This window comes from Lycium ferocissimum, chromosome 6 (genome assembly GCF_029784015.1).
Source record: "Lycium ferocissimum isolate CSIRO_LF1 chromosome 6, AGI_CSIRO_Lferr_CH_V1, whole genome shotgun sequence".
NCBI lineage: Eukaryota > Viridiplantae > Streptophyta > Magnoliopsida > Solanales > Solanaceae > Lycium > Lycium ferocissimum.
In genome coordinates this window covers 69,136,126-69,208,214 of record NC_081347.1, presented here as the reverse complement: position 1 = coordinate 69,208,214, position 72,089 = coordinate 69,136,126, and the positions used below count along the sequence as shown (strand labels likewise).

Below are 72,089 nucleotides of genomic sequence, written 5' to 3'. Positions count from 1 at the left end.
CTAAAATTTTCTAATGCGAATCCTAATTAATTGGGCCATGAAGCAAATACCGAAGACTGAATGGGTAACCCAAATAAATAAATAAATATTTATGGTCTTTGTACTTCAACTTTGAAAGTCTATTCTGCAAGGAAGTGTACTACATTGAAATGACTCTTGTTTTAACAAGTCACATGGCAAATGCAGAGGGAGAACAAAAGAACCAAGAAAAGTACACAACACAGTTTTGCCGATAACAAGGCAGGCTGAAAGGGCAAAATGCCATATGGGTCTTATACATGAAAATGGTAAGTTACTTTGACACTACTACTCAATACTCATCACTCTTATTAAAAGGAACATGTGAAGTTTGTCATGTTCCTCCCCTCCAAAATTCATCAATTTCTTCTCTTAGCTGTCACAAGTGTCAATTCAGTTCGAGCTTTGCATATTGTGAACGTCTAACTCCTCTTTTCTTTCAATTTTTGCCATTTAATTGGCACCCACTTCAATGAGGTACGACCCCTATGTTTGGACCCATATTCATAGTAATTTTGTGGGAAAAAAGTATTTGCCTCCAGTGGTAAAGAGGTGGATCTGTTAAAAGTTAAGTTTCACATTGTATATTAAGCACGATAATATATATATATATATATATATGTGTGTGTGTGTGTGTGTGTGTGTGTTTAAGTAAGAGTTATTGAATTTACGTGAACTCCTAACTAATATTGTAGTTCATTCTTGCCAGTGATCCTATTCAATAACATTATACATGTTTTTTACATAGATCTATTTCACTTGAGATTTCATTTGTATAATTTTATCTTAGCACTGTTTGATTAGACATATAGATCTATTTCACTTGAGATTTCATTTGTATAATTTTATCTTAGCACTGTTTGATTAGACACGAGTTCAACAAACGATTGACTAGGTACCGAAATAGAGAGAATATAGACTCAACAAGTTAAAGGATGTGCCTATGATTTCCCTTATACGTTAACTACTAAGATGTTTCAGTTAAATTTGAAAAATCCAAAGAGTTCAGATTAGCCACAAAGTGTGGATACAATTTCCTGATTGTAAATTTATGGATCACGAAGGGCATCTTGCCATGACCTTTCCCCTCTTAAACGTCCGTCCTTCTCAATGTCCTAGCATCTTGAACAAAACTAGCGGCTTGATGAGGTGAAGAGAAAATAGAGTTTAGCTATAAGGACAGAAAAATGATTGAAAATTGACTTATGAGTGAAAAGAACGAGCTTGTCAATTTGGTTTTAATAAACTTGTTAGCAAATCCAAAGATCTAATAAAAAAAATTAAGATAAGGAATGGACTGGAGTATGAATTTTTATAAGGCCAAACCCATCAACAGACATCCTAGTAGTTCCGTTCTTTTCACTAACACCCCTCAAGATCCTCGTTTCATTTAGACACTCGCTCGAAGTAGGATTAGACTGTGTCATTTAGATACTTTTTGTACAATCAGTCAAATATATAGAGTGAGTGTAACACACTCGCCGATGACGTGTCAAAACGGCGAATAAAATGAAGACATGTTGCATATATACCAAAAATAATTATTAAAAATAAACGATGAGTAGAAAAATCATTTTAAAACTATTTAGTTATAAAATAAAAAAAAAGCAGAAAAGAAAAAAAAAAACTAGTTCCTAAGCCCCTCTCACCCACCCACTCACCCTCCTCCTCCTCTTCTTCTTCCTAATAAATTCCCACCCCAACCCCTTCGACTCTTCCTCATCTCCATTGTCGAACCGAATTTGGCTAATTTGTTCTCCATCTCCTTCCTTAAATAATTTTTTTCCTCAAAATGCTGGGAGTAAATAACGAGATTGGTGAAAAGTTGGCCAAAATTAGTAAATGTACAAAGCGGGTCCCAAAGAACTAAAAATATAGTGGTCGTTTGGTACCCAGACAAAATTATCCCAGAATTATAATCTTGGGATTAATTTATCCCATCTAAGAGAGGTTACAAGGTATAAATTTATCTCAAGATAAATTTATACCTTCTACCAAACATGGTACAAAATTAATCTCACAATTAATGTTGGGATATCCCAACTAATATCGTGTACCAAACAACCCCTATTACAGGATCAAAGAATCTTATGTTCTTCTTTTTCTTGTTAATGGAGATTTTTTCTAGAAGGTGATGGTTTAAGGTGGATGAAAGGTTGGAAGGAGAGAGAAGGAAGAAGAAAAGATTAAAAAAATAAAAAATTGTAAAATTTAAAGTCTCTACGGGCTTGTTTACTGTGCAATTCACCCAAGTTATCAGGTGTATAAAAAGTGTCTACATGACACATCGCAGCCTACCTCGGGTGTCTAAATGGAGCAAATGGAAGCTTTTGCTCAAGTGAAAAAAGTAGACGACCATAGGTGTCTGTCGATAGGTTTGGCCTTTTTATAAATCTTATGAATGACTTTATACACCTGATGCAGGAGACATTACATTTTTCTAACAGTGGCAGAAGGGGAAAAGGCCATTCTAAGTAGAGCCAAACACGCCAGCTTCATTTGTACTCAGTATTTTCAACGTGAAAAATGAATTTATGCAATTAGAATAAATAACATATATGAACCAATAATTTTGAAAAAAATAATAGATACGACGCTAAGAATCTTAAAAAATTGAATCAACAAAATTTAAATTTCGAATCTATCTTTAATTCTGCAACTATTACTTGAATATTTTCTTGGGCAAAAGTACTAATATATCCCTCATAAAAAGTTTATATATAAGATTTTTACATAAATGACTAACATTTAGGGGTTTTAAATTAGGGCATATTTTAGCTATTTACATTTCGTAGGCTCGTTATAAAAGTGGTATATATATAATCGTTGTCGATTATTCAATTCAAATTGTGCAAATCGATGTATTCAACTAAAACATCAAAACACAAAAATTTGCACGTTATAAAATAGTACAAATATACCTTTTTCATTTGTATACGATGATTATTTGTATTAAAAAAAAACACATTTAGGTTATTTTTTAATTAAAAAAATGTCACATAACTTTAAAAAAAATCTACTCATTTTTTTAGTAGATATATTTTTCTAAAGTCACATAATAATTTTTTTCTGGTGGGTTTTCGGGTTTGATTAGTTTAAAAAAAATTATCTCCGTGACTTTAAAAAAATAGGTCTACCCATTTTTCTAAATGAACCAAATTTAAAAACCACCGAGAGAGAAAAAAGAGAAAAATTGGATACGGGGGGTTCTATGTGGCTTTAGAAAAATATGTACTTTTATTAAAAAAAAATAAAGGTAGATTTTTTTTTAAAATCCATGTGATTTCCCTAATTTTTTAATTAAAAAAATAACCTAAATGATTTTTTTTTCGATGAAATTCTATCATTTAGGAAAAAAAAAATATTTACACTATTTTATAACGTCAAGAATATATTTGTACTAATGATAAGAATATATATATATATATATCACTTTTATAATAAAAATATAACTATTTTACATATACAAAGTTAAAAAACTTTTATAATATATATATACACCTTTGCCCTATTTTCTTTTAGAACATGAGTTGCGCTTCAAGTCATTGAAAGAGAAAGATAGTGACGGATCTTCTGTTGGTCAAAGAAATTTTTATTTTCGATCAGTTGTTGTCACACTCTAACGAAAGGGAGTACTTTCTGAACATAAAAAAAAGGGCCAAGTGGGAAACTGGCATATTCTTGCAACAGGGAACCAAACACTGAGCAACAGTATTCATACCGAAAGAGTAATGATGTAGAAATAAATGAAGGGGGAAAAGGACATAAATAAATAATACTCCTATAGATCTCTTGAAATATTTCGAGTCCGCAGCTTAAATGGCCCAAAAAATAATTGGAGATACCAAAATAATTCATTAAAAAAAGTTGCCAAATTATAAATTTACAGTTAAGTGCTATTACGCACTAAATTAGTGCGTAATAGGTCTTTAATAAAAGTCCTCAACCCTTAGTTCATTAGCCAAAAGTTTTGAAATTTACGTTTTTTTTTTGTATTTTGATAAAAGATTAGTCATGTTTCAAAAACACCGGAATATCAATATTTTATATAAAACTTGATATCTTTTTCTGCGAACAATAATGTAGGCACAACATATCAAGTATATCTATAAGTTTGGATCGTCGTTTTAGGGGTTGTAAAGTACCCCGAAATAAGTTTTGTTTGTTTGAAAACTTGTTATCTTTAGGTTTAAGTATTTTATTTTAAAGGGTTTTAATTAATTTAGGACGCCGCACGAGTTATTATTAAACGACAATAAAAACTAAGATGATTAATTATCATTAAGAAAATAATACCAAAAAAATATAATATTTACATAAAATGTATATTTTATTTATAAATACACAATCTTCATCCCCCCTAGGTCCCTCATGTGGAAGCCTTTAGAATAACCCTAGGCCTAAGGTGAACCCCACCACCCTCATCATCATCTCCATCCCCTTTCTTCTTCTTAATCCGTACATGCTCTATGGCATGATCATCATGCCTTCCCTTCCTTGGGGGCTTGTTCAAAATATGCTTCATATGGGAGACGACGGTGGACGAAATGTCATCAGCTTCAGGAGATGACTCAATCTCCGCATGAGTCGGGTTCACAGGCGCAGAAGAATGAACCTGAAATAACATATAAATAATTTCTAAACTAAACATGAAATAACATATAAACAATTAATTAATACATTATTTTATTGTAAAAAATCAAACTTATGTGTCGATAGGCTCTGAGATGAGTGGTGAGAGGGCTCCTCGGAGGGCTCGTAGCCGGCTCCCTCGGCGATCTCCCGAGCGAACCCCAGTGCGAGATGTAGATAGCGCGGGCGGAGCTGAAAACTAAGAAATGAAAAATTATATAATAATTAGTATAAATATTTTAATTTGTTAAAATAATTATTTTAAACACTTACGTCTCGGCTCAAACATGTTGAAGTCCTCGGAATAAGGAGTCGATGTTTAGCTCCGTGCCACCACAGTAGATCACGAATCGGCGCTCGTCACCGTGACGTGACGAATCGGCGGCCCCAATGCGAACGATGGCCAGAACATGTGATCTGAAAATAAATCCGACGTATATAAAGGTGTCGACGGTCGCCCTGAAGTCGGCGGATGCTCTGAAGTCGACGGGATCTCTGAAGTCGACGGAGGCTATTGGGCTAGAGCTGGAACTGGAGCATGCTCGTCAAGTTCATCTACTAGACCACCAACCCCTCTGGCCCTACCCCCTTAGTGACTAGCCTCTCTGTCCCTACCACGGCCGCCGCCCGATGCGCCCACCTTCTCCGGCCACCGCCCTCTCGTCACCCTCCTTCGCCACCACCACCTCTGGTATGACCTCGACCACCCGTTGTCTGATACGGGACCTTTGGAACATGCTCGTGGAGACGGCCGAGCTCCTGTGCCTGTAGCATACCACCCTCGGCTAGTTGAACTATCCGTGCTGCATATCCCGCTTTCTCGAGGGCCTTCATATGGTTCAAACTCTCACAACACATCCTCTGTACGGTCTGTATGCATTTGTTTGCAAATATTAATGATTGAATAAATTTATAACGTAATACATAAGACGATTAATTAAGTTTAAGACTATAAAACTTACCGACGCCTCATACTGTCTTGCGAGTGCTGCATATACTCGGCCGTCTGTACGAGGCCTGCGGTGTTGCCAACCAAGCTGGGAGTGATTCACGTGTACCACTCCATATACCTCTGGATAGGATTCGTATGTCCGACCACCACTAGCATCCCCATCCTCTGATCCCAACGCTGGACTTGGAGCTACATAAAGGCCCGCCATGCATCAGTGATGGCCACACGCTTGTCCTGCAAATAATGGTCGTGCTCCTAAGTAACTACACATGGACGAACTGTCGTAAGACGTGGTTGGGCGCGTGATCCTCAACGATATCCATATGTATCAACGGACACGCGACCTCCACTCGGGCTCACCAGCCCTACAAAACGCCGACAGCTGATCTAAAATCTGATCATACGGCGTCCATATAAAAGCATGTAAAAAGAATTGATCTAGTTAAAAATAAAAGACTAAAATAGTAAAAAAAAAAAAAAATACAAATATTAAATAAAAAAAAACTTACCTTGTCCACCGTCATACGATCTAGCTGATCCCTGAAAGGGAGAATTATGTGGTGCGTATCCACATCTCGGATTATGCCTCCCGTCCATCTCTGCGCGTATGGCACCATATCAACAATATAGTTAAGCAGAGGATGAGCAGCTATGGGCTTAAAAGGTCTCATTCTAGTCCACACCCATATCTGAAAGGGCCATTAAAAAAAATGTTTAATTAGTCGTCATTTCAGAAAGCTATATTTAGAATAAAATTACACACTCTTAAATATATTACCTGGAGGAGCGGGCAAAATGCAGCGACATCGGTCCTCGAGTCCATAGCCGCTCGACAAAATTCTCGATACATGTAAGCCAGAACAGCAGCGCCCTAACTGTAACATCCCAACTCGCCCAGATGCTCCAGAAACGCAGATACCTTAAGTTCACATGGGAACCCGATGTGTTCGGGAACAAGATGCCCCCGAATATGAAGAGAAGGTACAAACGAGCACGTCGGTCAACATCCACCCAAGGTGTGTCCTCTGCAATCAGATGCTTCATGTCGACGAGGCGCAAGTGAGTAGAGAGGGAATGTATCGACACCCTACTCTGTCCCTATATATCACCCTCCTGAGGCGCGAAACCAGTGAGCCTAGTCAACTCCTCCCGATACGACGACATCTGCTGAGGCTCCTCAATATACAATGCGCGTCCATCTACCTGTGGACCGTAAATGACTCCACATCCTGAAGGGTGATGGTGGTCTCACCAGTGCTGAGATGAAATGTATGGGTCTCCGGTCGACATCGCTCAATCATGACCGTCACAAAAGACCTATCATGTTGTACCCGACCAGCATCGACACAACGGTAGATACCGCCCTGATATAGTATATCTAAGACGCGACGATGTGGGGGACGAGCATCTAAAAGATTCCATGCTTGTTCCATCAACCGGGGACGGAACAAGCGGTACGGGTGGCACATCCGCATCCCATACTAGGCTGACTGTGATGCTACTGTAGATGAAGTACCTCTGGCTCGAAGGGCCCTGGATGAACGGGGTCGGGATCCATAGAGGTGTCGTATCTGTTTTACGCATTTTTAATTAATCATTAACATATAATATTAATTATGTAATCTTTTATCGAAAAATTATACTAAGATGTTCAATTCTAAACTAAAGATGTTCAATCCTAAACTAAAGATTTGTAAGGATGTTCAAACCTAAACTAAGGATGTTCAATCCAAAACTAAGGATGTTCAATTATACTAACTAACTAATCCTTTAATGGGAAATTATATTAACTATCTAAATTTGCGAATTAATAATTGTTAATTGATTATGCTACTAACTACAATTAACTAACTAATATTATATTAATGCTATTTTTAATCTTAAACTAAGGATGTTCAATCCTAAATTAAGGATTAACTACAATAACTAACAAGTATAATATTAAGGATATTAAGGTTTAACTATTTCTAATTAACAATTGATAATTAATTAGAACACTAATTAGCACATTAACACATAATTTAGATAACTAATTAGCACATAAAATTAGATAACTAATTAGCAAATAAAATTCGATTACCACATAAAAGTAGATAACTAATTAGCACATAATTAACATGGATTAATTTTTTTTACAATTAAATAAATTAACAAATAAATAAATTATTAGGAGATTAGTGTATTTTCCTACAATCAAACAATTAACAAAAAATTAAAGATTAACATATCATTATCAAATAATTAACAAGTAGCTAATCAAACAATTAATAAATAATTAAAGATTAACATATCATTAACAAATAATTAACAATTAGCTAATCAAACAATTAACAAAATAAATTAAAAAAGAAAAGAAAAAAGGGGCTGATCGCACACTGGACAGCCCCCATTTCACTTTTTTTTTTTCAATATCCACATTAGTCATGCTTAGGATAATAATCAAACAATTAACAAATAATTAATCAAAAATAAAAAATAAAATTAAAAAAACGAAAAAAGGGGCTGATAGCGCACTGGACATCCCCTATTGCGCTATTTATTTTTGGCGTAATTCATTTTTTTTTTTGAAACCCACATTAATCATGCTTAGGATAATAATATATTTAACAATGTAATAGAAAATTCATAGTAAAATACCTAGATTGAAGGTTGTTTTTGAGTTTTTGAAATTGAGTTCTACGCTGCTTTATTCCGAAATTCAAGCTTTGAAACTTGTTCCTTGCCCTGAATATACCAAGAATATTGACTTTCTGATTAAAAAATAACATGAAAATGATGGAGGGACTGTCGGGGTGGAGAAGATGGAGGGACTGTCGGGGTGGAGAAGATGGAGGGACTTTTATTAAAGACCTATTGCGCACTAATTTAGTACGCAATAGGACTTAATTGTGAATTTATAGTTTGGTCCTATTGCGCACTAAATTAGTGCGCAAAGGTTAGTTTGGTAACTTTCTTTTTTAATGGGTTATTTGTACCTCCGACCACTTTTTGGGTCATTTAAGTTGCAGACTTGAAATACTTCTACAATGTATGCAGTAACTTCTCGATCGGACCAATGAATTTCAAACATTAGTTCCATTGATAAATTTTACGTTGACTGTCACCTTATTGGAGCCGTCCTTTTTTATCCAAGTTTGCGACCAAGCTCATATAAGCAAAATTAATATCAAATAGAAGATGATTGAAACAAAAGAGTCACGTTGGTGAAGAGAAAGGCACATCAATTACTAGTGTAATCTTGATGTTAGGAGACATGGGACTAACAAACCGAGTTTCTACATTAGTTGTAACTTGTCAGCTTACCGCAATCACACTTCTTTATTTGATTTGAGACTAATAATATAAACAAGTTCAGAGTCAGCGTTAATTTAGAATATCAATTGATTGAAATAAAAGTGTGCACATAGAGGAACAGCAAGAAACCCTAACAACTATTCTAATCTTGATGTTAGGAGAGATGAGACCGATAATGTAACAAGTTTTTATGCTACCCGCCAGCTTAACACAACCTTCCTCCTTTATTTGAGATTCTGATCGACAATGTGAGCATGGTCACACTAGTGGCAGAATTGATTTTGAATATCACATGGCCGTTAAAAATAAAACATACACAAAGCTGAAGAGAAAGACACCTTAACTACTATTCCAATCTTGATGTTAGGAGAGACGTGACCGATAATATGAGCAAGTTTTATATTGGCAGCAAGCTACTTTCATTCTTCTCTATTATTCGAGTTTGAAATCAACAATGTAAGCAAACAAACACGGACAAAGTTAATTTCGAATATGAGATGATTGAAATAAAAGAGTACACATAGATGATGAAGAGAAAGGCTCCCCAACCACTATGCTAATCTTGATGTTGGGAGAGAAGGGAGCATCAACATTATCCCCTTTACATTCTTTGGTAATTGATTCGAATACAGTATATATAGACCCTACATAGATACCCATCACTGGCGTGGAAAACACAGAGAGATATGTTGGTAGAATGCAAACAAAGGTCCTCTCATCAAGGCAAGCCCCAATACTACCACCTAACACCCAACAAGCTCATGTATTCATCTGTTGACAGTACTACCATTCTTTTGACCAAGTGATATCATCAAGAACTCCAATATATGTAGGTTAGTAGTGGGATTATGTTATATATATTTTTGGTACATTGGAAAAGTTAGAAAAAACTTTAAATTGTTCATAAGCTAAGTTACTTAAATCTGCCAAGAGAAGAAATTTTATATTATTGATTGTATATCTTTCAAGGTAGCCAATTTTCTTCATGTTAGCGCCTTTCGTTTGCCAGAAAGTCCACACAGTAGTTTATCTCCCTCCATATATGTTTAATCGTAGCCTTGTTAACTTCCAACTGAAATTTGCAATCTGCAACAATTGCCCTCAAGGAATGACATTATCCTCCTCAGTGATATTTTTGATGGCAAGTGTAGGCAGTCTGTTTCTACTTCTATGTCCTTGTATCCTATTTCTTTTGCTAATGTTAACCCTTTTTTTAGCTCCATAATTTTGTAACGAGGCTTGATGTAGGTTTTACTTTTCCTAAATATCCCAACATCAACTTCTCTTGATCATTTCTGATTTGCAGCTCGACACTATCATCAGTGTTTAGTTTATCTTTTCGAATTTTATTATATGTATAATACTGTCGTCACTCACTTGACAAAATGATCTGAAGTTATAAAAGGGCAGAAAGGACTGTTTGTAAGAGTGCCAATAGTACTTGAAGAGATGAGCGTTGAGCTAGTACTCGCTCTCAATATATGTGGTGTAAGTTGACTAATCATAAGTTTAAAAAAGAAATAAATATTTTTAAAATTTGTAATTATGATCATATACCTTTCTATAACAAATATTCTTTATAATAACATTTCATTATAATCGAGTATTGTGATTGGCGCCGGATGAGCCAACCCTCATCAAGTGAGTCACTTATTACTTATTAGAGTGTGTGGCCTAAATAAAGAGTAGCCATCTTACTATATATACTTAAAATAACCATACAATGCATAAGGGCGAAGGCCAGTCAACTTCATACATAATTGCGTAACAAAGCTTATGTAGGACCAAACTATGTACATAGAGCAAAATTTCCAAAACACCTGTCTTAACAGTTAACATCAACCTCTAAACAAAAATAAAACATAAAATTGGCCCCAACGGGTTTTGGGGGCTCACTAGAAGTCTGTCCTGGTCTTTCTAATTAATTTAGCTACTAAAATTTCTAGCTAATCCCAAAAAAGGAATTTTTTTTAGTGCCAAAAGAAATTAAGGAGACGAGAAAAATCCTAAGATGCCTGTCCGAGTGTGTTTGGTATGAAAGAAAAATATTCAAGAAATAACTAGTATTCAAATATATATGATTTTTAAATGTTTTTGATGTCTAGTTAGAAAATGAAAATTATGTTAAAAAAATATTTATTAAAATTGATAATATTATTATTATAAGATGTCTAATGGAAAAAAATATAGAATGACAATGGGAGGATTTTCCCCCCAAATGATAAACATTAGACATGGTAAGAGCCAAAAGGAGTAAAGATAGTAAATTGATCAATTATGATTGGTAAAACTTCACTATTCGAAACTAACTTTTCACGGTCAAAAACAAATATTTTAAGTAATATATTCCTCCACTAACTTTTTTATCATTATTGTTCGAACCAGTAAGCGCACACCTCAATTAATTTTACGGAATATATGTCACCTCCAACTTCAACTTACTCTGTTCACTTTTATTTAATTAATGTATGAAAAATAAGCTTTTAGTTGTCTACTTTAACATATTGAAAGAAAGCTATTTTCTATTTATTTTTAACATTAACTGCTGATTCGTCAAAGTCATTTTCAAAGTTCATTAAGACTATATATTACTAATTAATAAGAATATTATAGTATAAAATGTGTTTTATTTAGTCCCTCCAATTCAAAATAAGTGTTCACTTAATTTATTTCATATACTCCTTCAGAAAATACGATTACTAGAAAAAATAGGTATTTTGACATAGGTATTTTGACTAAACTATCATTAATTAATAAGCCTCTTGCTTATTTATTGCCTTGAGTAAATAGAGTCAAATCTTTAAAATAAAGTTAATTTCTTGATTTTGTAAGTTGACAGTTATTTTGAACCAAAGTAAAAAAGTTAAATGGACACCTATTTTAAATCGGAGGGAGTTTTATTTGTAAGGGGAGTTCAAAGGACAAGTAAACTGAACAAAAATAGTACTCTCATATCAAATTATCTGCCGTGATTACTAAAAAGAGCTGTGTCGGATTATTTGTCATTTAGAAGTTCAAGAGGCAATTGATTTTTTTCCCTTCATTTAACCTAGTAAAATTTTATCATTAATTGAGATAACATAGAGTAAATATTTAATAAAGAGATATTATAATTTAGACATAAATTAAAAAGTAAAATAATCACAAATACTCCTTCTAATTAATGTCTTTCACAACGGGCGTATAAAATAAAAAGTCAACAGTTAATTTGAGACACAAGAAGCATATTATCAGTGTAAATAAATAATTTTTATAGCTTCAATTTTTTTTTTTCACTTGTCATTGTAGGTAACATAAAACTTTGGAGATTTCAAATCTCATGTCCTAAAGAAAATTTACTATACTACTTGGATTAATACTGACGATGTGTAAAATTTAAATTCTTATAAAATCCTTGTATTGCATGTTGCAAGACGAGAATTTCTTGAAGATTTCAAAGGGATGACGTAATGGGGGGTAATAAAAGGTAAAGGGGGGAGTAACCAATGGTAGAGTTTGGACTGGAGTGCCCAAAGCCCAAGGTAGAAAGGAGCAATTGTCTGCCTGGTTAATCGTGTACAAACCCTTTTCTTTATCATCATCTGTCACGTGACCTACCTTTTGTCAAAGACTTTTTAAACCCCATGGTGGGGGTGGGGTGGGGTGGGGTGGTGTTTCGTGTGGCGGGGGGGTGGGGTTTATATATATGACAGTGTACCTTCAACAAGCGTAGCTTAGCTATCAAACTTGTATTTTTACAGTTTTCACTACCGTTAAAAAATTTATCCTCGTTTGATATGGGAGATAAGGATAAATAATTTCGAGATTATATTTGAATTGAGTTTATCTCATATTTAATTGAGGTAAAATCGCAATATAACTAATCCCGAAATTAGTTGTCATGAAATTGTAATGTTATTTTATTCCTACAGGATGAAATAATTAATTTCGAGATAATTAATTCAGTATAAGTTATCCTGAGATAACTTATTTCCAACCCTTAATTGAGAGGAGCTTTGAAACTATAACAAGCATTAAATTTGTTCATTTAATTAAGAATGTGTCACTGGTAAATTTGAAAAAAGAATAAAATACCCTTTTTGATAGATTAAAACCTCAATTGTTTTGGATCAACTTTTAAAGGCTAAATCTTCAATTATCCAAGTAGCTGAGTCGACGTGATAAAATTTATAAACTTACGAGTCGTTTGGTAGTTGGTTCGAGTTATGTAATTATATAAATTAGTAATACATGAATTAGTTGTGGGAGAATCTATCTATTATTTTATACAGAATTTAAGTATTCATGCAATAGTTATTCCACTTTCAATTTTAATATAAAATAATATATAAATTTTTTCATATTTATTAATTATGCGTGTTCCTAAATTACAAATCAAACGTTATATTAATTTTAGATGTATATAACTTATTCCATCAGCTGTCAAACGTACTACTACTTGCTATATTAAATTCATATCTCACAAACCAACTACTAAACGGTCCCTTAGGTGTCAAAGTAACTTTTTCATACTATAGGCGACAGAATCACATAAAATCAAGAAAGTACTGCCGCAATAAATAAAATTAATGGTGATGATAAGGTTAAAAAGAAATGGTCCAAACCCCAAAGCAGGTAAAACATTTTACTAGTCTTCCCTACAGGCTTATAATGGCTTCTTTCCCACAATAATCCAGATTCTTTTTCTCACTCTACACACAGTCAGTACAAAAACTGAGTCCTGTTTCTTTTCTTTGCTATGTACTGTCTATGTCCCATTAATTGCCATTGTTGTGTTATTTATTTGAGTGTCACTATTCAAGTCAAGTGAGGTTTTGAACAGAACAATATAGAGGGTGGTGCATATAGGGTCCATTTTGACTTGATAAGATTGTAAACTTTGCATTTACAACACCTTTTAGATAAAAGGGTGTGTGTATTTGTGTGTGTTTCAGTGTGTGTTGTGTGGGGGTATAAAAAGAGGTGTGAGGGGAAATATGCAGCAGCACCTGATGCAGATACAGCCCATGATGGCAGCTTACTATCCAACAAACGTCACTACTGATCATATTCAACAGGTTCTTTCCTTTTTTCTTACTCATCTTCTTCTTCTTCTTGTTTACCTTTCTGTGTTTCTTTGTCTTGTGTTCACTGCTTTTAGTCCTCTCTGATATCTGCCATGTTACCTGATGATGCTTTTTTTTTTTTTTTTTTTTTTTTTGTGTGTGTGTACAGTATACTGTCCAAAAAATGATTAAAATGTGTTCTTTATAACAGTTAAAAGTTTCTAAATGTAATGGTTACACTCAGAGCTGATTAAAACTTTCTGTGTTTTGAGTTTTACTGCCACCCATAACATGAAAAATATATATACTAGTGTAGTTATTTTTGAGGTGGTAACTAGCTAGGGGTACTTTGGTTGCTTATGCTTGGCTTTTAGTAGTTTGTAATCTTTCTTTTTCTTCTTCTTCTCACTCTTTATCTGTTTCTTTGTTTTCTGTTCACTGCTTTTAGTCCTCTCTGATATCTGCCATGTTTACAGTTTACTGATGCTTTTTTGTGTACAGTATGCTGTTGCAGAGATGAATAAGCAAATAAAGGAATATGTTCTTTATAACTGTTAAAGCTTCAACATAGTAACATAGTAGATAATTCTTTTTTCATGTGGTGAAAAGGATATATTAGTGTTGTCATCTATTTGAGGTGGTAGGTAGCTAGGGATACTTTGGTTGCATGTTCTTGGCTTTTAGTAGTTTGTAATATTATTCTTTTGTTGTTTGATAAGTCCTGTGCTAAGGGGGTATCTATTTCTTTTATCTGCAGAGATGATTAAGTAAATAAAAATGTGTTCTTTATAACAGTTAAAGCTTCTTGATGTAATGGTTACCCACAGATAAGATAAAACTTTCAGTGTTTGAGTTTCTTACTGTCACCTGTTAATTAAAAAGAATTTCATGTGGTGAGCAATGAAAATATGAAAAGGATATACTAGTGTAGTTATATCTAAGGTGGCAGTTAGCTAGGGATACTTTGGTTGCTTATTCTTGTCTTGTGTTCACTGCTTTTAGTCCTCTCTGATATCTGCCATTTTATGTGCTGATGCTTGTTTGTGTACAGTATACTGTTGCATAGATGATCAAGCAAGTCAAAATGTGGTCTTTATAACAGTTAAAGCTCTTAGATGACTTTCTGTATTTGAAACTTTGCTGCTGATACTTTTTTGCATACAGTATACTGTCCAAGAAATGATTAAGTAAATAAAAATGTGTTCTTTATAACATTTACACACAGAAAAGATAATTTTTTCTGTATTCAAGTCTCACCATCGTTTATTATTAAAAAAAATTCCAGGTGTTGAGCCATGAAAATATGAAAAAGATATAGTAGACTAGTGTAGTTATTTTTGAGGTGGTAGGTAGCTAGGGATACTTTGGATGCTTATTCTTGGCTATTAGTATATGTTGTTTCATAAGTCTTGCTAAAAGGGTATCTATCCCTATTTTGTAATCTTGTTCTTCCTCTTCTTCCCACTCTATGTTGTTTCTGTAAATATCAGATGCTTTTATGCATGCAGTATACTATTGAAGAATGATTAAGCAAATAAAGATGTGTTCTTTACAACAGTTAAACCTTTTAGATAACTTTTTGTGTTTGAAACTTTGAGTCTCTATGCCACCCTTTATCAAGAAAAGATTTCATGTGGTGAGCCATGAAAACATGAAAAGGATATACTGGTGTAGTTATTTTTGAGGTAGTAGGTCTCTAGGGATACTTTATTCTTGGCTTTTAGTAGTTGTAATCTTCTTTTTCTTTGATGTTTAATAAGTCTTGCTAAAAGGATATCTATTTTTTTGTAATCATTTCAACAGGTCTTTCTTTTTTCTCCTCCTGCTTTCTTTGTTTCTGTTCACTGCTTTTAGTCCTCTCTGATGTCTGCCATTTATACAGTATATTGTTGCAGAGATGATTAAGCAAATAAAAATGTGTTCTCTATAACTGTTGTAATGAGTACATACAGAGTGATGAAACAAAGGAAAAAGAAAAAGAGGAAGAAAAGGAAGAGGAAAGAAAGAAGACCTGTTGAATCAGTATGCAGTCTTTCTTCTTTCCTCCTCCTCCTCTTCTTCTTCTTCCCCATTTTTCTGTTTCTGTTCACTGCTTTTAGTCCTCTCTGAAATCTGCCATTTTACCTACTTATGGTTCTTTTGAGTACGGTATGCCAGTCTAACAGATTTTTTTTTTTTTTTTTTAATAAGCCATCACCTTAGGTTGTGATCCCTTAGGTGTGGGGGGTTAGGCTTGACCCCTACCATGTCCATTAATGCACAAAAATATTACACATGTTAGAGGGGGACATGGACCAAACCTCTAACCATTACTATCTGCACAAAAAGTTACACAGGGAGGATTTGGCCTATACAAGTTCCGTCCCTACAACTACATTAAGAAAATTAACTTACAAAGAAGTTGCTTTTATCATATCTCCTTCGCATTGATGGGAAGCGCCATTTATCCAGTTGAATTAAACCTTTAACTTCTTGTGGCAATTGATGTCTTGAGGTATAAAAGGTTTCATTTCCACTGGCAGCAGCTAACTTTGCAAAAAAATCAGCAATCTTATTAGCTTCTCTGAAGCAGTGTTTGAACTCCACCACTTCGCTCCTTGCCCAAGTGCTCTGAATAAGATTCTTCAGTTTCATATTAGCAGTCGATTTCTTCTTAAGCATGTCACTGATAATTTTGGAGTCCATCTCGATGATAACTCTGTTGAAACCATTTTCAGTACACCACCGAACAGCAAAGTTGGCAGCCTTTGCTTCTGAGTAATTGTTGCTGCGAAATTCTATAGGCTTGGAGAATGCCATACAAAAATCTCCATTGCTGTCCCTTATAATCCCTCCAATGCCAGCCTTGCCAATATTCTCCATGTAACTTCCATCCACGTTCAGTTTAAAAAAACCTTGCTCAGGGAATTGCCATGTAACCTGGTGAATGACCAGTCTAACAGATGAGTAAGCAAATAAAAATGTGTTCTTTATAACAGTTAAAGCTTTTGAACGAGTAGATAAAACTTTGTGTTCAAAACTTTGAGTCTCACCGCCACCCATTTTTAAAAATATTTCACATGTTGAACCACGAAAACACATGTGATTACACTGGTTATGTTGTTGTGTTGAGCCATGGAAACATGAAAAAGATTTGCTAGTATAGTTATTTTTGAGGTGGTAGGTAGCTAGGGGTACTTTGGTTGCTTATTCTTGGCTTGTAGTAGTTTGCAGTCTTCTTTTTTTTATGCTATTTGATAAGTCCTGCTAGAAAGGTATCTATATTTTGTGATCTTTTTCTTCCTTTTCTTCCCCTTTTTTGTTGCTTTTTGTAAATGTCAGATGTTTTTATGCATACAGTATTTTGTGGAAGAGATGATTAAGCAAATGAAAATGTGTCCTTTATAACCGTTTAAGTTTTAGATGAGTCTGCCACTCATTTTAACGTGAGTCTTGATTTCGAGTTTGTTGAAAATAATAAACTTAAATGTTTTTTTTTCTTTTTTCCTTTTTTTTAAACTTAAATGTTTAAATGTCTAGGTTCATACGTTTGGTGCTGTTTATATGACGATTAGGATATGTAGGTGCATGTATTTGATGTTTTAAATGTGGGTAAGTTCATAGTACGTGAGAATCTATTTAGTAACATTGATTCTAAAAATAACTGCACTAGTCCTGCTTGAAAAGGTTATGTATATATATTATGGTTTTACTGACACTTCAACATATACTAGTGCAGTTATTTTGAGGTAGCTACTAGCTAGGGGATACATCGGTTGCTTTTTCTTAGCTTTTAGTAGTTGTAATCTTTTTTCATGTTGTTTGACTAGTCCTGCTTAAAAGGGTGAACTTTGGTTGGTTATTCTTGGCTTTTGGTAGCTGTAGTTTTTTTTTTTTCTCTGTTTAATAAATGGTTGTAGTCTTACTTTTTTCTGTCTTTCTTGAACTTCTGTGATACTTTTGCATGTTCAGTGGAGAGAAGAAAAATCAGAAGGTTTTGAGTTTCTTTTGTCAATGTCAGATATAACCTAATAGTAGAGCAAACTTTGAGGCTGAAAAGTGAAAACTAGTGTCTGAAAAGAACCACTTTAAAATCTCAGTTTGCAGACTGCTACAGCTGGTGTTTGTGCTCCTCCTGCTAAGTGAAGTTGATGTACAGAAAATATATCCATTAGTCTTGCATGAATATGCCTCCACAATAAAGGACTTTCTTGCTCAATTTTCACTGTCAGTTTCTCAAAGTTGTTATTTGTTTGGGTTATGATGCAGTAGTTGACTACAGCAGTATTCAGAGTTGGTCATAAGAGAGTCAATTTAATAATAATTGCAGCCTTTCCTCTTTAAAAAGTTAAAACTTTTAACATTCAGAATAATATAATCTTTAAAAGGGTCATATACCCTTCTTGGGAAGCAATTTTGAATATTTTAATAATAGTAGGTACATTTGGTAGTGTTATCTAGGTGACTATAAGGGCATGTCTAGCAAGAATATTAAGTTCATTATTGTGTGTCTTTTAGCTATTCTCGATGGTTATTTAAATAATGTTCATGTAACTAAAAGTTTAAGAATCACTTGTCACACTACGTAAGATAGGAGTATTTTAGAATATGAATTAGTGTGATCTGTTTCGTCCTATTTGTGCCTTACAATATTACGATTTACGAATATATTCCAACAATTGTCTAACCTTAGAGCGTAAACCTCTATTTATATCTTAACTGAAATGTTTGTTTTGATTCAACATCACTATATACACTAAAATTTGAAGCAATATATATATATATGGTTTTAGTGATTTTGTATTTCTGGTTGTACAGGTAGTTGAATCTAACCCTTTCCTCAGAAAACTGAAGTATAAATAGCTTCCATTTCTTCTACTATCAAAATGAATAGCTTCCATTAAACTATTGCTGTTTTGGCTGTTCTTTTATGAGATTTTGGGCATTATCTATGATATTATATTTTTTGCTTATGCTGGCTTTCTTTTATTCTATGTTAGTATTTGGATGAGAACAAATCTCTGATTCTGAAGATTGTTGAGAGCCAGAACTCTGGGAAACTCAGTGAATGTGCAGAGTAAGTAAAGTTCACTTTTTTCATTCTTTTTGTTTCTTTGAAACCCTGGGGTAAGTAATTAAAGCTTTTACTTTCTCAAGACAAACTGAAGGCCACTGTCTTTTAATTAATGCTATATATAAGATTCTCCAGTCACCTAGTCATATAATAATCCTGTTTCTTTTATTGATGCTATATGTAAGATTCTCCAGTCACGTAGTCATTTAATAACCCTGGATTAAGATTTTATGCTGTCATCAGTCTGGATTTTAGGTCTCATCAGTAACATGTTTGAATCTTGAACATTGAGAAAAAAAGGGAACAAACTATACATTTTTCAACTCAACTTTTTTAATTCATGTGAAATGGACTGAGTATTTGATATACATCCCTTAAATTTAAAGTTTATTTGCTTAGATATGGTAGCTATATTTGTGTTGTGGCAGGAACCAGGCTAGGCTTCAGAGGAATCTGATGTACCTTGCTGCTATTGCTGATTCTCAACCTCAACCTTCTAGCATGCATTCTCAGGTAAGGAACTTCTTGATTTTGTTACAGTATTGGTTGAGAGCATGCGTTGTGATTTTTTTATATGGTCTTGGACGGCGCTCACTTCATCACTTAACTGGGGTTAGGTATCTAAACTTTATTATTTACACAAGAAGTTAAGTTATTTACACTAGTTGTATAAAAAATTTTACAATGTCGGTGCAATATTAACATGTTACAGCAGGTTATTTACTATTGGTTATAAATTAGTGATCAATGCTTATTAAATGGAGTTACTTGCAATTATGTCTTAAATAACCTGATTGTGTAAATGTCGTCAGTGCGTAGAACTCAACTCTTTTGTTGATACATGTTCATTTTTTACATACTTTGTGCTGAGTATCACCACTTGATCCTCGATATTCTCTAATCCTTCTTTTTTGCTCAACATCCTCTTGAGTTGTTGGAAACTTGGAATATAAGTTGAGCTCTTAAAAACAAGTTTCATTAGTGACATTTCACTCCTCCTCATCCCCACCTCCACCCCCACTCATATACTGTTTGTTTACACATAAATGCCCCTTTGGGACAATGTTTTCTGGTTACTTACCAAACAGAAAACTACTTCCCAAAAAAACATTTTCCTTCACACCAAACATACCTTTAAATGCACTTTAAGTATTAATTATAGAATATTCAGAATAATATTTTCTCCCAACACATTTTAAAATGTGCTTGTGTAGTTCTCTTCCGGTGGGATGATGCAAGCAGGGACACACAATTACCTGCAGCAGCAGCAGCAACAAGCCCAACAAATGGCAACACAATCACTCATGGCTGCAAGATCCTCCTCAATGCTCTATGGACAACAACAATTATCACCATTTCAACAACAACAACTTGGCATGAGCTCTGGCAGTGGAAACACTGGACTTCATCACATGCTACAAAGTGAATCATCACCTCATGGTGGTGGTGGTGGAAATGGTGGTTTCCCTCATGACTTCAGCCGAGCAAATAAGCAAGACATTGGGAGTACTATGTCTGCTGAAGGGCGCGGTGGAAGCTCAGGTGGTGATGGTGGTGAGAATCTTTATCTGAAAGCCTCTGATGATTGAAATTAAGCTTTACTAGTTTATTTAAGGTAGTAGTAATGATAGGAAGGAGAGGTTTATTTAAGGTTTTGATAGGAAGGAGGTTTTAGTTTTTTCTTGTCAACTAATTTACGAACAATATTTAGTTGGGCAAGAATTTTGATGAAAGAATTGTGTGGTTAAGTGATGGACTTGTGTAATCTGTGTGTTGTTAAACACAAAGGTGACCTTTTTTTGGTTGTATGTCTAATGTCATGTACATTTGTTAGGTCATTTTGATTTGAATTGCTTTTCTTGTCGACTTTATTAGTCTCTACGTTGTATGAATTCTCTAAAAATGTGTCAGATTTTGTAGAAGTAGTGTAATTTTAGAGGATTCGGCATGTACCCGACAAAGCATTTTTGAGGATCCAACACAATTGCGATAACATTTTTGAAAATTTAAACATAGGCTAGGGTGGTTTGCTTGCTTGAAGTAGAAAGTGGATGGATGCTTTTGAGAAGGTATTGCACTAATTTGTGCCCGACCAGGAATTAAACTGATCAACACTTGGTCATAGTCTATTTACATCAAACCAAGCATGGTGTTTATATCAAATTAAATATTTAGTGTTTATATCAAGCCACATGATTTAACATTAGCATGTAAAAATTAATTAAAGTAAGAGTGCGTGCCACTTAAGCTTAGTTAAGTGATAAATATATGTTTAAAGACGCATATTTTTTATTTATTGGCTTGGTATGAATATTGGGTAAAATTAATCTTTTATTGAAACTTATCCTTTTTTTCAACTGCGCCAAATTCAATCTCGAAAAATGAATAATATCTCGCACTACGTGGTTTCAATCATGCAATAATATTGGGTGTTTGATAATTACGTACTACTTGAAACTAGAAATATGCAATAGGGTGACGTAACCACCACAAAAAAAAAAAGAGAAAAAAGAAAAAACAATAAAGATTACTTAATATATATCCAACTTATAATATGGTTAACTGAATATCTAATAACAAGAAATGCATACAATAAAATAATTCAAGATTATTAATTTCCTTATTATATTACCACTTTTTTTTGTAAACAGAACAAGATTATTTTAGGATTATAATTCCACATACTATATGGTAGATCATACCAAGATTTTAATATAAAATGCATTCCGGTTTTAGCTAATCTATATATATAATAAAACCAGGCATTGAAAAAGTGATGTGACATCTCTCTATGGCCTAAAATACCATTTATTTATTTTTCTCCTTCATTTTGGCATTTTCTCTATTTTTTCATCATTTGTGTGCTATGTTAAAAAAGCTCAAAAATCATCCTTTAATTCTCTTATTTATGTTAAGTATACTATGGTAAAGAACTAAAAGTTCTTTAACGCTCCATATAAATTTAAAAGCACACTATGTCCCTATTAAATAAATAATAAAGTTGTCCGTTATCTTTCCATAAGAAAAGCCAAATAGCATCAGATTAGCAAAAACAGTGGAGTAGTCTAATTAGTTCTCATTCTTTGGCTTTTTCCTCACTTATTTTCGTTGAAGTAAATCATCTAATTAATCACTTGTGTCTTTTGGTTACCTGCCTTTATTATTTTTTTTTTAAAACACAATAAATACTCATTATACCTTGAGACTTGAGTCTCTTCAATTACCTACCCTTATTGTATTATTTAAACCACAATAAATTCTGAAAGTACTTTTAATATTGGCAAATGGCGTGCTTTTGAGTCCAATGCACTTATTTCTTCCTCCCAAATGCACACGGCAGCCTCCAAATGTGTGTCTCTCTCTCTCTCTATTTGTTTTTCTATTCCCGTTGAGATATATGAAACTGACAAAAGAAAAGTTTTCAAAAGTTGCTTTTTGGTGAAACATGTGTCTGGTGGAGGAAAGTTGATCAATCATATATCACATTATTGAATTATTTCCTTGTGATTAAATAAAGAAACTCTTAGCAGACCACACATACTACCTAGCTATATATATATAGTATGGTTTCTGTTTTCCGTTAATAGTTATTTCGTTAAATGATTAGGTTTCTTGAAAAACGAAATTCATTCTGAATGGATGGGGTGAAGAATGAAAAACGTTAACTAAAGCCCACGGGATAACGTTTGCAGATGCAATCATAAATCAAATCAGATCAAACATTCAGCTTCTTAGTGCACAAGTAAATTTTCTACTTATGTACTTAAGTAAATACTTTGATTTTGTTTTACTACTTCTAAAACACCTTATATGGAAAATTTGGGTTTACAAGTCAAAAGAAGAAAATAATATGCTGAATAATTTAATAGGAATGGATCAAGGTTTAGTTTACAACCATCGATTGCCCGTGGCACTATAGAACTAGATGCATGACTTCGACACAAAATGCAAATTTTCTCTTTCACTCTATGAAAGTATCAGTCGAGAATTTCATGTTTTACACTTTATACTTTCTTTAGTTAATCAAAATTATCTCTAAGGAATACCTTCAAAAATTGTAGTGTTAGGAGAAGATGCATGATTAAATGTTCCTTATTTTACAGTATTAACTATGTGGAACAGAAAAAGTTCAGTAATGGAATTATTGTACGTAACAATAAAAGTTTAAAAGAACCTTATATCATGGCTTTGGCAGATGAGCAACAGGAAAAATAGAAAAAGTAAAAGAAAATGAAGCGGAGAGAAAATTTACCACTTGGATTGCCATCTTGAATCTCTAATGAATCCAGCAAATGGAGAGAACAGATTTAACCCCATTATGGGTGCATTTGGAGTTGTAGACTAAAATATCTTTACAATATTTTAATTGTTTTGGCTTAAAAAAAAGAATATTTCATAAATTAAATGATTATTTGTAATCGCGCCGAAAAATTTACTAATACCAACAATCAAAGAGAGAATAAATATAATTATTTCAGATTTTATCTCAAAAGTACCCTAATCCCGATAATCAGACGACTCTCTAGTATTTGTAGAAGACATTATCATTTTGAATACGACAGTGAATCTTGATACGTATCTCTATATAAATCTAGTTTTCTTGAGAAGCTTCCAATTACTTATATAAAATGGTAGCTAGACACGTACGTAACAAAACCATTAACGTCATTTAAAGTTTAAACACGTGCTTTGACAAGAGTGTAAAATGGCTGTTTCAGTCATGAATGGTGTATGAATCTTTTCTACGTATTTTATAAGATTTTATAACATTTATTTTTAACCCCCGTAGAAACCTGCAACCTCTATTTTTTGGGTGTGCTACTCACTAATTTGTAATAGCTCGTAAACTACACGGGAGGTGTAAATCGCACTAGGCAAGCCCCGGTGCGGTGACGAGCTCTGACTGAGAAGGCTGTTGGTGAGGGAAATCGATCTTAGGTCTCCCATGTGGTAAACCGCTCACCCAACCCTTGCAGTGCACTTATACCTCTGCCTAAAATTTAAGAAAGAAAAAAAATTTAGGAAGATGATGGCGATTTGTGTTAATATGATCGTTAATTAATTTAAATCTAGTGATTACTTTAACACTATGGAGCTAATTTGTTGTTTTGACAGTTTCGATGACGATTGATACTTTAATAATTATTCCGTCAAGTCCATCTTAAACATCGTTTAAAATTTTTGTACACTTATTAAAAAGTTAGTACTTAATAGTGCATAACTATAATTTATTAGGATTATTTGACTGAATTACCTTTCATCTCTCTTCAAATAACTGTTGAGTGACTTTTTAGAAATTGTGTAGATCAATTTACTGGAGTAATATAAAATAAAATAAAAAATTTGTCTCCTTGGTATCCTAAAGTGTTCACATTTTTCTTCACCAAATTTGTTTGACTAAAATTACATCTAAAATAGGCCAGAGGTGATAATTGTGTTTAATCTTTTTCATAATTTATACAAGTTTTTTTTAGAAACAAAGTTTAAGTATTTACACGTACAATGTAATTTGATAGACACTAACTTGTTTATCATGAAATTGTTTAGATTATTAATCCATACTTAATGCAGAACACGTTCATACAACCTAGTTGCGCACAACTTTTAAAGTAATTTTGATCTAACATAAATTGCAAATTAATTAGTAACAAACTTAAGAGGAGAAATAATTTTTAGTTTGTCACAATTGAGTAACCTGTGGATCACCAAACATATTGTCATCTAATCAATGATATAAAGTTAATCTCTACCTTTATCTTTTCCATATTTTCAAGTTTGACAAAGACAGCAATCAGTTGGATGATTTTCAAGAAGTCTAAGCCGCCTAATTAATTGCAAAAGGTTCGGAATTGCCTCGCACTTTCTCAGCACCACAGTTTTGACAATTTTCATTTGGTTACAATTGTAATGGAAAGAGACATTTAGTTTAGTACTTATAATAAAAGAACTCCAAGTTTAAAATTTAGTTGTATAACTGTCCAGATGTTACACATTACTACATCTTAAGTTAAAAAAAAAAATAAAAAAAAAAATTGAAAGCAACATGTTTCTCATTCAAAAATTGATCTTATTTCCCACTCGATCCACGGTATTCGCTTTTGTCCCTCACTAATTTAGATTCACTAGGCGTAAGACCCATTAAAAAGAGATTTGCTCCCATCAGTACTTTTTCAATTCCCACGACTCGAACCTGATACCTCAAGTTGAGAGCGGAGGCGATCATATTCATTCCACCATAATCCTTGATGGTAAAAAATTAGTCTAAACAAGTTTCAACTAACTAATGTTGACACATTAAAAGAATATGATTTTTTGTAGTACTCTAAAGCATCTCTTAAAATGTGAATGGTGATAGATATAAGGACTCTGATGAGGTGTCTAAGAAAGGACAACCCGCTTCACAAAACATCCCGCATCAGATACTCACAAATTTGGTGTCGACAAAAATCAAGAAACTGTACCTTTAGTCATGGTCTTACGGAGCATATAATCAAGCCAAAAGCTAGCATTTTGGTCTTATCTCGCCTAACTCTAGCTACACTTATAGTTGCAAATTGCAATATACAGATGATAACTTAGACACTGAAACTTCTAGTGTGTATGTGTGAATGAAGAAAGGGATCACGAGCCCAATTTACAATGTCAAATGTCTTCCCTGCCCATTGATAAAATATTTGGCTCTTTGTGTTCCTCTATTAAGAATATTCATAATCCCATTATAATCACTTCATGCACATTAGTTTGGGTTAACTTTATGCCTTGAGATTTATCAAGATTGAACAAAATAAAATTCAAGATATAATTGTTGGGATCGAAATAATCAGGGCGTCATGTAGAAGTTAATAATTTGCAAACCTTGAACGACGATAAATTGGACAACAAAAAAAATATACTAAAAAGCATAATATTATAATATGGTTTGGTCAAGTGACCTACATATTAAAAAACCTAATTTAAAAGAGAGCATTAAAAACTATGGAGAGAATAATCTCCCCGTAAACAAGACTCTTTAGTGATTACATTGTGGATTGTGTTTTTTGTGTCATTGTTATATGAGAGGGATTCTTCAATATATAGAGAGGTCCAAAACCTTTTCCTCTAAAAAAAGGACTAGCCAAATATGGAAGAGAATCATAATTTCCTTTTCAGGAAAAGTAAAGCAATTATGCTTATACTTTGATTTTCCTTCGAGAGGAAAGTAAAACTCAAATATGGTAAGAAAATCAGGACAAAACCCTAACAATAATGTCCTACATAATGGATCATAAGAACGAGATGCTAATAAAGGAGTTAGTAACATCAGATGATATATCTGGAGGTTATATTTAGACATAAGATGTATGTTACAATCAGTGGTGGAACCAGAATTTTAATTCACTAAGAAAATTCAAATTATAAAGAAGTAAATTCACGAAGAAGCCAAGAGTTTCAACATCTACTATATATACATCAAATATTATGTAATTTCGATGAATTTGTTCCACCCCTAGCTCGGTTCCCGGTAAAGATACCGTACTGATTTGGTGTCTTAAAGAAGACTAGAAATCTAGGTATTGATATATGGATATGCCTTGTGAAAGTTCTTTCCAGAGTAACTCATCCACATTATTGTTATCATCAATCTCATGATCATGCAAAGCTGCTTTGACGCTTGAACACTCAACTGTGCCACTGGCTATTTTTTGAGTACTTTGAGGGCTTTTTCCAGTGAGCTGTTGAACAATGGCACGAAACTCAGTTGCATTTTTGGCATTTACCATCACTGGGCTGTCTATGTACTTCACCTTTATGGCTTCTCTTCTTCTAGTGTTTTGCTTTTGCCTATCCATCATAATGCATGTAATATACACACGCATGTAAATGTTGGAGGATTTTGGATATATATGTGTACTTAATTTAATCTCAGTGAATCTTGAAAGCCTGCTATTTATAAATCTTGAAAGGCAATATTCTTACCAGCATTGAAGAAATTTCTAGGAAATAAAGAGGTAGGAAATAAATTGACACGATCACCTTCCAGATGAAAAGACACGTTTGAAAGATTTAAAAAAATGGTAGCTAGTCAAGGAAAGATTGTGACATAACCATGCAGAGAAAATAGACATCTTAATCACTAAAATAAATAAAAATTAGCAATGTATACAATTTCTGTCGCTAAACAACAAAACTCAACCACTAATTTTATTTAACAAGGGATAACTGACTGATTATAAAAATCTTGTTAGCTATGGGCTATTTGGTGGCAGATTAGTGAAGAATTTCGTTGCTAATTCTTTTTTATTTTGTATGGATAATACTCATATGTTATGTGATACATTTTCCTTTACAGGATATAAAAAAATGACGCATATATTTAGAAATAATTTAAATTTAAAATTTTCATTTTACCCTTCGTGAGATAAGTTATAGCCGTATAAATATTTGTATATTTTCAAAAGTCTTTCTATTTTAAATTTCGTCTCATTCACACAAGATAACCTAAAATGAGACGAGGAGGTATGACTTATCAAGGTGTTACCAACTAAAATTCCTGTAATAACCGGGAGTCTGGCGTCATTGATTGCTTACATAGTTGAATATTTTATCCAAGCATTAGTTAGAAGCTTCATTTGATTTAAATTCAATATATATATACGTATAAGGAAACAAAGTATAATTGGCGTGACTTCTAATGCTTATAAATAATGTACGTACGTGAACCAATTGGTCAATAATTTTTTTTTTTAAATAAAATAAAAAAAATCCTTGGTCAAGAAGAAGGTATAGATGTAGTATATTATATTAGCCTTTACTAGAATGTGAAGTCTCCAAAGTTGGTGTAATTTTAATGGTCAATATTGAGTTTCCATTAAATTTCCAAATCCCTTTATAAGAATATATATATATATATATAGTAAAATAAAGAAGTAGCACACTCTCATGAGTCAAGCTTATAAATTCTTAAATGTTTGATCGATCAGTTACAGTTTCAAATATATCTAGAACTGATGCTATCATCATTCATGATGAAATTATAAGCAATATTCTGATATATTTAAATAGTGAGTAAACTTTGAAGTGGATACAGGTGACAAAATTCGTAGCCTCCAAATAAATTTATGGTTTACCTTACTTATCAATTCAAAAGTCATAATTTTAATTTGACTGGCTGACTATCCAAAATTCTGTTGAAAAAAAAAAAATATCCAAAATTATATTATTCCTATGCTCAGCTGAAAAAAATAATTATCTGGCATGTCAACATATTCTTAGCTTTTGGATTCAACGACACATATGCATTTTACTTTCGTTTTATTTCATTATTCTCATTTTACCATTAATAACACTTCTTGTACAAGAATGACATGGTATATTTAATATTTATTTCAATTCCTTTGGCATAATTTAAGAGTGGAGCTGGGATTTGAACTTTAGAAGACCTAAAATCTAGGATAGCGACAACAAGTAGTAACTGAGTTTTGAATTTAATTTTTGTACTCTATATATATAGTAGATTTATTAATACAAGTACAAGGTTTGAGCTAAACCTATTGGGTTCAACCAAACCGTAGGCGGCCTCTAGCTCCGCCCCAACATAATTTTACTCAACACCAAGTTTAATAAAGATTTTTAAAATTTGTGGTTTTAAACATGTGACAATTGTGTGACTATAATCACGAATTTGAAACTTGTGATCTTAAACATATTAGTTTAACATTTGTGAGGCTAAAAACGATTTTCATTAAGAAAATACAGAAACATGTCATTCTTTTCAGAACTGACTAATAAGAAAATAGTGTTATTCAAAGTAGAACGGGAAGTAATACAAGATTCAAATGACAGTTTTGGTATGTTATACACACCTTTAATTTAAGACCACAATATGTTAAAAAGAATTCACATTTTTAAGTTTCCAACCTATTAAAATAAAATACATAAAATGAAAAGGAGAAAACAATATTTCTCATATCCAACCACATAGCTCAAATAATATTAAGCACATAGGAAGTTTACATTTAAAAATTGATAATATACGTACATCATGAATGATGTCAGCTTGTGAAGATGACAGAAATAAGTACTTATCCCTTAATCTTGACAAAGGAATGGGAACTCTATAATTTGGCAAGTCCAAGTCTTCGTGGTCTATGCCTCGTGAAAAGAAGAGTCAAAATATTATCATGGATATATTTATACTAGCAAAATATGCCTGTGTGATGCACGAGGCCTAATCACGAGGCCTACTTTGATTGATTTAATTACTTACTTTAGTTAGTCTTTATCGTTTTTATATTTTGCAAAGGATACAGTGATTCTCCTTAGTGAGTCTCCATATTTTATTTCTTTTCCTCTTATTTTTCCCCTTAATTTCTCAATTGTTGTTAAAATTTATCTTATTTTGGTTATGTCCGCCTCTTTTTATATTTAGTAAGTTGAAAAATTCAAGTATCTTACATGTCAAGTTTATAGAATATTTTATTATATTATACACATTTGTAATTTAAAACCACAAGATTCAAAAGTCTATATTTCTTTTATTTCTTAAACTCCGTCACTTTAATTAGCTAGTTTTTAAGGTTTGTATTTTGTAAATAACTTTTAAAAACATTCTAATTGTTATTATATATAGCAACATATACAAAATGTATTTTATATACCATCACTTTAGTTATAATAAATATTCAGTATCATGACATATGTCCACGTGGGATAAAAAAGTAATTTAGTAATGTGGCCAAGTAATATGGGACGGAGGGAGTACTTCATTTATTAATTCTTAAAGAACCTGAAAAGTCAAAAGTGAATAAGTAAAAGTGCACGGAGGAAATAAATGTGTCGGAGAATTAAAATTGAAGTGCATATGTGTATACATGAGAAGAGAATAAATATTAAGTAGACAAGTAATATGGGACGGAGAGGGTAAGATGAGAAAGATTTAACTAATTTTATATTCGTTTTATAAATGAACAAGTAATTTGGAAATATATTTTTAGTAATGTGGCAAAGTAATATGGGACGGAGGGAGTACTTCATTTATTAATTCTTAAAGAACGTGAAAAGGCAAAAGTGAACAAGTAAGAGTGCACAGAGAAAATAAATGTGTCGGAAAATTAAAATTGAAATGCATACGTGTATACTCCCTCCATTCACTTTTACTTGTCCAGTATTTCAAAAATAAATTTTCACTTTTACTTGTAACTTTTAGCATATCAAGATAAGACAATTTATTTTTTCCTGTTTTACCCATAGTATTAATTACTCACTTCAAATCATTTTTCAAATCTAATAAAAATATGCACTAATTAATATGGGTACATTGGTAAATTATGCACTTTATTTATTATTTCTTAAACAGCGTGAAAAGTTCAAAGTGGACAAGTAAAAGTGAACGGAGGGAGTACATGAGAAGAGAATAAATATTCAGTACTATGACATAAGTCCACATGGGATAAAGAAGTAGTTGGTTAAAGTGTACAATTTATAAAACTTTTGGTACAAGTATTCATTGTTGTGTTAAAGTGTACAATTTATATAGCTTCTAGTACAAGTATTCAATGTTGTGTTAGTCCTCTTAAGACACTTATTTATTATTTCTTAAACAGCGTGAAAAGTCCAAAGTGGACAAGTAAAAGTGAACGGAGGGAGTACATGAGAAGAGAATAAATATTCAGTACTATGACATAAGTCCACGTGGGATAATGAAGTAGTTGGTTAAAGTGTACAATTTATATAACTTTTGGTATAAGTATTCATTGTTGTTTTAAAGTGTACAATTTATATAGCTTCTAGTACAAGTATTCAATGCTGTGTTAGTCCTCTTAAGACACTTATTTATTATTTCTTAAACAACGTGAAAGTCCAAAGTGGACAAGTAAAAGTGAACGAAGGGAGTACATGAGAAGAGAATAAATATTCTATGACATAAGTCTACGAGGGATAAAGAAGTAATTGGTTAAAGTGTACAATTTATATAACTTTTGGTATAAGTATTCATTGTTGTGTTAAAGTGTACAATTTCTATAGCTTCTAGTACAAATATTCAATGTTGTGTTAGTCCTCTTTAAGGCACTTATATATAATAGAAATTATGTCCCTTTTTTGACATATTTAGAAAATATGTCGTAGTGAAAATATAAAAATGTCGTGACAAGTTACAAAGATATTTTTATTATGTGTCAAATAACAAATGTTTCTTTTCTTAAATTTGCACAAGGGGAACACTGCCATGAAAGTTTATACAAGAGTAACGTAGGCATAAGTTATGCTCCACACAACTAAAGAACTTATGCCTGACCATTAGGCATAAGTTTGATTGTTAAAGGACAAAAATTAAAGACCAGCCCATTTGAAGGGAAATTCGTGCAATTTCTTCGGAGCATTACCTGTCGGGGTTTCGGGGAGAAATAGGCAAATAGCCACTTTTTGGGCTGCTAATTAATATTTAAGTAATATTTTAAATCTATTTAACTTTTAGCCGATCTTTAACGTGGAAGTAAGATTAGGTCAAACATATCCTAGCTATATAAAACACAAAAAGCTTACACAAAAAACTTCATAAAAATTCAGAAACTTTCTTGAAGTTTGACATGATTTGGGAAGTTGAACTGCACGTTTGAAACTCCAAGAATTCTCGGCTCGAGTCTCACTTGTCAAAGTTTCAAAGTGCTTCAGATGTTCCATGTTTCACTAGGCTTATTTGAACTTCATGATGCAATATTCTTGGAGTTTCACTTATATTTTTATAGGAATTTCTCATTTTCGCGATTTAAACTTGAGGCCTCCGATTAAGATTTTAGAGGGATCTCATCCGTCTCACCCCACTCCTTCGCTGCTTAAAATGTATGTTAATTCTTATGTTGAAACCAGGTGATGTATCACTTATATATTGAATTCTATCTTGGAAAGACCACTTCGTGTAATGTCAACGAGAAGCGTCAGTCAAGAGCAACTCTTAAGTTTGTCCCGGTATTAGCTCCCATGCAATTGCTTACTGTCTAATCCAAACTCAACTCTTTAACAAAATAGAACTGATACTAAGAATTAGCTCGGATGGCTAGTTCTAGACTGCTTGTTAATTAATGTTTAGAATTATGATTTAAGAGTATCCATTAACTATAGTCCAAAAGATATAGACCAGCAATCAGTTGATTTGTTCTATTAACTATTTGGACAAAATATTTCTAGCTTAATACGTAGCAAGTGAATCTCTAATATGGTGTATAAAAATTTGTTGGAGTTTCAAATTTCATGAACAATTCAGGGTGTTAGACTTTAGATCTTTATCAGTACTTCAAAATCCAGGAACGATCCGTAAAATTCGAATCTTATAATTTACTAATATCAATTGATTAATGGAGTTCAAACTTTTATCGGTTCAAACATCACGAACGATTCGTGGAGTTCAAACCGTAAATATTCAAACTCCATCAAAAGTTTCCTGGGATATTTTTATCAAAAAATTATTTCCCCATTAAAAATGACTAAACGCTAATAATCTTGAAACACCGACTAAAACTTAATTAGCTGTCCAAAGAATGACTATTTGTCAATTTCTTTCTAACTTAAAAGACCTTACATCAAGGTACGCATTAATGCCATTTGCCCCTAAATTTTCAACAATGCCGTGCAGCCAGCTAAGTAATGTGTTGGGAAGAAACAAGCAATAACCAAATTGCACACATAATAAAAAGATAGACCAAGAAGAAAGGAAGAAATATCAAGTCAAAACTTCCCACACTATTTGAACCAAGAGAAGACAATAAACACTAGCACAAATGGAAATCCAGCAGTAGTTATACCAACAATAAAATGGCAAAGCAAACAAAAATAAATTGAATGGAAGAGACACCAAATTTACGTGGTAAAACTCCTTCAAGCGTGAAAAGATGAACATCCACGGGACCTCACCACAAAAGCTCCACTATAATCAACACGAGTTACAACAATGTTCTCCAAATGGCTACAACAACAAAGCCAAGCACGGAGCAACAATACATAAAAATAGCACCAAAACTAGCGAGAAAGGAGAGAAATCACCCCCAAAAAATGAGCTATTGTTCGTACTCGAAAACTGGAGCTACAGACCACAAAATCCGATCTCCACCGTTGAAATCGAAGAACCAGATGTTGAGAACCCCCAGTTCAAATTTCAGCACGATCCAATGGTTAACGAATCAGAAAACGTAATTTAAAGCGGACTGCTGTAGCAGAAAATTTCTGGACGAAAATCTGTTTTCTCTCTCACGTTTTTCTCTCTATATGGCTGCTATGAATTCACTCTTGTGTTCTGAAAATAAGACCTAAATTGATCCTATATATAGAGGAAATTTTGGGCAAAATTGGCCTGGTCCAAATTGGATTGGGTTTTATTAATCCAATTCCACATAGGAAGGGAAAACCCAAAAACCTAACATAATGTACAATAATGACCTTGAACCGGATATATTATATATAGCATAGGCAGAAAATTAATACTCCTACCGTCTCAAATTATCTGTCATGGTTACTAAAAATAGATGCCTCAAATTATTTATCGTTTTAGATGTTCAAGACGCAATTAATTATTTTCCCCCATTTATCTTTGTTAGTTATTTGTCATTAACGGAGATGACACATAAATAGAGTTAACATTTAATGAAGAGCGATTATAATTTAGACATAAATAAAGTTAAAGTTGAGTTCTTGGCATTTTGCACCCTTAATGTATGCATTTTTTTTTTAATTTGCACCCTATCCTCTGATTTTTTATAAATTACACCCTAACCTATTCATTTCTTGGATAACCACAGAAAAGTTCATTCTATGAGGGACAAAATAGAAATTATGTAATTTAAGAGAGAGTGGAGAGGGGACTGGATTCATTTGAGCCATATGGGGGGCTGCTAATATCTCTATAGCCGAGAGAACTAACGGCGGAGGTTAGATTAGATAATAACAAGTGTGGTTGCATTTTAGGATGGCTTGTACAGGAGGTAAATTGGTGAAGACACGTCATTGCAAATAGAATAAGTAGAAGGCAAAAGGTTAATGTTTAAAATATTAGAGAAAGGAGGGAGAATGAGTTTTCAGTGACGAACCATATGTTTCTTATGTCAGCGCCAGCGAATGATAATTGAGAAATTTAAAACCTCAGGCAATTGCAGCAGAAGTTGTTTTAATAGCAGCAAACAAGATTGTATTAGATTGTTTTATATTAGAATTGATTCTTTGTTGGCTGCTTCACCCAGAATGTGATCCGAGAAATCTTGTTTATTTCATCTTTTCTTTGACAATTTTTTTTACTTCAAAATGTCTTTGATCAATTTCATGACACTTTTACGTTCCTGAAGAATCGCATAGCTACGCACAATGCATCAGTTCATGTTTATATTTGCGGAAAAGGGTCAAATATACCCCTGTACTATGAGAAAAGGGCTAAATATATCCCTCGTTATATTTTGGGGTCAAATATACCACTGTCGTTATACTTTGGGGCCAAATATAACCCTCATCAGTTAAAGTTGTCCAAGGTGGACATTTGATCCTACGCGGCTACCACACATTTGATGAGGTGGATGCCACGTGACATGCCACTTTAACACCCCTAACTCATTTTACTCCTCCCCTCTATTTGTTCTTCCACCACTAAAATTTTCTTCCCCTCCACCTCCATTGCCGCCATTACCACCACCATGACCAACTCTATATCTAATGGGGGTTTGCACATGATCAGGGTTTATTTGTCCGTTTTTGTTTCCTCTTCTTCTGAAAAAAACATATCTCCCATATAATCATTCCATATCTCTTCCGTTAGGTGTAATTGTCGACTGTGTGTATATTCTAATACTAAAATCTGGACTTCATTTCAATATCAATGTGTACATTAAAGTATGATTTGCATATCTGTCAAATGAATTTGAACCAATATATCTTAATCAGGGGCGGAGCTACAGTGCTCCAAGGGTGTTCAGAGATGAACACCCTTAATCGGAAAATAATACTGCGTATATAGATAGAACGCTGCGGTATATCGTGATATATTATGTTCTGAACACCCTTCATACAACTTGACGAGGTTGCTCAGCGGCGGAAGGGTTCAGCTAATAGCTTAGCAGCAACTGCGCCTGGGTTCATTCTCAGCAATTGCCATTTTGTTAACATTTTGTAGGTTTGATTCTCGGTAGATAATACACATTGACTATATCGACTTATAGCCTTATGAGCTATGTGGCCCTAGTTTACATTTTAAAAAAAGTAACATTAGTATCAAGTACAAACCCCATATCCAGCTTTTTCCTTTTTAAAAAACTAAAATACCAGTTTCCAAGTGGATTCCAGATGTCTTTGGCTTTCTTTTTCTTTCATCAATTTTCTTAAACAAAACTTAAAAGTAATTGTTTAATTAAAGAGTTACTTAATAAGTAAATTGTAAAATCTCTCTACAGCTTTTGTGGAAATCGAAAGCAAAAACGGCTCCACAAGTTAAAAAGAACGCTCTTTTTGTTTTGCTCTCTATTCACCATGTCTCGTTGCTATCGCAAGAGCTTGAAGCTAATTAAAAATGGTTTGAATCTAGACTCAATTATCTTATCTCTTTTATTGCTCAGTCAGTTCAAATCATGTTAAATAAAATATGAATAAATTTTTGGTTATTTTTAATGCTCATTAAACTAAATATTGCATAGTTTTAATTTTAAAATTTTTGATGCACCCATTCATTTAATTTTTGTTTTTTTACTATATTATGTAGTATGATTTTAATTTTTTTTTTTTTTGCACCCACTCACAAAAAAAGTTTACTTATCCAAAATTTGAACACCCTTCGTGACATTCCTGGCTCCACCACTGATCTTAATGGGACATTATCAAATTATTAGTGAACTTATTTCACATCCCTAACACAATCTGCGTCATTAACGACATCGTTCTATTAATCCACGAAATGAATGCAGTATAAATTTACTAGTAATTTTTTCTTTTTTGCACCTATGAATTTACTATTTCTCATCCCAATTTTCATTTACATTAGTGCCCACCTTGAGAATTGATTTCAATGGCTTTAACTCTTCTTTTACTTGCTCTTTGATGGAAGGCACTTTCTCTGTTAGATTTCTTTTTCTTCTTCTTCTTACTGAAATAAATCTCCTCCACATTATCATTTATGCTAACCATCTTCTTTGGAGTTTTATTTTGAGTTTTCATTGATGGTCCAGGGGCTTCTTCCTCAACAATCTTGTCACCTTCATTCTCTTCACTAGTTATCTGAGAAAGCTCACTTTCTCCATTTTTAAGGACTGAATTATCTTCAACTACAGCTTCTTTCAACTTGGGAACTACAGTTGGTCGTGGTGGTGGTAATGACACCAATGGTGGGGGAGGGAAAGAAAATTTTAGCGGTAGAAAAACAAATAGAGGGGAGGGGAAAAATGGGTTAGGAGTGTTGAAGTGGCATGCCACGTGGCTTCCACCTCATCAAAGGTGTGGCAGCCATGTAGGATCAGATGTCCTCCTTGGACAACTTTAACGATGAGGGGTATATTTGGCCCCAAAGCATAACGGCAGGGTATATTTGGCCTCAAAGTATAAATAGGGGTATATTTGGCCCTTTGCTTATAGTACAGGGGTATATTTGACCCTTTTCCGTTATATTTATTCCTAAAAGTGAGAAAGAGAACAAACTCAATGGAGGTTTGCATAACATGATTAAGAGCAGAATAACTTTCACAATTCCAGCGTCATTCCAACCCATTCCCATCCAGCCTCTCCCCACCCTCTCTTGAATTACATATTTCCTATTTTGTGCCTCATAGAATGAACTTTTTACGGATTGGCCAAGAAATGAATAGGTTAGGGTGTAAATTTTAAAAAATTAGAGGATAGGGTAGAAATTAAAAAAAGGTGCATACATTAAGGGTGCAAAATGCCAAAAACTCGGTTAAAGTCGGTCAAACACTCCTCCTAATTAATATTTCTTAAGGACATGTAAAACCAAAAAGAAAAAAAGATAATTTGAGAGGGGGAGTATATACGATAAGCAAATTTTGGGTCCTTTAGTAGTTAGTACCCATGTGATACCAACAAAAATAGCCATTCAAACGACTCGTTAACATTAAAATCATACAGATGGAAATATGAAAATATACTAGCTATTACACTATACTATGTAAATCTTTTGACAAGCAAATAACTTTATTGCTAGAATGCACTTGATGAATTTGTTTCATCACCCTGATTCTGCAATATACACATAAAAGCAAAAGAAAAAGAAAAAGGAAGAGCCATAAAATGAAAAGACTAGTAACTAATCTAGGTAGTTATATATGGATATGCCCTCTGAAAGTTCCTTCCACAGTAACTCATCCACATTGTTATTGTTATGTGCTTTGACATTACTTGAACACTCAACTGTACCATTGGCCCTTTTTTGAGGAGTTTTTCCAGTGAGTTGTTGAACAATGGCACGAAATTCAGTTGCATTTTTGGCATTTACCAACACTGGGCTGTCTATATACTTCACCTTTATGGCTTCTCTTCTTTGCTTTTGGCCATCCATGAGTTGAAATATACACACATGCACTTATATCTTGGAGGGGCTTTGGATGTATATATTTGCACTTATCTTGGAGGGGCTTTGGATGTATATATTTGCACTTAGTGTCAAGTGAATTTTGAAACCTCTCTATTTATACATAGGAGAGGGTAAAGGAATATTATTAATATAGAAATTTCCAAGCAACAAGCAGGTTGGAAATTAACAGACACAAGCAACTTCCAGATGAAAGATATGTTTGAATTGAATGAAGTAGCTAGTTAGTCAAGGAAAGATTGTGACATGATGACCATGCAGAGAAAATAGAGAGGTCTTTGTTTTATTCCATCGTCGGTATATGCATTAACGGTCCCGATTAATCTGGATTCACACCGTGTAATACTAATTAAAGAAGGAAGCGTTTTCTATTAGAATATCAATTTTTTTCATACCCAAGGCTCAAATTCAAAACTTATGGTCAAGGGTGAAAATATCATACCCATTCGCGCCATTCATTCTATCACAACTTTTGATGATAAATAAGAGAGGTCGTAATATCACTTATGAATGTGTTACCAAATAAAATTCTTACAGTAATCAGATGGCTGGCGTCATTGATTGCTTACATAGTTGAATATTTATCCAAGCTTTAGTTAGAAGCTTCAACTGATAGTCCATCAAATTTAAGAAAATTTAACCAACAATTAATGATAAGGAAATAAAGGATAACGTGGCTTCTGATGCTATTATAAAATCTATGTGCCGAGGCAGAGCTAGAGCTAGAGCTAGAGTATAGCTTAAGAATCCAATAATTTAAAACAATTAGAATCCAACTAATTTAAAATAACTAGAATCCTGAACCCACAAATTTTAAATTGTGGCTTCTCCTCTATCTATGTGCGTAAAGATATGACATTTAGACTTAACTCAACTCCAAATTAAAGTTAATTCATGTGGTGAAAATTGCTTAAAATCATATAATGGAATCCAAATATTTCACATCTCAAGGATGTGAGACAATTCAATGTTGAAGATATAATTAAGCAAATAAAAATATATACTTTCTTTAATAATTTAAGCTTTTAAATGAACTAATTACACAATTCAACAAACATGACTAGTCTAGGAGACATGCATGTGGTCTATGAGGAAGGTTGCCACTGAAATTGTGATAATTTAATCTGCAAAAGATATAATCCACACATTCGTAAATATCTTTTGTCTGAGTAGACTTTCAAGTGCATACAAGTGAAAAATTCCGCAGCCTTCAAATATGCGGTTGAATTATATGTCAATTCAAAAGTCCATAATTTTGACTGCCTGCCATAAATTTAAATTTAAAAATGAAGTATCGATTTATAGGAAAGCAGAAGGAAGTAGCTCTAAAAAAACTAAACAGCTATGATAGTTACTTTACGATGAGTATAGACAAATTCAAAAATTGAAGTTTTATGAAATTTTATTGGGATTTCAAATTAATACAGAATTATAATAACTGAATTTACACCAAAATCTATATATCTATATAATTGTAGGACATAAGCCCGTTATGGCAGCCTAAAAATTCAAAGATTTGCATTTATCTTTATTCTCAATTTTTTGCCTTTATTGTATTAATTAATTAAGTAGGAAAAAAAAGGCCATATCCTTTATGAATAGTTCTGTCCATTTTCTAAACGTCGTTTCCCAAAAAATTGCTTTTCTCTCTCCTTATAGTTATTAGTGAATTAATTCCCATCTCTTCCTACGCCACATTCCCACGTCCCTTTCCTCCATTCAATCCCATTTCTTTTTAACTTTCATATCAATCCATTTTAAATATCGATTACTTATGCTATTGTGTAATTTCTTTGCCTATACGCTGCCATTTCCGTTGTTGTTTACTGAGAATCAATATAGAATTTTTTTGCTTATTTATATTTATATTTATATTCATGCATTTCTAATGCCGATGACTCCTAATGTTGTAGCGTTCCTTTGCATATACACTGCTATTTCCTTTGTCATTTACTGAGAATCAATATATAATTTCTTGCTGTTTATTTAACCTAATTATTAATTTTTTTTAATAGTACTTTCAATTTAAATTGGTATCACTATGTTGTTGTTTCAGACATGCTTTTGGAGAAGTAGTAGGTTTTTTAACGTGCTTAGAATTCCAATAATAAAGGTAACAAAGTTGATGAATTACATTCGTAGTATAATTCTCTCCTTTGCGGTCATTGACACTATTGTTTACATAATTTATTTCGTGCATGTATTCTTATATTTCAATTTTTAACGGTTTCATTTTTGGGTGTGATTCTGTTTTTTTCACTATGTTGTTGTTTGAGACATGCTTTTGGGGAAGGAATAGGTTTTTTAACGTGCTTAGTATTCCAATAATAAAGGTAACAAAGTTGATGAATTACATTCGTAGTTTAATTCTCTCCTTTTGCGGTCATTGACACTATTTTTTACATATATTTTTTTCTTACATGTATTCTTATATTTCGATTTTTAACGGTTTCATTTTGGGTATGATTCTACTCTTTTCACTATGTTGTTGTTTCAGACATGCTTTTGGAGAAGCAATAGGTTTTTGAACATGCTTAGAATTTCCAATAATAAAGGTAACAAAGTTGATGAATTACATTTGCAGTTTAATTCTCTCCTTTGCGGTCATTGACACTATTGTTTACATAATGTTTTTTTTGTACATGTATTTTTATGTTTCGATTTTTAACGCTTTCATTTTTTTGTATGATTCTGCTTTTTTTTTTTTTTTTTTGTAAGGAAAAAATTTTCCTCTGGTGTACATGTATATGTCAAGAGCAGAGAAAACAAAAGAGAAATTGAAGAATGACTATCTCAATTACTTGATTCCCTTACATCAGAATACATTGGTATTTATATACAAGAGAAATAAGAGAGGAAAGGAAGTAAAATATCCTACACTAAAGTAAATCCTACAAAATATTCTTCCACTAATGTTACATAATATTCTACACTAAATGTAGAATATCCTTAATAATATTTCATATATTCATAATATCTCTTCATATTCACCATATCGAGAATATCTTAATGTAGATAATCTACAATCGGTCTATTATGCTAACAACCCCCTCAAATTGATGTCGGTGGATCAAAAAGCATCAATTTGCCTACTAGTAACCGATGACGTTGTCGTGCCATTGATTTTGTAAACACATCAGTGAAGATCACTGGATACATGTGGAAGAGTCATAACTCTTCTATCTACAAACTTTCTACGATAAAATGACGACCCACTTCAATATGCTTGGTTCTTTCGTGATAAACCGGATTGGTTGCAACTAAATGACACTTGTGTTGTCGCATGGAGAGAAGTAGGACTAGATTGAGGAAATCCTATTTACGCAAGTAAACCACGAAGCCAAATAATCTCGGTAACAAGCGAGAGACATTGCTCGATATTCACCTCCATCAAGATTTTGAAATGCAATCTTGCTTCTTGCTCTTCCAAGATATCAAAGAATCTCCGAGAAACATGCACCATCCCGTGACGGAGCGGCGAGTATCAGAACATTCAGCCCAATTAGAATCACTAAACACTTTAAGCTGAATAGGAGAGCCACTAGGAAAAAATAATCCATGCGTAGATGTTCCTGAGAGATATCGAATGATGTGACGAACAACCACTAAATGTAGATGATGGGGAGTCTGCATAAATTGACTGACTTGTTGAACTGCAAAAGAGATATCAGGCCTAGTAATAGTAAGATAATTTAGGCTCCCAACTAATTGTCGAAACAAAGTTGGATCAGGAATAAGATCTCCTTCATCACGGCGATACTTTACATTCAATTCCAATGGAGTATCAACAGAGGGAGATTCTTGAAGACCATCCAAAGCAATCAAATCCTGAGTATATTTGTGCTGGTTTAAGAAAACACCTAAAGAATTATAATGAACTTCCAACCCCAAGAAATATGTTAGAGTACCAAGATCTTTCATATGAAAAGAATCCTTAAGTTGCTGCTGGAGGCTAGTGATTAATGAAGAATCAGTTCCTGTGATAATGATGTCATCTACATATACCTAAAGAAGAACACAACCTGTAGATGTTTTCCGAAGAAACAAAGATGAGTCATATTTACTTTGTTCAAAAGAGAATTGAAGCAAAGTAGATCGAAACTTGTCAAACCAAGCTCTGGGAGCTTGTTTTAATCCATACAAAGATCGCTTCAACTTGCAAACATCTGATGTGGGTGATGAAAACAAACCAGGTGGAGGTTTCATATAAATATCTTTTTTCAGATCGCCATGGAGAAAAGCATTTTTTACGTCCATTTGATGAAGAGGCCAGTTCTGTGATGCAGCAATGGCAATAATAGTTCGCACCGTAGTCATTTTTGCTACTGGTGCAAAAGTCTCCTCATAATCCACACCATACTCCTGTTTGTTACCAAGGACAACCAAGTGAGCTTTGAACCTCTCAAGAGTTCCATCAGAATGAAGTTTAATTGAATAAACCCATTTACATCCAATTGGCCGGACATTTGAAGGACATGAAACAATGTCCCATGTGTCATTTTCTTTAAGAGCCAAAAGTTCTTCCTCCATTGCTTTTTGCTAACATTCATGCTTGGAAGCTTGTGAGTAACAAGTTGGAACAGAAATGGTGGATAAAGTAGAAGAAAAACCATACCAATTAGGAGTACTTCGCAGTCTAGTAGATCGCCGAGTAGGCTCAAGAGAAGTAGGCCTTGAAGAAATCTCAGATTCTAGTTGTGGAGCAGTCTCAGGTGGCGGATCAGTATCGGGAGGGGGTAAAGCTGGCCGACGTCGTTCATACACAAATCCAGGTTTGAACCGCTTAGAAGAAGATGACAAATCCTCAAAAGTAGGAAGAATAGGAGAAACAGAAGATGACTCAACATGAGTAGGAAAGAAATACTGATTCTCAAAGAAAACAACATTTCTAGAAATATGAAATTTGTTAGAACTTGGATCATAGCAAATAAACCCTTTCTGAGAAGTACTATAACCCATAAAAGCACATTTAGTAGACTGAGCAGAAAGTTTATTGCATTGAGAAGGAGACAGATGTACAAAACAAATACAATCAAATGTATGAAAATTATGATAGCTAGGATTATGATGATAAAGGTGATAATATGGAGACTCAAGATTTAACACTTTAGATGGCAACCTATTAAATAAATAGACAGCAGTAGACAAAGCTTCCACCCAATATTTGGATGGGACAGAGGACTCAATCAATAAAGTACGAGTGACATCTAAGAGATGACGATTTTTACGCTCAGCAACCCCATTTTGTTGTGGCGTATATGGGCAAGAGCGTTGTGAGACAATTCCTTTCTCAAGTAAGAAATTATTGAATTCATGAGACATATATTCTCCACCAGAATCAGATCTTAATATTTTGATGCATGTAGAAAATTGATTCTCAATATAAGCCAAAAATGTCTTGAATATGGAAAATACCTCAGCTTTGAAACGGAGAAAAAATACCCATGTAAACCGACTATAATCATCTATAAATGTCACAAAGTATTTGAAATGAACATGAGAAGTAATTGGTGAAATGCCCCAAACATCACTATGAATGACATCAAAACATTTTGTAGCACGACTACCAAAATTAGGAAAAGGAAGAGTTTTACTTTTGCCTAATTTACAAGTTGAACAATCAAAGGAAAAATGACTGAAAATTGATTTTTATTTCCCAATAAACCGAATTCAATAAATGAGACAACACAATAGAATTTGGATGTCCAAGACGCTTATGCCAAACCTCAATCTTACTAGCAGCAGAAGTACAAGCAAAAGATAGAACATGAGGAATGGAAAAATGTATAGGAAACAATCTTCCAACTTTAGGCCCCTTCGCGATTACCGTCCCCGACACTTGATCCTGCACAAGACAACCATTACGAGAAAAATTCACATCACAATTATTTTCTACCAATTGTCCAATTGAAATAAGACTAGTTGAGAGTTTTGGTGACACAAAAACATTCTTGAAAGTTGGAGTAATGTCCCCAACCTTGGTAATGGGTAATTACTACCATTGGCAACCTGAATCTGTGATGGACCATGATACTTACGAACATTTTTTAGTATACTTGTTGAGTTGGTCATATGATTGGAAGCACCAGAATCAACAAGCCAAAAGTTAGATGCAACATCATTACCTTGTAATCCCAAAGCCGAAAAGGCTGACATGATCATTTGTTGGACCATTTCAGGAGTAAGAATTGGTCCTGCAGAAGATGAGTTGTCAGTTGTGGAACCATTTACCTCAGCTTGAAATGCATTGACCCTACGATTTTGAGGGCGTGTGGGACACTCTTTGATAATATGTCCATGTTGTTTACAGTAGTTACAAAACTTCTTGCCACAATTGCTAGCAATATGACCATATTGCTTGCAGCTATAGCATTGAGTTCTAGTCATATCCCTGCCCTTTCCTTTTCCTTGAGCAGCAAATACAATAGTGACATCATTTGCTTGCTTGAAAGCATTTTGTGTGACAAGACGCTGCTCTTCACGAAGTAATTCCCTAAAACAAACATCCAAGGAGGGAGACGGGTCATGATTCATCAAGTCAGAGAGAACACTCACAAAATCGTATCGCAATTTCATCAAAAATTGATCTCGCTTGCTTTGCTCATGAACTGCTTGAATTATAGAGAGAGATTCAGCAGGTATTTTAGCATAAAAAAAATCAGTAAATTCAGCCCATAAATTCTGAAATCCAGAATAATAATCCTGAATAGAGAGACCTCCTTGAGAGTAATTAGCAATTTCATGCTCTAGCTGAAATCTTCTAGCGCTATTGTCTTGATTGTAAACCTTTTGTAAATAATCCCACATGGCCTTTGCAGTCTTGTACGGGCTGAGATTAAGAACAATAAGCAAAAACCAAAAGCCCTAGATTCTTAGGACTGCTTGTTGACGAACAATCAAGAGAACTAAATTTTTAATTTTTTTTTTTTTTGAAAGAACCACAAATGAAAGACACTATGAATCAAAATAATGAGAAGAAGGCTCTGATACCATGTCAAGAGCAGAGAAAACAAAAGAGAAATTGAAGAATGACTATCTCAGTTACTTGATTCCCTTACATCATCGAAATACATTGGTATTATATATAAGAGAAATAAGAGAGGAAATGAAGTAAAATATCCCACACTAAATGTAAATCCTACAAAATATTCTTCCACTAATGTTACATAATATTCTACACTAAATGTAGAATATCCTTAATAATATTTCATATATTCATAATATCTCTTCATATTCACCATATCGAGAATATCTTAATGTAGATATTCTACAATCTGTCCATTATGCTAACAGTATAGTGTCGCTCCAATATTTTATTTTTCTCTTCATTTTATTTTATTATTTATAGGAATGATAAAAGGAACTAATGAAGGAAAATAACATATATTTTTTTAATTTCTTGAATTTGCAGAAGCATGAGAATTTTACAAAAGAAATCAATTAGGTATAGTGGAGAGTTGCTTTTTTTATTTTTTATTTTTTTATTTTTATATATATAAAGTTTGAAATTTTGATAAAGAGAAAAAGGCATGCTATATAGGGAGATAATTTTTTTTTTTTTATCTGATACTTTGATAAACATTTGAAGAAATGCACTTACGTTTTTACATGTACCTTTGCAAGGTCTATTAATTTTGAACATATATTTTTCAATGTGTTTATGAAGACACAAGGGTGCCAGAGTTAGAATAAAATTCAAGGAATTGTGTAACATTGACAATATTTATGAAAAGAAGACTTGACGCTATCTTCTTAATGACCTTAAGAAGTTTGTCGTGCATAATACAAGTGAGCTTGATTGATATTTATAATAATTTTAATAAATGACCGTCACATATTCGCTCCTTAAGGATGCCACCATTGAGTAACTACAAAAGTAATGCCTTAATCCATATTTGGTATTCTGTCTTAATCATTTTTTTCTTATAATTTATTTTAAGATTTTTTTATGTATAACTTATATATTTTTATTTTTTGTTATGTTTTTCATATTTATGATAATTTAATCTCTTATGTGTCTACTAAATTTACAAAAGACCATTTCATAAATTTGTTGAAGGTGTATAGTGTACGCTGCAAAGTGGAAGATTTCATATCCGGCACAGATTCTACAATTAGAGAACATATAGAAGATAAAAAAAAGAAAAAGATTAAAGAGTAATATTTTATATCATTCATTACTTTCGATTTAAATTGAAATATCCTCAACATTTATAATTTTTACGAGAATCTTCCTTTTGTTACTTTTAAAGTATTAACTTAAATTTGAAGTATTCTAAATATTTCTAATTTTTACAACAATATGCCGTTTATTATTTTTAATATTCAAATATTGGAGAAGGATTTTTCGCAAGTTCAATAAGGTTATTTATGACCGCGCGAAAGCGCGGGCATATTTACTAGTATTTATATATATATTTAGTCAATTTTCTAATCTTAACTAATATGTGTGTGTGGAAAATATTAAATCCATGTGAATCTATAACTTCTAAGCTAGGTCGCCCTGGACAATGAGAACATAAATGATATCAGCATCAAATAGCACTATCAAGATGATTGAATTAGTGTAAACATGTATGTGTGTGTGAAAAATCTTAAATTCATGTGAACCTATAATTTCTAAGCTAGGTCGCCCTGGACAATGAGAACATAAATGATATCATCATCAAATAGCACTATCAAGATGATTGAATTAGTATATATATGTATGTGTGTGTGAAAAATCTTAAATCCATGTGAATCTATAACTTCTAAGCTAGGTCGCCCTGGACAATGAGAACATAAATGATATCAGCATCAAATAGCACTATCAAGATGATTGAATTAATATATATATATGTATGTGTGTGTGAAAAATCTTAAATTCATGTGAACCTATAATTTCTAAGCTAGGTCCGCCCTGAACGATGAGAACATCAATGATGTCAGCATTAAATAACACTATCAAGATGATTGAATTATACATGTATGTGTGTGTGAAAAATCTTTTATCACATGTGGACAATGAGAACATAAATGATATCGTATCAAATAGCACTATCAATGATATTATATATATATATATATATATATATATATATATATATATATATATATGTGTGTGTGTGTGAGAATCATATATCGTGGATTTCTATCAATGATGTCAGCATTAAATAACACTATCAAGATGATTGAATTAGTACTTTTATCACATGTGGACACGTATGGCCTTAATATATTGACCAAAAAGTTAAAAATTGGAAGAATCATATATCGTGGATTTCTTTACCTTTATTTGTTGTTGATGTTGACATTTGTAGAATTTGTATCGGAGTACAAAGCAGTAACTGATCAGCTTTGTCTGTGCAGTAAATTGACCTTTTGTTGAAGAAAAGTCCAATTTGATTCCCTATCTATGTTTACTAAATATTTTAGCCCCAAATTAAGATGGTTTTTGAGAAGATCTCACAGTAAAATAATAGGTAGGTCTATACTAGAACGAGTACTTCATTTGTTTCATGAAAAAAAACTGAACGATTAGGAATATTTTTTGTTAGGTTACATACTTTTTTGAAAACTAATAAACCTCAATTGAACTCTAAGAGCCATTTATATGGAGACGCAGAAATTTCAAAGACTACTAAAAATACTGCCTTGTGTATTACTATTTTTTGTTGCACTTGTCTTGTACTAATATGTTATTTTGCTGTTTTGTTTTTCTTACAATCCTGCATTCGATACGTTCCTTTTGAGCCAAGGGTCTATCGGAAAAAACCTTTCTACCCTACAAAGATAGGGATAAAATCTGCATATATCCTACCCTTCTCAAGCCCCACTTGTGGAAATACACTGGGTTTGTTGTTGCTGTTGAACTAAAGATATCGCCTCCGCCCCATTTTATGTGTCGATATTTGACTGGACATAAAGTTTAAAATCTTTTAAAAAATTGATAAATAAGCTTAATGTATTAAAAACTAGTACCATCTTAAATAAGTGATACGCGGAAGTTCCACTTGCCTTTTTATTTTAAAATGTGATGGTGAGGGTCCAATCATGTCATTAGGGGCAAAATGCTGATGTTTGAGATAAATAACACGATTCTATAACCACATAAATATGTGTAAGACCACATAATGATAGGTGAAAGTTCCACTGGCCTTTTTATCTCAAAATGTGATGGTGACAGGTGAGGGTCCAATCATGTCATTAGCGGTAAAATGCAAGATAAATAACACAATTCTATAGCCACATAAATATGTCTAAGACCACAAGTTCTCAAAAGAATCTTTTTTTTCTTAAATTATGTGCCAAACACCTTACATCTTCACGTAAAATGAGACAGAGTAAGCCCTACCTTGGTAGGTTCAGATGGGTTACATGCGAGGTGCTCCATTTTTCATATAAAGGTCATTCAAATTTCTTGAGTGATTTTACAAGCTAATCTATCAAAACAAGCTACCTCTGCATTTCTACAAACCTAGACTAGAAATAAAGATAATTAGAGTGTACATAGTATCTATTCTGAATCTACAGAAATGATGTCATCAGCAGGAAACTTGCAGAAACGAGCAAATACTCGTGAATATGGCGTTTGTCTACTATTTTGAATTGTTGACCTCTTTCGTCTCGAGGTAAATCCTTGCCCAGAAATCGCCCGAGACAACTCATCATTATGCTTTTCCTCCCGAGCCCTGCTACTTTCATCAGCAAGTCTGTAAGATGAGAAAAATAGTAATTTTATGAATGACATGAACGATTTTTATAAAGTAAGGCGAGCGAATTATGCATGTAGTACTTAAAAGGAATTGAACCTTGCAGACTGAGCGCAAAACAAGCATTTTTTTTTTCACAACTTAGGCATCTTCTAATTTTACGCCGAAACCATGAGTGAGAAGTATAGGGAAGAAAGAGTAAAACTGTGACCGCTTTTATCAATGGCAGAACTTATGGACTACTAGTTCATTCTCCGACCATCGTGTATATATAGTCCCTTTCTCTTTAAAAATCACAGTTCGACGAAAACTACGGAAGTATCTTAATCTGAAAGCAAAGTGGAAGTCAATGCCATAGGAAGAGGAAAATTAAGGAGTGCAGCAAGCATCATAGCCTTACACCTTTTTCTCTGTTTACTTTCATTGCAAACTCCACCTTATATCTTTGCTTTATTTTAATTTTTTCAATTCCAAAAGCATGGAGTAAAGAAGCCAAAAACATTGTTCATGTAATGCAAGAAAATTCATAGAACTGATATGATAGCATTTCTCTTACGAGATTTGCATCTCCCCCTAAATAATCTTGCTAGAAAAGCCAATTCTATAGTAAAAGCCAAATCATAAGAAGTTGCACTTCGTACAGCAAGTATGAAAATCGCTCTGACTTAACTCCTAACTACAATCATAACAGATCATACCAAGAACAATTGAAATAATAGGACAAGATTTTTCATTCATCATTATTCATCACTCAATATTAAGTTAAATGAATCCTTACCGTTGACGAATGATCTTAAATGCTTCTTTAGTTGCATATGGAAGCCCAGTCTTCGGGTCACGATACCTAAATATCATCAATGATAAAAACAACACTTAATCAATAATACAATAGACATCCAGATTAAAACTGTTACACAAAGAAAGATGTGCCAGAGAGAGATGACAATACATCTACTACAGCATGACGAACAGCATGTCGTGTACACATCTGTAATCTCTCTACAGTTTTAAGCAATAAAATAAGGGAAGCTTACAGAAACACAGAAAATTATCCAAGGGAACAAAGTATAGAGCTCCAATATTAGATTGTGTGAGAGAGGGGTGAGAGAGAGAGAGTCAAGCTAAGAAACAAGGAAGCTGAGAAAAAACACCACACATTGTTTGAGCGATCCAAAATGGAGGTGTGCCCCGACCCGTGTCTGTACCAATGCAAGAGAGATGACAGATTGGGAGAAAACAAAAGGAATCAAGCGAGAACAAGCTAGACTACAAGTTTTTCCCTGGAGATCTTACAGTAGTAGAGAGTATGAAGACTAACATACGTGTATACTTCAAATATTTTTGGTTAAAAATTGGGATATTAGTTGATAGAGAAAGATTTGTTTGTACACTTGTAGAAATTAATTTTTACTCTATATATAGTCAAAAAGGTAAAGAAAGATCTGGTTTGCTTCCAAGTTGAAGAAGACACAGAAATATTCATCTGGACTGAAAAGAGGAGAACCTTTCTAAGCAAGACAGAAATTGAAGGGAAATCGTAGTTATGAGTTTGCAACACCATGAAAGAAGTGCCTGAGGTTGCAGAGCACAAATGAAACAGGGAGGATGGTCAGACATTGCATGTAAAATCCAGAGGTACATAGAGAAAAGCATCAGCTATCCACCATCACCTTCTCAGACATTTAGATCGAAGAGTTACACTGAGTTCGTGGGACCAACTGAATGGCCAACACCACAGATTTGGATACAAGAAATAGAAATTGACAGGACCAGATTCTTCATGAGGAGTCAGCAGAATAAACACTAACATTCTGGAGAGATGTTTGGTTGAAAGGTTCTCTGATAAACTTCAAAGCATCCTAGAAACCAATGAGATTAGTTGATGTGCAAGCACATATCTGGGAGATGGTGAAATAAATGTCAAATAAATTGAGGATAAATGAAGCTCAAGATGATCAGTTGGAATGTAAGAGGGCTCAATAAAAAACAGAAGCGCAAAGTTGTCAAATGCTGATGCTGTGACAGAGGGCTGATACATATTGCCTATAAGATGCAAAAGAAGTGTCTTGGGATCCTTCTGGAATTAGGAAAATGGACTAATAGATGGGCTGACAACACTTTTAAACAGGCTGAAGGAAGAAAAATGGGCATTGTTTTTATCTGGGACAAGAGGTGCTGGAAATAAAAATTTCCATTCATGTTCTCCATTTCTCCTAAGAAGCACCATCAATGGTTTTACATGGATCTTCTCGGGGGTCTATAGCTCTATCAAAAGGAGCCAAAGAAGAGACCTGTGGTTTGAATTGTCTGCTGCTAGAGGTTACTGGGATTTTCCTTGGGTATCGGGTGGAGATTTTAAACTGCCAATTTAAGAGAAGAGAGGAGTAACCAGGGCAGACATTCAGCTGCAATTAGAGACCTCTCTCAAATGACTAGCTCTGATGGATACTCCAATTTAAGAGAAGAGAGGAGAGGAAAATTCTTATTAGGACCTTCAAATGACTAGCTCTGATGGATACTCCCGTGCTCAGGAATACCTCGAGAACTAACAGATTCTCATTTCAAAGGAGTTAAACCTTTTGTATTGTAAATATTGAGCACCTGCTGGATGCCTTCTACTGGATGAATCTTTACTTATCAAAAAAAAAGGCTAGACCTACAAGTTATAGTGAGCATGATTGCTAGAGTTCATACACTTGGTAAAAGTAAACAGTAAGAGAATGTGGAAGAGCATGTTACCGTGCAGGCAACCCAGTAATCGCACACACTGCCTTCTAGGGGTCTGTAAAGATGAAACCAGTCAATAATCATAAGCTGGTTGGAACATTTTGAAAGAACTAAGCTGCAAAAATGATAAGACTTCTACAGCCTTAGAAGCTCAGATTAGTTGCTCAAAAAAAGAAACAGAAGTCGTGTACAGTATGTGCCAGAAAGCTAGTGTACAATAAGCAATGTAAGCACCATTTCCTCTTTCAATAAGGCTTTGTTTCTCATGAATAGAGTACAGATTTCTGATGGGAAATTACAAAGCTAATGTCCAGGAAGCTTGGCAAATAGAGCAAACAAGCTGAACTTCACCTATAACGGATAAGTGCCCGAATTTGAATCTCTTACCCAGAAACATTCATATGTTTCTTTTAGTTTAGACGACAACAAATACTTCAGATAGTTCTTAGTTCATATGGTTTTGAGTAAAGAGAAAAATAAGAACAGTTTCATTAGAGAAGTTAGAGCTAGGAAAGTTTCTACTCTGAAAACTTAGATGTTGAACTAATGACTCCTCCGCCTTCATAAAGCTTCATACAGCAAACACATCTTCCTAATCCCAATCAGAGAGACCTCATGTGACCATAGTAGTGTTTTATAGGAAACGAAAGCTAGAAATAAAATAAATGTGAAGGCTGAAGGAATGTTTATACAAATCGGAGACCGTCCGAAATTCCGATGATAATTAATTGCTCATTTAGAAGGTTCAGGACAGCATGATATATTTGTTGATCTCTACGAACAATACGCTTTCGGTTTATTCTGAAGGATTACATGTTTCAATAAATTCCATAAACACAGGGCAATTAGACCCTTACAATTAATTCCACTCGGGCAAGCACTTAGGTAGACATTATTAAGAACCAGGTAATCACAAAGAAAACAAAAAACGGTTACTGAATATGCACCTAAGAGAATCAGATTTAATAATAACTGAATAAATTGTGATAAATAACATCTGAAAAACTTTAGCAATGTGGAATCACCCATGCCTATGATGCTGATTGTTAGGGCAATGTAAACTGAGAGAGGAACGGGATATATCAAGACTTGTAATTACATGGAGGGGATGTTGTTGAGATCTGTTTACTGAAAGATGCTCCATTGACAAACTCTAGATAGGTAGAACCTGCAAGGAGCAAGACACCCTTAACATGCATGGTTTGGAATGATAGCAAACAACTAAGTTTTCACAAGAGTATCCAACAAAAAAGCATTTCAAGTGGAAGCAGCTATAGTATATGAAATGTTTTATGATATAGATAAAGAGTGTAAAGTTTTAGGAGTCCCAAATTATGGTAAGGAACTTGCCATTTGTGGATATGTATCGAATCTGAGGGCCAGTATAAACTGCTTTATGCACGATAGCCTTTTTCTTGACTTCTTCTTCCCTTGCTAAAACCCGCTCTAAATTCCTCAGATTCATGACCTCTGCCATTTTTGTGAAAGACAGGTATGTTAGTGGAAAATGCACGGATAAGAACTGAAAGCAATTTTATAGAGTAAAGAAATGAACCCATACCTGTTTGAGCTGCTTCGAGAAGCATCTCTTCTTGAGTCATCTTCTTTTCCTCACCTTCCTTTTTTCTTTTTATAGGCTGAAGAAATAGAAGCATAATCAGAAGATAGTGATACAAACCCAAATTTTGGTAGAAAGTAAAAACAAACTCTAATTCAGTGTCCAAGTAATGTTTTCTGAAATCAAGAAAAACCAGCATATGGCACAGGATTACAAACTAAATAAACAAACAAGAATAAAAGCTTTCAGTAAAAATTATAGTTAGTATTATCATGACAAATAGCACTGTAGTGCAAGCACCAAACCTTCTTTGTTGCCTGCATGGCTGCACAAATGGCTTCCCTTTCAGCTTGCTTTACAATGACAGCTGTTCTTGTTGATTTCCTAATTGTTCTTTCTGCTTCAGTATCATCATGAGCATCATGATGTTCAGAAGGGGTGGACTGATCTGGAGCTTCTTCATTTTCTTGGGGTTCCTTTTCTGACTTGGTAAGGTTTTTCTTTTTCTTTTTCTTCTTTGCAGATGGTCTTCCTGGAGGGATCAATCGCTTTTTGGTCCGTTCCCTGCCATAGAAAAGAGAAGAGTATAATTTAAAGACTATCCATATGAAACTAAAAAAGATACTTCCCATCAACTTAAATGAGTCAAACCTCTCATCTGGTTCCTTTTCTCCTTCATCATCAGGCTCGGGTTCCTGATAACAACAATAGGTCAGTCATTTTCAACATACGTCACACGAGAACAGATTTATCCAGATAAACATACCCTTCTAAGCTACAACTACCAGTACAACTAACCAAACAATCACTAAAATCTGTGAAATGAGAAGTTCAGTGATGAGAAACGGAACACTTAGGACTTACATCTTCATCAAAGTCACTGTCGAAAACATCAACAGCTTCCCCTTCCTCTTCATATTCAATGTCATTCTCTTCCTGGGATGGATCCAAGCAAAAGCTCATTAAATTCAATTAGCAAATTGGCCAAACAAGGACAAACCAAATATTTTACGGAAGCTTAATGGCTCTGGATTGCCAAACCAATTAAAAATTAAAACTTCCAGGCCTGATTACATCCATTCATTCGAGAAGTCAAGACCTATGATTTGGGTAAAAGATTGCATTCCAACTACTACTGCTGGGCATAATGGAGGCTGCATTATAATGATTATCATAATTATTGTAGATAAGTAAAGTAAAGAGGCAGCAGTTATTTCAGAGAACAAACTTTCCCCAGTTTTCATCATTCTTTTTTGTGCTCCTTTATCAAAAACGGAATATCATTCTTTGTGCGTTAATGCTATTTTTAGACTTGCCAGAGAAAGCAAAGAAACGAGAATCTCTAAAAGCCAGTAGGCCTCAATAATCCCCACTAAACACACATCGGATACTAAAGCTTCTGGTTTATTAGTTCGCAAACTTTCCAACCCAGAATCCATTTTGTTGTTTCACATTAAATAACAAGCTAACGAACCCCTTCTTGTTTCCATTGAACATGCCTATCCAACTCGTTGTAAGGCCCCCACCCCTCAAGGAAAAACCTCCAGGATAGTAAAAAAATGATCTTTTTCTACAAAGTTAAAATAAAGGGTGTGTTCGGTATGGAGGAAACTGTTTTCTAGTTTTTCCATGCTCGGTAGGCCAAATTTTTGGAGCACATGTTCTATAGAAAAACAAGTCCCTAGTGGAATTAGGGAAAACAAGTTTCACAGCCCTCCCCACCCTCCAACACACATCTTCACCCCCACCCCATCCCCACCACCCCACACCCCTGCCCCCACTCCTACCTCCCATAGTATTCGTCTAGATTAAATACAAATGCTTTTAGGATAATATTTTCTTTTTGCTTACGTACCGAACACAAGAAAATAAGTCTGGAAAACATTTTCCACCGTTCCGAACACAACCAAAAAATCCTTAACATACAGACATTAAACATAAGCTTCTACCTACTGGCTGCACTTGCAAGAGACACAAAGAAATGTATTACTCCCTCCGATTCAATTTGTTTGTCTGATTTTGACTTGACACGGAGTTTAAAAAAGTAAAGAAAGACCTTTGAATCTTGTGGTCCTAAACTAAAGATACATAAAATGTCTTAAATATATCACGTGGAAAGTTGGAATTAAAGATTTAGCCAAAAAAGAAAAGTAAGATAAACAAATTGAAAGAACATACATCTTTAAGAGCTTCTTGATTCCAGAAAAGTTCATCCTCTTCTAATTCATCATCCAACAATCTGGTCATCCTGTCATATCAAAAATCCCAAAAAAAAAAAAAAATTAACGTACCATACAATTATATAGACACAAGAAATAATCCCAAAACAAATTCTTGATTTTACCGTTTGCCTCTGGTAGCACGAGAAGTACGATCAAGAAAAGCAACATTTTCCTCATTACTCTTCTCCATATCTCTAATTCTTCCAATAAATGGGATTTGAGAATCTTGATTTTGGTTATGAACAGACAATTGGTGTTCAGTCTTCCCTTTTATTTATTTGTTCCTCAAAAGAATTGTTCCAAACTGAAATGCCACTAGGCTTCGGCTTTTGGAGGGTAAATAGTTTAGACAAATTGGTGAATGCTATCAAAATTGACCTATTTTCTTAGCTTTTATAAAAAATAATCTAAATTTTTCTCTCCTTACCTTCTTATATGTTTGTATATATTGATATAAGTATCTGTATATATTTATATATTTTGGGCTATTTTTTATAATGTAAATCCTTTTGAGAGGAATTTTTACGCGTTATAGCTACTTCTAATACATAATTAGTGTAATAATTACCTTTTATTTTAATTACTAATAATAACTAAATACTTTTCTAATTTAAATTATACCTCTTTAAGAATTTTTGAATTAATTTAGAAATACACCTAAAAATTAGCACTCCCAATCTCATATCCCCTTTGGAATGAAACGAATATTAATCACTTAATATACATTATCATTCTCTCCTTTTTCATAACTTCTTACCTTTATGATCGTCTTTCATCTCTTCACCCTTGCAAAAATTTCACTTCCATTCTCACCAATCAAGAAGATTCGTGTATTCTTTCTTTTTTTTTCAAAAAAAAGGAAAAAAATAGTTTCTATCCCATCTCCTTTGTTTCGTCAAATTTTCGCTATTTGTGTTATTATTCTTCCACAAAATCAACTTGGTGGAATATTGTTACCCTAGTGCCATGGTTAAAATATTCTTAACAAGAGAGAAGGGGAGACAGATTTTTTAGGGTTTTGAGAAGACGAAAAATATATGTATTTGTGTATGTTCTATGATATAACTACCAATTGTTGTGGTTGGTGGTGTATTTTTTAAGTTTTTCTATATATTTGTGTATTTTGTTCAAATTAATTCCATCATTTATCTAGTTGTAAATAATGTTGACGCAAATACATAATAAATATATTTATGTATTTTGTTCAAATTAATCCCATCAAATACATGGGGCGATGCAATCTTTTCATGAGATTTAATTTAAAAATACATGGGATTTGATTGAAAAACTTCAAATACATTAGTTATGCTATCAAATACATGGGTAAATAAAAAATCGAAATCAATATAAAACTTCAAATACATTACCACTAAATACATGAGTGATGCAAATTGTTATCACACAAATACATGATATTTAATATAAAATACACGGAGTTTGATTGGAAAACGTCAAATACATTAGTTATGCTATCAAATACATCATTAAATAAAAAACGAAATCAATATTGAAAACTTCAAATACATTTCCGTTGATTGATCGTGTTTGTTTTGTCAATGTATTTTCGTGAAGATTTAATTTGAAATTTGAAATTTGAATTTTTACGTTTGAATGTTGAAGAATGCATGGAAGAAGAGAGAAACGTGTAAGGAAAGAGAATATTACAGGAGATTTTGCGAAAAAGAAGGTAAAAAATATTTTAATTTCTCATTTAATACCACCACCGTTACAATTGAAATAAAGGAGCCCTTTTTTTTTTTAATGCTCATGTATATTTACATGCGAAAACATACACAAAAGCTACGAATGGTAATATTAAAAAGGATAGCTACAAATGGTAGGAAGCTACAATAAGGTAGTCATTTGAGAAATTTTACCTTATTTTTTTGTAATGTAAGTGACCAACTTGTATATTTTTTAAATTTTCTCAATAGTTTATTATGAAAAAATACTATTAAATCAACCTCTTAAATCGAATTAAATCGTATAAGATGTAATGGAAGTAACAAAAATGGAATGAATTGGATAAATATAGAGAACCCCTTGTGTTATATGTATAATTCTTTCATGGCTAATTGAAAGTTCCTATAATAAATTGATAGCTTTTGGAAAAGGATTAAAAATAGTTTCTTTTCACGTTTGTCAAACTCGTCAATTTCTTACGTCATGAAATATATACCGGAAAAGGGTTAAAATGTCCTTAAATAATGCGAAATTGGATATAAATATTCTTTGTTAATAGTTTGGCCCAAAAATTCCTTGTCGTTAATAGTTTGGTCCAAAAATATTCATATTGTTACTTAATTGGATAAAAATGTTGTTTTCATAATAAACATATTATTTATTTTCTTTTTAAACACATTCTTTTCGTAATAAAAATATTATTTTTAAAGAACTCTTTTCTTGTTTATTTTCTATTAAAAAGGAAAACAACATCAGAGGCATAATTAGTGTTTTTTGTTTCTTTTACCAAACTATTAACAAAAGATATTGTGTTCAATTTCGCATAGTTCAAGAGTATTTTCGATTGTTTTCCAGATATATATATATATATATAGAGAGAGAGAGAGAGAGAGAGAGATCTTACTTTAATGAAATATATATATTTAGACCAATTGACTTGTAGTTTAAATTAAAAATTAATAAAAATAAGAGAACTTAATAGTGAATTTTTTTCTTAGATGTATTAAAGTCTTTATTGAAATATTTTCAGTGTTTTTTTAAATCATGGTGTCCAAACATAAAATTTGTTTTAGGGGTACTCACTACTTACCAGTTACCACTAGTACATGTACCATACTATCATATAACTCTGTCCACCAAGCAGGGGCGGATTTAAGTGGAGGTGAGGGCGTTTACCCGAACACTCTCGACAAAAAATTACAGTATATTTATGTACATATATTAACTTTTAAACACCCTGAACATATGCAAAATGTCAGCTCAAGTGGTCTAGTGTGTTCAAAATTGTATCTAGCATCCTAGGTTTGATTCTCATTAACAATATTATTTTTTATATTTAGCTTTTGTTATTTTTTTCAAACCCCCGAAAAATCACGAATCTTTTTTAAACAAATGAAAAAATTACCTAGTATTTTTTTTCCTAATTGAAACTCTTATAAGCAAAATATATATCTAAGAATCATAATCAGTACTCAACAATAATGTAAAATTGTAACATATGTTTGTTATATTGCTAGTTGAGTAGAAGTCCTATATTTTGTAAATTCATATTCAGAACTTTTCTATTTATATGATGGCCCACCCTTTAAAAAAAAAAAAAACCCATTGAAAAAAAAAAGAGAAATGGTAAGCTTTATTTTCTTTGTACCAAAAAGGGGGAAAAGAATTTCACCATTGGAGTAGCTTGGAAATTGAAATCCCATTGAAAAAAAAAAGAGAAATGGTAAGCTTTATTTTCTTTGTAATCCCTTACATTATTGTTAATAGCTTAGAATTACCTCCATTTCTGGTTCTTGGTTAAGAAAAATTGCTTCTTTTTCACTGTAATTGTAAGCTATAATGCAGTTCTTTCTTTCCTTAATTGGGAAGTAAAAATGATTCAATTTTGACAAATCTGTATATTTATACTAAGTTAGTACTCATCATATTAGTGTGTGTATTGGTACCGGGCACCCACTTACTTGAATTTGTGTTCTTGATCATTGTCAATGTGCATATTTGTAATCAAGACTTGAAAAACAAAATGGTAAGCTTCATTTTCTTTGCAATCCTTGACATTGTTATTAAGAACTTAGATTACCTCCCATTTGTGGTTCTTGGTTCAGAAAAATTGCTTCTTTTTCACTGTAATTGTCACCTAACTGGGCATACTGGTAGTTGTAGTATTACTCTTGTAGGCCCTTGTGTTTGATAGTAGCTTGCCATGTCTTGTTATACTGCTTTGGATTGCTTGTTCTTTTTACTACGTCGTCCTATTATCTTGAGTTATTACTGCTTGTTATTACTGTTTATTGTTACTGATACTTTTTCATCTCTCTTTGAGCCGGGGGTCTATCGGAAACAGCCTCCCTACCCGTCAAAAGGTAGGGGTAGGTCTGCGTACAATTTACCCTCCCCAGACCCCACTTGGTGGGATTTTACTGGGTATGTTGTTGTTGTTGTCAGCTATACTGGAGTTCTTCCCTAATTAGGATTTAGGAAGTAAAAAAGGATTCAATTTTGATAAATATGTATATTTGTACAGTTAATACACGTTATAATAGTGTGTCTAATGGTCCACTAACTTAAATTTGTGTTCTTGTTCACGGTCAATGTGCATATTTGTACTCAAGACTAAAAAAAGAAATGGTAAACTTCATTTTCTTTGTAATCCTTTGACATTGTTGTTAAGAACATAGAATTACCTCCCATTTTGGTTCTTGGTTCAGAAATGTTGCTTCTTTTTCATAGTAATTATCCGTTATAATGGAGGTCTTTCCCTAATGGGGAAGTAAAAAAGATTCAATTTTGATTTAAAAAAAAAAAAAAAAAAAATGTATTGTACCAAGTCAAAATTCCCACTTACTTAAATTTGTGTTGTTGATCATTGTCAATGTGCATATTTGTACTCAAGACTAAAAAAGGAAATAGGTTAGCTTCATGTTCTTTGTAATCCTTGACATTGTTGTTAAGAACATAGAATTACGTCCCATTTCTGGTCCTTGGTTCAGAAAAATTGCTTCTTTTTCACAGTAATTGTTAGCTATAATGGAGTTCTTTCCCTAAATGGGAAGTAAAAAAGATTCATTTTGACAAATCTTTGTATTTATGGCAAGTTAATACCCATTCTAATAGTTGGTATAATGGCACTTTGCACCCACTTACTAAAATTTCTGTTCTTAATTACTCAAAGACTAAAAATAGAAATGGGTAAGTTTTTTCCTTTGTATTCCTTGACATTGTTGTTAAGAACATAGAATTGCCTCCAATTCCTGGTTCTTAGTTAAGAAAAATGACTTCTTTTTCACTGTAAATTGTCAGCTATAATGTAGTTCTTTCCCTAATTGGGAGGTGAAAAAGATTCAATTTTGGTAAATCTACGTTTTTATATCAAGTTAATACCCATCCTAATAGTTGGTGTAGTAGTACTCTGCACCCGCTAACTTAAATTTGTGTGTTTGATGGCCAATGTGCATATTTGTACTCAAGACTAAAAAAAGAGATTTGTAATTTTAAGCGAGTGTAATGGGTTTAAGGCAACAAATGGAAATTTTGCCTCAATTGGGGCATATTCAAAGGAATCCTGATAAAGGGATAGAGAATGATCCAAAGATGAAATTACATCATTGTAGTCTACCTATAATTCAGAGGAGAATTCGAGATCTGAAGGGAGTGAATGCAGAACCATACCGACTACTCTTGTGACAATGGGACCAAAAGTAGTATTATTGTGTAAACTTTTGAATTGTTTAGCTATGTATGTAGTTCCAGCTGCATCTGCTGGAAAAAGGGTGGATCTGCCTATCTCAGATGGTGAATAGCACAACCGCAGGAGTTCAATGGTTATTTGCATACAAGAATCGCGATAACATAAAACACATTGTTTCCACCTTGTGTGGTGTTTCTCTTAGGTTTGATTAGTGTTTCAACACTGGTCAGCTGCTATTCTGGATTGGGGTTATTCAGTGAAGTTCGCTGCATGTTTAGTGGCAGTTCTGCACACATAACTTAAGGTCTATGATTGGATTGATAGTCCAATACCAGAACATTTGTGCTACTCAATCCATAGATGAACAAACAGGAGATAACAAAAGATGTAGATGCATTGTGTTGGAAGGAGGATATCCACTCTATGTATAAGAAAAACCTGTGTTAAGCTATATGCTACCCTTTATGGGTTTAGATTACTTTCTTGTCATACTCGGCGGTCATCTCTGGAAGGGTCAGTACATTCTAGTTAATGCATTAGTGGTTAATTGTTCAGTGAGCAATCTCTTTTACTCATCTTGCCACGCCGGCTAAGTGTTTGAGTTCAAGATAACCAACATTCATTTGCTTCACACTCCATGGAAAGGTTGTTGGTTGACTGAGTTTTCAGTTGTAAAAATCTTCTTGACTTAGTTAAAAGCAGTAGCTCTTCTTCCATCTGAATCTCATCCTTTCTCTTGTGGATGGATAAAGGATTTTTCCATTTTCAAGCTGTAGTTGAGCTACTCCGACTATTATGTGGTCGATGTATTTAGGTCCATAGAGATCAGAATATTTGACAGTGACAGTCCTATCCATTGGCTAACCACCCATGTTGAACAGCCAGCAGTCCTATCCATTGGCTAACCACCCATGTCGAACAGCCAGTGTCAATATGTGAAGACCTGAGCTCAACTTCCTTCCGCTATAGCTCATAGTCCAATTTTTTGTATTAACGTCAATGAACTTGAGGGCGTGCGTGTACGCTGCTTTGATTTGATTGTTGACAAAGACATGCATGTTGCCTGTTGCACCTAATCACGTTGCACTAACTTGGCACTGCCGAGGTGATGATGTGGGCGAAGAAACAGTTCCAGGAGACGAGACATATTGCTGCTAGAACAATCATTGGAAACAGAAAAGAAACGTAAGATTATAAACCAAAGAAAACCTTTTGGTGAACTTGGTACGTAACACTTTCCCCAGGTAGGTGAATCTATTAGGTCCCTGCTTAGATCATAGTGGCTGTATACCATGTGACAAGATAAAAGAAGAGTGAAAACTCTAACTGAAATGGTTGATCAACATGCAAGAGAACTCCTCCTGGAAATGTTTTGACCTATATGAAGTGCGGACTCTTTTTGTATCTTGGGTTTCCAAAAGAAAAACTTTGATGCTGTTTTCTGAGTCAAACTGGTCACAGCTAGCTTTGTAGCTTGATGATACAGCTAGATTGTGTTAAAAACTTGCAAAAATGCCTTGTGTATATATGAAATTACTAGATGAGGTTGGGAGTTTTTTTTTCTTTCTTATAACTAAGAATCCGTTGTTTCTATCTTCGTAACTCAGCAGATAATGAGCCTGTCGCTTTACCCTTCTCCACTTACATGAGATAGAGAGTTCCATCATAATTTTGCTCTTTCTCTGTTATATGTTGTTTGGTTGCAAATGTAATCCTTATAAAATCTTCAAGGTGTAATGGCTTTTATTTATGGAGCTGTTCTTTTGGTACTTTTGGGAAGCCACCATCCTCCATGTGAAAGGTGAGGTGGTGTTCTTATTAATGTTTGCAGAAATTTGTCTCTAGACTTATAAGCAATATAACCTAATATCTGAATGAGAACCAAACCTCAAACTAGGCCCTAGGTGTTAGGCTTGGTCTAAATCATATAATGAATGTACTTTAGGAAACCTTGGCTACAACAATAGCCTATCCAATATGTTGAGGGTTTTCAAATTAAATATGCTCAGTTTGCCATTATGTAGTCCAGTACACAGTTAATTAAACATTCCTAGCTTGTTTATTTTAAGTCACCTAATTTATCCATTTTGGTTAATTTGACAGTCACCCTGCCACCACCTCCCAAAATGCACATATATGGCAGAAATCTATAAAGAGGATAGGCCAATTTAGAATAATGGTGATTCAAAGAGCTTATAGTAACAAAGCCTGTCAACTAATTTACCTTGAACTTCCGTGCTATTTGTTACCTTATCTGCTTTGTGCTGTTATTTTATAGATGCCTCCCTTTCCTCTGTTAAATTCACTTATTTGGTGCTTTGGACAGGAAAAGGAAGCAAAGAAAGAAGGTTTCAGGAAGTATCTGGAGGCCAGTGGAGTTCTTGATGCTCTAACCAAAGGTGGTCTCTTAAAACTAAGTTACTGTGGATGCTCGCCTTTGGTTTTTCTTTATTACTTTTAAAAGAATTTGATCTCATTTTGTATGTTTTTCCTCATGCTAGTTCTTGTGGCACTATACGAGCAGAATGACAAACCTTCTTCAGCTCTTGAGTAAGTATTTCTTGAAAAAGAGCCAAACTGAATCACCTTTTGCCCCATGATACAAGGTGCATGCTGTTTTTGATTTGGACTGTGTCTATGTGAAATTGTCATTGAAAGCAAAAAATGCTATAGATGATTTAACATAGCTTGTAAAAATAATAGTGGGTTGGCTGGAAAACTTATAATATCATGGTTTCATCTCAAAATTACACGTGCATATCAATAGGCGTAAAGCTTTTGCTCAAATGTGACGGTGATCTCATGGTTGTGCTGGTAATTGTTTTATTGTCTTTCTTTGTTAGAGAAATATTAAATGATTATTTGGTTTCTGATCTCTCAGATTTGTCCAGCAAAAATTAGGCGGTCCAACGGTGTCTGAATATGAAAAGGTACAAGCTGAGTTATCGGATCTGCAAATTAGATATGATGAACTTCGCAAAGAGCATCAAGAAAGATGCAGGGAGGTATGACCTGGTTCACTGTTATTTCTTCCGCCCTCTAGAATTGCAGATGATTTTTCTTCTTGTGGTCATTGAGTTCTTTCCTTTTTCCTTTATTCTTCCGTTGCACTCTCTTCTTTCTTTGTTTTAGTATCCTTATGTGCACTTGGATTTGGGGTGAGGGTTGAATTTACCCTTCGTATCAATCTGTTGTGCCTCCCTGTGTCTATTGTTTTGGCTATGAAGACAATAGTGACTTTATCGATTTGAAGTCCCAATGAGTGATAATACCATGCAAAGTTTCAGTGTTTTAATTCTTCGTCATGTATCAAACTTGTATATTTTTATTGTTGTTGCAGTTGGAGGAATTGAAACACACAAAAGTAGAAGCATCAGCTGAGGAGCCTGATATGGGAAATCCACCTGATGAAGAACTCAAGAATACAGTTGTAGTAAAGAGTTAAAAATGCTTCAAACTTAAGTTCTTTTGAATACTGAAGCTGTTGTATCTCTTTTGTTTGGGAGAAGTTTGTTCTCTAATGATGATTTCTTTGTAAATAAGGTATATCAACCCAAAAAAGATTAAGCCTTTTCTTTTTCACTTTATTCTCCAAGAGTTCCTTGTCTTTATTTAACAGTTCTCATTTAAAACAGATGTTTTATTGCTTCACAATTGTGTCTTCACAAATATGTTTTGTTGCATGTAAGAGACAGTTTAAAAGCACTTGGCTGGAAAGTAAAATAGTAACTGCTCGGGGAATCTTAGTAGCTCAGTTGGTTGGCTACTGGAACTTTTACCTTGTTGGGTGAAGGTTCGATTCCCCAACTTCTAATTCCTCCCCCATTTTCCCCGCCCCTACTCCCAAATAATAATAATAATAATAATAATAATTGTCCAACTCCTTGGCACATACAAACTTATTGCACCAACCGTGCCTCGGGTAAGTACAATTGTCCAGGATTATAATAAAGGATTACATATTTACGAGATTATTTAGTGGATATATTTTTATGAATAGAAGTCTAATTCATTGGATTAAAAATAGAATATTCAATGGTATAAAATAAAACATGTATTTGGTTTAAACTGAATAACTTGGGATAAACTTTATTTTTAATTTTAACCTTGTTTTTCTTTAATAATTATGGAAGAAACTTTGGATAAGGTCAAATGTGACATTTTATTGTTTTATCCGAAATTTGTAATCGTGAGATTGTCGTACCACATAGTGTGATATCAAAACCCAGAGAGAGGCAATGCATAATTTGAGGAAGACTGAAGGTGGTTTGGACTTGCTTGGAATCAAATATTGCAGTTAAAATTGAGTTGAAAATTCTTTCTGCAACACATGTATATCACATGGTGATATACACAGTACGTTGTGATATACAAGAGATACACAGGGATATACAGGACATACACATCTCATCTTATCCATGTTCATCTTCTACTTTGAATTGGACTCAAATTTCAATTCAAACCACCTCAATTCTACACAAGATCGCAATTGGGACTCTAGAGTAAATGTAATTTTATAAGTTCTAGGGATAATTAATTCCCAAATGCTACATTGTGATTCTAGATTTTTGATATTTCGACAACCTGATCGTTGGAAACAAGTTAGCTATCGTACTGTGAGTGGTCGCTCTTCCTAGCGTGTTTTTTTTTTTCCAAACTATAGCATGGTTTAAAAAATATTTTCTTGCACTAAAATGCTTTTTCCCATAGGGGAAAGTAGTAATATGAGTAATGTGCTAACGACTGAAGCAGTTGATAATATGAGTTGTAATGAAGTACTAATAAATATTGAATACTCACATTGTATGCATAACAAAATATAGCTAGACACGTGGCACAATGGGAATGGAACACGTGACAGTTGAAGGCAAAACGTTGCTTACTTAGTCGGAATGAGATAACCCGGAGCAAACCTACCGAGGCAATTGTCTCGAGTCATTAATGAAAGGTTAACATTGTGTGACCGGTCTAGATTCGAAGCAAATGTTATGATTTAGAATTAAAGCAAAGATTTATTGTCTATTATTACTCATTATTAGAATTTAATCACGGCTTACGTGCTGATGTATTTGTACTATAAAAGGAGCCTAAAGCCCTCAAAAATGGATCATCAAGTAATAATTATTTACACCCATTCATACTATTCAATCTTTTGCAATTAAGCTTACCTTGTCATTCTTTTGTATTCATCAAAGGATTCTCTCTAAGGATCAACAAAGCCCAGGCTTATTTATTTCATTATTGCTTTTATAATTCTTTACTGATTTATTCATTTGATTTCTCTAGTCATTATTAGCCTTTTATTCACTATTTATAACAAATCAATTCACGTATCCTTTAAACCACAAATAAATTTAAGCGTACTCTTTTTAGGGGTAAACAATTTGGTGCCCACCATGGGGCTAAGGATAATAGTGATATTGTTTTGTTGCTCTAATTACTTTACTTATCACTTTTTTTTTAATGTTTGTTACTAGGTAGTTTTTAGAAATGACAAACCCTGGAAATCAAGCTGATGGAGTGTTGAACAATGTTAATGCACAAGAACGAGATCAGACAACAGGAGAAGTAAGGGTGAGGAATCATTAAGCCCAGATTTCCATCCTGTGGATCCATGCATACGAGAAATGATCAAACTCCTAATGATGAACGCGAAGAAGAAGTGGCGGCTACAAATTCAGGGTTAGCAAAGATCCTGGACCTGCTGGAAAAGCAAAGAAAAGGCTATTGCTGATTTGCAAGAAGGAAGAAATAATGCTGGAACAAATTTACCCAATATGAATGCTGAGCACGGAGAAAGCAGCAGTGAAACCCAAGGTGACAAAACTACACCGGACATCATGCAATACTTGGAAGCCCTTTCCAATCGGCTAGAAAAGAATGAGAAAGAATTAAACAGTCGATTGGATCGGAGCGAAAAAGAGTTTAAGGCATTCAATTCCCGAATAGACCAGATTCCAGGAGCCCCGCCGGTACTAAAGGGACCGGATTAAAAAAGATATGCGCAGTTGTCGTACCCACCAAGCGCAACGCCTAAATTAATTTCGAAGAGGTTTAAAATGCCGGATCTACCTAAATATGACGGGACCACAGATCCTTAAGAGAATGTGACTGCATACATATGTGCATTTACAGGGAATGGTATGCAGCCGGACGAGATTGAATCCATTTTACTCAAGAAGTTTGGTGAAACATTGTCCAAAAGGGCAATGACTTGGTATTCATTGCTTCCGGAGCATTCGATTCATTCTTTCAAAATATTTGTAGATGCTTTTATCAAAGTACATGCTAGAGCAAAGAAGGTGTCAGCAAGGAAAGCAGATATCTTCAAGATTGCTCAAGGCGATGTTGAGTTGCTACACGAGTTTGTGATAAGGTTCCAAAAGGAACGAATGCTGTTGCCAGCTAGCTGTCCCTGATGAATGGGTAGCAGAGGCATTTGCCAAGGGATTAAACCCTAGAAGTTCGAGCGCCTCATTGAAATTAAAATAAAACCTACTTGAATTTTTCGCTACAACATAGGCGGATGTTTGATACGCTCAAATTACACCTATAAGTGGCGTAAAGAGGTCGTTGTCAAATATAATAACCCAAACAAGGTTGGGGTCGAATCCCACAGGGAATATGGAGAGAAAAGGGTACGAATTGTATGCGATACTAGTCTTTGGAGGCTTTAATCCTATTCCGAATAGTTTGAAATATTTGTTGTGTAAAGTAAACGAATACTTTGACTTGAATTGTAATTAATGCGAGAGAGATACTAAGGTTGTGTTCCCAGCTTTGATTAGATATTATGCTTCAGGTTTCAATGTGATATACTTCTAATGGTTGTTCTAAGAGTATGCACTCGATCTCTTAAGGACTTCCTAATGTTTCCTAACGCCAGGCCGTATTTCCTCTTTATGATTTTTTTCCAAATGCGAAAGAGTTGAAATCGAAGAGCGACTAATAATGCCAATTAGACTTGTTCTTATTCCTAAGTTAGTCTATTAAACGAGGGTTAACGCCCCGAGTCATTGTTATTCAATCTTACCAATGCTAACTCTCTTTCCCAAGAAAAGTTAGTATAATGGCTTAGGCTAATGCTTGCAATCATTATCCAACGCTAAAACACAAAGATTGAATAAATACCAACAATCATTATGCATATATCAATAGTAGAAACCCATTCACATAATACCCATCATGGGGTCCACAACCTTAGAACTAAAATTAGCTACTCATCATTTTGTTTAACAAAGAAAGCTTAAAAGATAACATAACGTACTTACAATAGTAATACAATGTGGAATGAGGGTGAAATTGATGCCTTAAATGCTCCAACAACTTCACAAATATCAAAGGCTTAAAGTTAATGCTCCCAAAAGAACTGAATAAATGCTAAAAACCTAACTTTAAGTATTTATAGGACCAAAAATTGCGCCACAGTTCTGGACAAAAACACCCTTCGCGGCATCGTGTCCGTCCTTCAGTTTCGTCCTTTGTTAGGTTGATATTAGGTTAACCGTTACGGCTTCTTTCGACGGACCGTAGCCTATATCTTCCAGCGGATCATGGCTTCAGTCTTCAGTGGCCAATGCGTTACGCCATGACGTTACGCCCCGTAACCTGCGTTACGGACCGTCCTTCTGGGCGTAACATGCGACAATAATTAGGCTTCTTACTGGAAATTCTCTTCAGATTACGGTACACGTTACGGCCCGTAACATGAGTTACAGACCGTCCTTTTGAGCGGCATGTATCTAGATCTTCCTCTTAGGTTACGGATCACGTTACAGTTCGTAACTCGAGTTACGGACCGTCCTTTTGCTCCAAGTTGTCCGTTTTTTAGCAATTCTCGTCATTTTCGTTCCTTAGTCAACCAACCCTACAAAACATCAAAATAACATAAGAAACGATGTAAAAACACTTAAAAACAAGCAACACTTCTAGTGAAAAGACATAAAATGTGCCAAAATTCACGGCACATCAACACCCCCAACTTAAGCTTTTGCTTGTCCTCAAGAAACTACAACAAGACTCACTATTAACACACGACATCTAGCAAAATAAGAATGCCTACGGTGGTTTTGGCACGTATTTTTAGCACAGACTCTTCAATCCAAGAAAAATATTGGGCTCTTATCGACGTCCTATTTGTGACACAAGACGCACATTTTAGAACAATTGCAATTCACTATGCAACCTCAATTAATGACACAATCATAGTATGGGAGTCTCTATGCACATGAACTTCACTTTCCGGAAAGCCAGTTAATTCGCAATCTATAATCCTTATGCCCTCACGTAGACCAAAGAATGTCCCAACACACATATTTACAAAATAAATGGGACAAGAGACTAAAGAGACAGAAGGACACTCACACTCACAAAGAAATTTGCATACCATACTTGCACATACCATAGGCTTGCCTTTATTTTCAATGCCTTCAACTTTGAACAGTTCGATTGTGATCACATTAGGACTTTTGCAGCTTGTAACGTTGGCTTAGGGATGGGGAGGATAAATATTTGGATAGTGGTGACTAACCCTCCTTGACACTACACTTTGACTTCATTCACCTTTCTTCCTTTTATTGTTGATCCTACAGCTCCGACGTGGATTTATTTAGGACTTATAAATAAATAATATATATACTTATATATTTTTTTTTTTTTTAATTTTACCAACCACACCGAATCATGCTCCGCAATACTCACGATCACCCCCAACAGGCTTTTGGCCTCATTTTCCGCATCTTTCACTTATCACCCCCAACTTAGGCTTTTAGCCTCATTTTCCACATCTTTCGCTTATCACCCCCAACTTAGGCTTTTAGCCTCTTTTGTCATTCTTTAGTATCAAAGATGAACTTGGTGCCAAATGGGTTTATTCACAGAAGGGATGGAGGTTAGTTAACGGCTAATCAAAGAAAAAGTTTATAGGCTCAAAATGGGAGACTACGGATCATTTTCTGTATAGGCTAGGCTCATTTAAGATAAACAGGCTCTGGAGTCAAAACAAAGAAAGCCTAAGATCACTTCACAATCAAACCCTCCTTAGAATTCTCGCACGACCAACCGGGCAAGTTATAGATTACAAGCATTATACACAAATGGAAACTAAGAACTCACAACACAATGGCACAATGATTGTTTAAATACTCTGACTTGACTTCCGTTTGAAGATTTCACACACATGGACACCTTTTATTTGCAATGTCATTAAAAGAAAGATACATGTCAATATCAACAACTCATTCTTGATGTACATCACAAATTATTTTTTGGAGGGATATCATTGACTTGTAAAACACTTTTATATATGCTAGAAAACACGGACCACCACCACTTAAGTCATCCTTACTTTACTTTAACTAAACAGCCTAAACATGCCAGGTTCAACATAAAATAACACCCCTCGGGAAAAGAACACATGGCAAAGAACAGCCGAGAGGGTCTTAAACATATACTTAATATCACAATTTAAAATAAAAACAATACCAACAAAAAAAACAAAAAAAAAAAACAATATCCGATACCAAAACAATACCAACAATTACCCTACACCCCCAACTTAGAAACATGCATTGCCCTCAAGGCATCTATATAATCCATCAATAGAATGTAGGGCCACCCTGGAGCGCACTAGGCGCTTGGATCTGCTGCAGCATCATGAGGTTGGATAACCTCGGAGGTAGGGGCAATGGTGGTGTGTTCGCCCAGTCACCGTATCGTTTGTCAACACTAGTAGTCCCGCCCGCCCCGGGCCTGGTGAAGCAGAAATAGGGTGAGCCGGCTGCATGGGATGGGCTGAGCTAGAAGTCGCTCCAGTGGTGTCAGAACTCAACCGGGACTCATGTCGGATCTTCTTCAATGTTCGCCGCTCCTCCTCCTCATTCTGTAGGCGCATGGCATCAAACGGTTCAATACTCTTGAGAATGGATCAAGGTTTTCATCATCTAGCGCGACTCTCTTGCGCTTCCCTTTAGCCGAAGAGTGGGTATCCTCTTCCAACTCCTCCTCATGCTCCTCATCGACCGTTTCCTCAATCTCATCATCCCCAAGTAAACTCTCAACCGACTGATACAAGCTCTGTACCAGCTCTGTGTGTACTTTCGAAATCTGGTCCGTCACAGCAGCCACTTCCTGTGCCTTCAATTTCTGCACATCATCCTTTAGTGTCCGCAACTCACTCCGAACACCCCCACCTCCACAGCGGTGTGTCGTAGTCGCCTCCGCATTCTCGTTCTCAATGCCATCTATTCGAGAGTGGATCCGTAGGTGGTCATCGCCATCCGTTTATCGGCCTTAAAGTTGCATCAATAGCCTTTTTCGTGTACAACTTCAGCTGGCCATGATCTCGCTCGACTCGCTCGTTGCGTTCTGTCGCCAGACCACGCCCAAAATTTTCTCGGTTGAAAATCATCTTCCTCGCAAGTTCTGGTGGGACTCCCGGTATGGGCTGAGCCGGGCGGGCTCGCTCCGGGAAGAGGTGGGACCACCCGAAGTAGGTGGAGCCTGGGCGGCATGGGCCGTGGAGCATAATCGGTTGGCAGGAGCATCGAATCCGTGGGCGAACCCGCATCGCCTGCCTCGGCGCATAATAGCTGGTGTAGAACATCCGATGCCGCGTCCCCTCCGGCGCCTCAGAAGACGAGGCAGATGGCAATGTACCTTGGCCCAATATATCATCTCTGCCCTTTGTGATGTCATAGATACTCTTGGCGACCACACTGTGGTCGATAAAGGGGAAGGTTTCTGGTTCCTCTAGCAAGCATAAAAGCGTAAGCAAACATAGATGAACCAGGGAAGTGGCTGGTTGTGTGGCTCTCTCCCGAAGATCTACGACTACCAGTCTTCCAATGTTGATCTTATACCTTGACATAAGGGCAGCCACAAGAACTGCTCTGTCCGGAGTCAAATAATTATCTGGCTGGGTAGGACGGATGCGAAACAAAACAACCTGCCACCAAAACTTTGCTTCAGGTGTTAGGGTGTTTTTCCAAATCCTCGTAGTGGCTGTCAACTTTGGCACTATTACCCATTCGGGATCTGCCGACTGTGCAATCACTGAGGCCATTCATTTTCTGATAGGGACTGTATCTTTTTGTGCAATTTTGTAGACAAACTCTTCTTCTTCCGCCGCTGTAGGCGCACTATAATCCTCCCCGAATAGTACTTTATTGATGGCCATCAGAGAAACATCAATCTTCTTTTTGTGCACTATTACCTCCTTCATGGCCGACACTTGAGTTGCGCGCTGCCTTTTTTTTCTGTGCTTTGAATACAGCAGCCCCAAAAGAAGCGTAGAATTTCCGAACAAGAATCGGGATGTAGGACTCCACAGGGGTTTTCAAAAACTCTAACTTGTGAAAGCGGAGAGTGTCAAGTATGCCCGGATACCTATCGAGACCCTCGAAGCTGACGTTCCGTTCCTCAAAAATACTTCTTTTCGGGTCCTGCCCTTCATGCTTTGCTAGCTCACACCCTTTGTTGTACAAATCTTCAGACTCCTCCACAGAAAATCGGAGGTCCTGCTCATACACATCCCTCATCCGGATGTCAGTTTCTCTTCTTTCTTGCTTGTGCTCCTCCGCAGTAGGCTGTCTAATGGGTGGTTGTGACCGGTGTGGTGGTGTGACAGCCTCCCTGGGTCTACTATGGCTCGACGAACTAGAAGAACCCTCCTCATCAGACGAGGAAGAACTTTCGGATGGTGAGGTTTGCCTGCTAGGTGCAGTGGGCTTCTTTGTAGCCCTTGTTTCTTTGACTTGATCTTCATCGCGCAACCGTGAGGTTACTTTGCTTGCACCGCGACCTTTTCCTCTGCCGACAACCTTGGATGCAACCTTCTTTCCTTGCCTTGGGTTACCCATACCTGTTGAAGGGTAAAGTTAGCTATAATACAGAAGGAGCTCATGCGTTGTTGTTCTCAATTCATCATAAAGGAAACTACAACATGGTATGTATACAACTTTTTGGCTGAAGCTCAGGACTCAA

General features: G+C 34.3%; 3 protein-coding genes and 1 long non-coding RNA gene across 6 annotated transcripts; 2 read left to right on the top strand and 2 right to left on the bottom strand.

Annotated features, from left to right (window-relative positions):
- The first annotated feature begins 13,567 nt into the window (after positions 1-13,567).
- LOC132060204 (GRF1-interacting factor 1-like) lies at positions 13,568-20,802 on the top strand. The gene is made up of 5 exons (XM_059453119.1): positions 13,568-13,953; positions 18,921-18,997; positions 19,423-19,507; positions 20,209-20,615; positions 20,646-20,802. Exons 1-4 carry the CDS (start codon positions 13,873-13,875, stop codon positions 20,581-20,583), a joined length of 618 nt encoding a protein of 205 aa, XP_059309102.1. The 5' UTR covers positions 13,568-13,872; the 3' UTR covers positions 20,584-20,615; positions 20,646-20,802.
- A 5,482-nt stretch (positions 20,803-26,284) lies between these two features.
- LOC132060962 (uncharacterized) lies at positions 26,285-37,583 on the bottom strand. Its single transcript, XR_009416070.1, has 2 exons — positions 37,359-37,583; positions 26,285-26,616 (listed from the first exon to the last, which is right to left on the bottom strand). It is a non-coding gene; the product is annotated as an uncharacterized LOC132060962 (long non-coding RNA).
- A 10,206-nt stretch (positions 37,584-47,789) lies between these two features.
- LOC132060202 (SWR1 complex subunit 2) lies at positions 47,790-54,992 on the bottom strand. Of its 2 annotated transcripts, XR_009415897.1 has the most exons (11): positions 54,859-54,992; positions 54,693-54,762; positions 53,379-53,450; positions 53,166-53,209; positions 52,820-53,078; positions 52,518-52,593; positions 52,307-52,426; positions 52,056-52,124; positions 50,969-51,011; positions 49,008-49,073; positions 48,155-48,229 (listed from the first exon to the last, which is right to left on the bottom strand). XR_009415897.1 is itself a non-coding variant. In XM_059453118.1 (10 exons), the coding sequence occupies exons 1-10, from the start codon at positions 54,924-54,926 to the stop codon at positions 48,045-48,047; spliced, it is 1,029 nt and encodes a 342-aa protein (XP_059309101.1). In that variant the 5' UTR covers positions 54,927-54,992; the 3' UTR covers positions 47,790-48,044. The 2 variants fall into 2 exon arrangements, 1 of the variants encoding a protein (XP_059309101.1); XM_059453118.1 differs by lacking the exon at positions 50,969-51,011 and having other exon boundaries at positions 47,790-48,229.
- Positions 54,993-58,065: 3,073 nt separating this feature from the next.
- LOC132060201 (uncharacterized) lies at positions 58,066-63,761 on the top strand. Of its 2 annotated transcripts, none has more exons than XM_059453116.1 (5): positions 58,066-58,142; positions 62,434-62,506; positions 62,609-62,657; positions 62,989-63,112; positions 63,448-63,761. In XM_059453116.1, exons 1-5 carry the CDS (start codon positions 58,140-58,142, stop codon positions 63,550-63,552), a joined length of 354 nt encoding a protein of 117 aa, XP_059309099.1. In that variant the 5' UTR covers positions 58,066-58,139; the 3' UTR covers positions 63,553-63,761. The 2 variants fall into 2 exon arrangements, with proteins under 2 accessions (XP_059309099.1, XP_059309100.1); XM_059453117.1 differs by lacking the exon at positions 58,066-58,142 and adding an exon at positions 58,423-58,445.
- The last annotated feature ends 8,328 nt before the right edge of the window (positions 63,762-72,089 follow it).

Excerpts from the sequence above, each read along its gene's own strand:
- LOC132060204 (XM_059453119.1), top strand. The coding sequence starts at position 13,873 with ATGCAGCAGCACCTGATGCAGATACAGCCCATGATGGCAGCTTACTAT. Across the intron at positions 13,954-18,920 it reads CTACTGATCATATTCAACAG|TATTTGGATGAGAACAAATC; the intron begins GTTCTTTCCTTT and ends ATTCTATGTTAG. Across the intron at positions 19,508-20,208 it reads CTTCTAGCATGCATTCTCAG|TTCTCTTCCGGTGGGATGAT; the intron begins GTAAGGAACTTC and ends GTGCTTGTGTAG.
- LOC132060202 (XM_059453118.1), bottom strand. The coding sequence starts at position 54,926 with ATGGAGAAGAGTAATGAGGAAAATGTTGCTTTTCTTGATCGTACTTCT. Across the intron at positions 53,079-53,165 it reads GAAAAGGAACCAGATGAGAG|GGAACGGACCAAAAAGCGAT; the intron begins GTTTGACTCATT and ends TTTCTATGGCAG. Across the intron at positions 52,427-52,517 it reads TCTCGAAGCAGCTCAAACAG|AGGTCATGAATCTGAGGAAT; the intron begins GTATGGGTTCAT and ends CAAAAATGGCAG.
- LOC132060201 (XM_059453116.1), top strand. Across the intron at positions 62,507-62,608 it reads TCTTGATGCTCTAACCAAAG|TTCTTGTGGCACTATACGAG; the intron begins GTGGTCTCTTAA and ends TCCTCATGCTAG. Across the intron at positions 62,658-62,988 it reads AAACCTTCTTCAGCTCTTGA|ATTTGTCCAGCAAAAATTAG; the intron begins GTAAGTATTTCT and ends CTGATCTCTCAG.